This window comes from Mirounga leonina, unplaced genomic scaffold (genome assembly GCF_011800145.1).
Source record: "Mirounga leonina isolate KUSES-001 unplaced genomic scaffold, KU_Mleo_1.0 Mir_376, whole genome shotgun sequence".
NCBI lineage: Eukaryota > Metazoa > Chordata > Mammalia > Carnivora > Phocidae > Mirounga > Mirounga leonina.
In genome coordinates this window covers 1,366,044-1,438,132 of record NW_023270718.1, presented here as the reverse complement: position 1 = coordinate 1,438,132, position 72,089 = coordinate 1,366,044, and the positions used below count along the sequence as shown (strand labels likewise).

Here is a 72,089-nt window from a genome sequence, read left to right as displayed (position 1 = left end):
TCTCATGTTCGTTGCAGCACTATTCCCAAGAGCCGTGTTAAGAAACAACCCAAATGTCCATCGACAGATACGTGGATAAAGAAAATATGGTATATACACACAATGGAATATTATTCAGCCTTAAAAAGAAGGAGATCCTGCCATTTTTTACATTTAGCTTTGTAAATAAAATTCTCGAAGAGAGTGACATCAGCAACATGGTAGAATAGGAGTTTTCTACAATCATCTCCTCACCCCATAGAACATTGATTTTGACACCACGCATGAACAAGTCTTTTCTGGAAGTCCAGGAGTCTAACAGTTCCAGCACACCTTTGAAGCAAAAATAGACCCATTGAAGAGGGTAATAACAGTTTCACTTTACCCCACAACACTCCTTCCCCAAGGTGGCACAGCCTAGTGGCAAGAGAAACTCTCTTGATTTCTTCCATGGGGGAAAGTGGGAGTGTGTGAGTGAGTACCTCTCTCACCCAGCTGTGTGGGATGCTGCCCAAAAAGCCCACTTCTTTCTCTCCTCACCCACAACATTTAGGTTATTTGGACTATTGAGAGAGCCTGGGAGCACAGAAAGCAGTGTTAAGAACTCATCAAAGGGATGCTACCAACCACTCTGCTGTTCATCCCACTAGCCCCTTTGCAGACCACATCTGGAAGCCTGCCTATAAGCTGCTGGGAACACCCCATCTGTGGACCCCCTTTCCAACTGGCTCACAGACATTCCCCCCCACACACAATGCTCTGCACACCTCACTCTGCCCCGAACATGGCTGGCTGCCAGTACGTGCTCCCCTGGATGGTGAGTGTGAGCCTTTGCAGATGGCCAGTGAGCAGCTGCAGAAAGCCATCCCAACCCTGTGAGATTGGGAGAAAACTCACAAATTTGAGAACTTCAGAGCACTGCCCTAGGGAAAACAAATGGGAAGCTCTCAGCATTCGACCTGGCTTTGAGGGATCAAGAGAAGGCATACATCTTAAGAACTTTCCCCAAGAGGGAAGAAAAGGTATGGAATGGGCACATCCATAGAACAGGTCTAAGAAAGCCTCAAAATCCTTGGCCAAACTGACTGGTGAAGGTATTTCTCTCCTGAAGCCAGCCAGTAAAGACTGGAGGAGGTGTCTTCATTAAATGCAAAACCAGCAATGCAAGACTCCAAAGAACACAAAAAATCAAGGAAATAGGATACCACCAAAGAAACAATAACTTTCCAGTAACAAATCCCATAGAAAGGTGGTCTCAGAATTGCCTGACAATTCAAAATAATTTTTTAAAGAAAGCTCAACAAGCTACCAGAGAAAACAGACAACTCAATTAAATCAGGAAACCAATGCATGAACTGGGATTTCAGCAGAGAAATAGATTTTTTTTTTTTAAAAAAGAGTTGAACACATTCTAGAGTTGAAGAATAACAATGAATGAAATGGAAAAAAAACACAATAGAGAGTGGCAAAATGAACTTGATCAAGCAGAGCAGAGAATCTGTGAACTTGAAGACAAGTTATTTGAAATTATCCAGAGGAGAAAAATAACATATGCTCTCACTTATATGTGGAACCTAAAACAAAAAAACCAAACTCATAGAAACAAAAGATTTGTTTCCAGAGACAGGGGATGAGGAATGGTTGAAAAGGGTGAGTAGTCAAAAAGTAAAACTTCAAGTTATATATTAAGTTCTGCAGTTGTAATGTACAGCATGGTGACCATAGTTAATAATAAGGATCATATATTTGAAAGTTGCTGGGGCGCCTGGGTGGCTCAGTCGTTAACCGTCTGCCTTCGGCTCAGGTCATGATCCCAGGGTCCTGGGATCGAGTCCCACATTGGGCTCCCTGCTCAGCCAGGAGCCTGCTTCTCCCTCTCCCACTCCCCCTGCTTGTGTTCCCTCTCTCGCTATGTCTCTCTGTGTCAAATAAATAGATAAAATCTTAAAAAAAAAAAAAAGAAAAGTTGCTAAGAGAGTAGATCTTAAAAGTTCTAATCACCAGAAAAAAATTATAACTATGTGTGGTAATGGATGTTAACTAGACTTATTGTGGTGATCCTTTAACTATATATATATATATATAATGGTAATGGTTTCCTTGCTTTAAGCCCTGTCTGTTTTTACATATTTGCTGTTATTTCTTTTTGTTTTTCTTTCCAAAGGGAAACTTGGATTTTTGCATTGGTTTAATTTAAGGGAATATGGTTTCTTGTTCAAATATTTCCAGTCCCTTCTATGAAGTATTCTTACCTCCCCTAATGACCCTGTATCCAACCTAGCCTTCAAATAAAAATTCTACTTTACAGGAAATTTAGAAGATTGGGGGAGAAAGTGTGAGGAGGCCATTAGACAAATGCAAACTTGGATACCTAAGTGGACATCTTGTTTTCTACAACAGTCCAAGAACATGAAAAATGATGATGATATGTGTTGGGGAGCATAGATACAGTTTTAGGATAAATGAGTTTCAGGTGAGATGATCAAATACAATAATCTGTTTGGATATTGACTGGAATGAACTAGCTGTAAAAAACATTTTTTTCCAATAAACAGGAACTCAAACTGGCATACAGATTAGATAATACTAAGAATTGTCATTTTGTTTCATAAGGTAATGATTTTGTGTGTACATAAGAAAATACTGTTATTTTTAAGTGATGTAGTATTTGGAAGGAAATAACAATGTCAAAGAATAGCTTTAAAATACTTCAGAAACAAAATTTAAAAAATGATAAGTGAAGCCAGTGTGGGAAAATTTTTTTAAGTGTAGAAGTTAAGTGTTTCATTTTACTATCCTCAATACTTTTGTATAATTGTTTCATTTAAAAACTGTTTTCTGCCCAGAAGGAAAGTGGTAAGTACATACTTCCTATAGTTTCACCTGTCACAGTTACCTGAACTCCATCTCCCACCTCAACCTACCTCCCCCCTCCTGAATAAAAGAAAAATACTCATAGCAAATATATAATATCAAAGAGCAACACAGGAGTAGTCAAGGGGAAGCCTGTGTTTGAACTAAAAAAATTTAAAGGAAAGAGCCTTTTCCCCATTACAATATTTTCTCCAACTCCTTGCCAGTGCAGTTCCTTTCACTTGTCATATATAACATTGCTGTTTCTGTTTCATAGCCTGATCTGTGCTTGGAATTCCTTGTGGATTCTTGGCCTCTTGAAATAAACAGTTCATGCCAGATAGCACAGTCAGAGGTAGATGAATACAGGCACATATAAAGAGGCAATCAAGTCAACCCAAGTCAGATACCATATTCCTTATACAGCACAGACCAACTCCCTTTAAAATCTTGTTTTTTGTCATACACATCCCTTTTCTGCAAAAGTGTTAGTTTCTTTTCACATGAAAAGCTTCGCTTTTCCCCCCATGTACTAGTTCTTGAGAAAAAAAATTTTTTTTAAAGAAAAAAGTCAAACGCTAATAACGCTGGAGAAGTGACTCAGGTAGAATTTAATTAATCAAAAGAAATAGAGGCGGGAGGGCGGAATCACGATCCCGCAGAGGATTCTGGGAGGTGTAGTCGGAAGCACTTGCACTCCAGGCAGGCGGGGCTGTAGCTCTAAACTTCTGTGGGATTCTGGGAAGTGTAGTCCAGAAGTTCCGTGCAGTGGATGACATTTCCTCTAAGGGAGTGTGGGGTGTGTCCCTCGTGTGTGGCTCGGGGTTCTGGGAAGGGAGTCGCAGGAACTTCCGCTCCAGGGGAGGTTGCGGCCATTATTCCCCGTGTGGTGGGGAGACGAGTCCTAGCAGCGTTTCTGGGCCTCCTCAGCCTAGGCCAGGGACCAGTGGTGTCCCAGCCCAATGTCTTAAGGGCGAAAAATGATGTCGGATGGAGGAAGGGGTAGAGGCATTTGCGTTTCCCTGTGGCTAGGCAGAGCTTCCTAGCGTTTGGGGCGGATCGCGGGTCCCAGCTTGGCGGCGGGCTAGGGTTGTGCATCGCTGTTTGGTGGTCTCCTGGGTGCTGAGCTCCCCCAGTCCTCTCCCGGACTCGCCAATCAGCATTGCCTTTTCCTAGCGCTGTAAGGTTGGGCGAGTTGCTCTCTCTAAGTTTCCGGGGTGTAATTATAGCACTAAACTAGTGGGCTTGTGAGAGTTAAATGAAATGAAGTTACTTCTAAAACGCTGGAGAACAGTGCTGATACACAGAAAAGATTGCTTCTGGTTATGGGTGCACAGGGCTCCAACCAAAGTAAATGTAACCATGAGCAAGTCTGTATGAAAATTTTAGATTTCCCTATGTTAAAAAGACACCATACCTACAGGTATAGAGGACGTACAGTAAACCAGGCTGAAAATATGAACAAAATATATACTAGAAAGTGGTTTAATAATCTTGGAGATTCATAAAGTAATGAAACTCCAATAGAAATATGGATATGAATACAAAAGATGTGACTAGTCAACTTGTAGCTCAACACCCCCTGACTGCACAACCTGTGGTCTCCACGCTGATACTAGAGTGGAATCTACAATGCTGGCCTTTCCAGTATTCTGTAAGATCCCTGCGTCTGAATAAGAGAGAGACTAGGAAAATCAGTGCATCCCATTAGGGTTCACTGAACACACTGCTGTTCTTTTTTCAAGTTCATAAGAAGCAGTATAGTATATTTGCATATGAATAAAAGAATGCAAGGACAACTTAAATATAAGTTATTAGATGGACTGCCTGACAGCAGTCAGTAGTCTATATATTGTACAATTGGAGTAAGCATAGTGGGCTGATAAGGTAAATTCAAGTCCAGAGAGATCTACAAATGATTCAAATTGTACTGGGAGTGCACACACTTTGCGAATTTTTTCTACTGTCTTTTAGAGGTCTGAACACAATATATCCATATCATAGGATCTGAGTTCTTCTGCCAGTTATTCCATGAAGTGCTTTCTCTGTTTCATTTTTACCATTTAGAAATTGATCTTTAACTAGCTAATTGTCCTATTTAGAAACAAAACCTTTGCCTAACAAAAACAGATCCTTGGTGCCACTACATCGTTGATCCACTCAACCTGCTCCCAGCCTTTGGCAACCATGGATCTTATTTCTTTTCCTATAGTTTTTTTCTTTTGCAGTATGCCATACCAGTAGAATCATAAAATGTACACTTTTTTGTCTCAATTCTTACACTTAGCATATTACTTGTGAAATTCATCCTAATTGTTGCATAAATCTAGTAATTACTTCTAGTTTATTTCTTTTTAATGTTACTGGTACTTCCATTGTATGGATATACCACCTTTTTTTTAGTTATTAATGGGATTTTGATTAGGAAAAGAGAAAGTAATCTTTTGCTTTATATTTCCCTGGTGACATACGATGTAGAGTATCTTTTCATATGCTTATGTGTTTATCTTTGGTGAGGAGACAAAGTCTTTGACCCACTTTTAAATTGGATTGTTTGTCTTCCTGTTGAGTGTTGAGAGTTCTTTGCATATTTTGGATAAAAGTCCTTTATCAGATGGGTCTTTTGCAAATATTTTCTCCCAGTCTGTGGCTTATCTTCCCATTTGTCTTGAGGTTGTCTTTTGCAGAGCAGAAGTTTTAATGAAGTCCAGTTTGTCAACTCCTTCTTTCATGGATCATGCCCTTGGTGTTGTATCTACAAAGGCACAGCCATCTTCAAGATCATCTAGATTTTCCCCTGTATTATCTTCTAGGAGTTTTACATTTGGATTTTATAATTAAGTCTTTGATCCATTTTGAGTTAATTTATGTGAAGGATGCAAGGTCTGTGTCTAGATTCTCCTTTTTTTTTTTTTTTTTTTTTGCATTAGGACATCCAATTGTTCCAGAAACATTTGTTGAAAAGACTATTTCTGAATCATTGTTTTGCCTTTGCTCCTTTGTCAAAGGTCAGTTGACTGTTCTTATATGAGTCTATTTCTGGGCTCTCTATCCTGTTGTATTGATCTATTTGTCTATTCTTTTTTTAAAGATTTATCTATTTATTTGAGAGAGAGAGAGAGAATGAGCAAGAGGGGCAGAGGGAGAGAGAATCTCAAGCAGACTCTGCACTCAGAGCGTGGAGCCTGACACAGGGCTTGATCTTATGACCCTGAGATCACAACCTGAGCAGAAACCAAGAGTCAGATTTTCAACCGACTGCACCACCCAGGTGCCCCTATTTGTCTATTCTTTCATCAATACCTCCACTGTCTTCATCACTATAGCTACACTGTAGCATAGTAAGTCTTGAAGTCAAGCAGTGTCAGTACTCCAACTTTTTTTAAAAAAGATTTTACTTATTTGATACAGAGAGAGAAAGTACAAGCAGGGGGAGCACCAGGCAGAGATGGAGGGAGAAGCAGGCTCCCTGCTCAGAAGGGAGCCCGAAGTGGGGCTCGATCCCAGGACCTTGGGATCATGACCTGAGCCGAAGGCAAACGCTTAACTCTCTGAGCCACCCAAGTGCCCCATACTCCAACTTTTTTATTCTTCAACATTGTCTTGGCTATTCTGGGTCTTTTTCTCTCCATATAAAGTGTAGAATACGTTTTTCAATATCCACAAAATAACTTGCTAGGATTGTGACTGAGATTGCATTAAATCTATAGATGAAACTGGGAAGAACTGACATCTTGACTATATTGAGTCTTCCTATCCATGAACATGGAATGCCTTTCCATTTATTTAGTTATTCTTTGATTACTTTCATTAGAGTTTTGTAGTTTTCCTCATATAGATTGTATACACATTTTGTTAGATCTGTAATTAAGTATTTCATTTAGGGGGTTGCTAATGGTATTATGTTTTAATTTAAAATTCTACTTCCTCATTGTTGGTACATAGGAAAACGATTGACTTTTGTATTAACTTTGTATCCTGCAACCTTGCTATAATGGATTATTAGTTCTGGGAATTCTTTGTCAGTTCTTTAGGACTTTCTACATAGATGATTGTATCATCTGTGAACAATGACAGTTTTATTTCTTCCTTCCAACCCATATATTTTTAATTTCCTTTTTCTGTCTTAATGCATTAGCTACAACTTCCAGTGTGTTGTTGAAAAAAGTGTTGAATGGGAACATCCTTGTCCTGTTCTTGATCTTAGTGGGAAACCTTTTAGATTCTCCACACTAAGTATGATATTAGCTATGGGGGGTTTTCTTGTCAGTAAGTGCCTACATCAAGAGACAAGCAAAATCTCAAATAAACAACCCAACTTTACACCTCAAGGAACTAGAAAAAGAAGAACAAAGCCCAAAGTTAGTAGAAGGAAGGAAATAACAAAGATCAGAGCAGAAATAAATGAAATAGAGACTAAAGAGGCAAATAGAAAAGATCAATGAAACTAAGAGCTGGTTCTTTGAAAAAGGATAAACAAAATTGACAAACCTTTAGCTAGACTCACCAAGAAAGGAGGGAGGACTCAAATAAAATTAGAAATGAAAGAGGAGAAGTTATAACTGATACCACAGAAATATGAAGAATCATAAGAGACTACTATGAATAATTATATGCCAACAAATTTGACAAAATAGAAGAAATGGATAAATCGATAAAAACATATAACCTACCAAGACCAAATCATGAGGAAATAGAAAATCTGAAAGACAAATTACTAGTAAGGAGATTGAATTAGTAATTAAAAACCTCCCAATAAACAAAAGTTCAGGAGCCGGTGGCTTCATTGGTGAATTCTACCAAACATTGAAAGCATTAATACTTATCCTTCTCAGACTTTTACCAAAAAAAAGATAAGGGAACACTTCTAAACTCATTTTTTCAAGGCCAACATTACCCTGATCCCAAAACCAGGCAAGGAGGCCACAAAAAAATAAAATTACAGGCCAATATCCTGATTAACATAAATACAAAAATCCTCAACAAAATATTAACAAACCAAATTCAATAATACATCAAAAGGATCACACACTGTGATCAGGTGAGATTTATTCCAGGGATGCAAGGATGGTTTAACATCTGCAAATCAATCAGTGCAATATACCACATTAATAAAATGAAACATAAAGATCATATAATTTCAATAGATGCAGAAAAGAACATTTGATAAAATTCAACATGCTTTGTGATAAAAAGTCTCAACAACATTTCTAAAAGATTTTGCCTGCTGGCTCATTGTCACATGTCTAGTACTATACCTCTCATAATTCTTGCTCATTTCAGTATCCACATTCACAACCTTGGTTTCTTGACATTCATACCACCTGTGATCTTGTCTTCCATCCTACCTGGGGAACTCACTTCCACGGTCATACTCTAGACCTTAAATCACCAATAGCTGCAATCCCTCCAGAATCTCTATTCAAAGCATCACCCTCTGACCAACATATCTTCCCAGATTTTTCTATTCTATGTTGTACCCTGACTTTGACCTCATCAATTTCTACAATTTATTGATCCTACAACTTTTTCAGTCTCCCTTATTCTCCTCATATCCTTGATGTCAGCCAAGTTGTTTCCCTTCTGTCTGGAATAGACAGCAAACTTACAGTTTGGTCTCATTGCTCAAACTGTGTCCCATAGACCTGTAGACTCAAGGGATACCAAAAAAGTGAGTATTCTGTTTTTTTCTGTTTTGTAGAAGAGACATGCAGGGAAAAGGGGATTATGAATGGATGCTGTGTGAACCAGTCAATGGCATGTGCTCCCAAAGACTGCAGGTTAAGTTTATTTGCTGACCTAGGAGCTCTAAATCCATCATTTAGTATCCTGCTTTAGAAAGCAAGGTGCAATGCAAATGAGAGTGGTGATGATATTGCATGAGGAATAGTGATTTGCCTCTGTTTTTATTTTTAAATAACCATCATATTTGGTATTGGACAGTTGTGATTTACAAATTATTTGTGAGAGACTCTGTCAGCGTTCATGACCTTGTCTAGGAAGTGCTGCTTTAGAGGCACAGAGATAACTCAGAGAAGTAGATATGTGCAATGGCTGAACTCTTTTAAACATGAAAGAGGTATGATTAAATTCATGATATGTATTTTGGGGAAAAAAACTTTTCCAAATACTGTTGGCTCAGTCGGCCAGTTGTTTTGTAGAACAGTGCTAGCAATATTGCTCTTACTGTGCAATATGCACACCCTGAAATTCAGGGATTTCCATTCCTGGAATTCCTCCTACAATAACCCTCAGAACTCAAGAACAAGTGGACGTGGATGTTTATTGCAGCATACTTTGCAAGACTATGGATGCTTAATAAGATGAAATTGGCAATTGAAAGGTAAAAGAAAAAAATGGACTCAAAATCGTTACACTTCCTTTCAAACTCTTTTAACCTTGCTCTTCTGGTGGACATTTGTATGCATGGTTGGGAAATAATGTCCTTGAAATACAATGCAGTGGCATTCAAAGATATGCTATGGTCTTTACTGGGAAGAAGCTGGTGCTACTGACAAGATCAAGATAAACCTACCTATGAAGAATTCCTGCCCCAAAAGATGAATCTTAATCTAATCTGCCTTTTAAATCTAAATTGTAGTTTATCAGGAGAAATTGTAGAAAATGTTAAATGACAGCATAAGGAAACACTTAAAAATCCAGAATGTGAGGCATCCTCCCAACAACTGACCTGGTTTCTTCAACAGGTCAAGGGCATGAATTAAAAATATATGAAGAGAGGACTCCTCTAGAGTGAAATAGACTGAAGAGACAGCAATCAGATACAATGAATAGATATTTTTGAAATGATTGGAAAATTTGAAGTTGTGTTAGGTATGAAATAATATTAAGGAATTATTATTAACTTTCTTCAATGTGATAGCTGTATTGTGGTTATACCAGAAAAGGTAATTTTTGAAGTATATATGGAAATATTAGGGGGAAAATAATGTACTGTCATGGTTTGCTTTAAAGTATTAAAGACAAAAAGAAAGATAAAATTGATAGATCAAGGAAGTGTGGCAAATGTTGATAACTGTTGAATCTGGGGGATGAGGGTTAACATTATGGAATATTTCACTCTTCTGTACTTATGTATATGTTTGAAAACTTTTTTAAAAGATTTTATTCATTTATTTATTTGACAGAGACACAGCGAGAGAGAGAACACAAGCAGGGGGAGTGGGAGAGGGAGAAGCAGGCTTCTCGCGGAGCAGGGAACCCGATGCAGGGCTCTATACCAGGACCCTGGGATCATGACCTGAGCCGAAGGCAGACGCTTAACAACTGAGCCACCCAGGCGCCCCTATGTCTGAAATTTTTCATGATAAAAAGGTATAAACATTTTTTTAAAAAATTTTATTTATTCATTTGAGACAGAGAGATACAGAGAGAGAGAGAGAGAGCATGAGCAGGGGAGAGGCAGAGGGAGAGGGAGAAGCAGGCTCCCAGCTGAGCCAGGAGCCAGACGTGGGGCTCAATCCCAGGACCCTGGGATCATGACCTGAGCCGAAGGCAGACGCTTTAACGACTGAGCCACCCAGGTGCCCCGGTATAAACATTTTTTAGTTCTTGTCCTGAAGAAAAGGTGGAAAGTGAAGTGCATTTTTGTTGTCATTGGGTTTTCTGGTTTGAGTCTAACCCTCACTTGCTCACCTTAATGAAAAATCATGGTATCACTGGTTTCCATATTTTTAAGACATTTTCTTGTATTTACAATATCAAGAGCAGGATGGAGGTAGGTTATGTGATGCATGAACTTGAACAAAAAGTTAATTCAAATTTTTATACAGTGTTTATCTGCTCATATTAAAATAATGTCTCCACATCAAGCAGCTCCTTTCATTTGATGCAGAGCCCACATTTCATAATGAGCAGTTAAAGTCAAGGAAAAGCCGAAATTTGTTGCTGCTTCTACTTTATACTTTAATAAAACTTGCTTCACTTTGTTACCCCAGATCCTGGGGTGGTTGCTGCTTGTTGCAATTGTTACCTGCATTGTGCCTTAGAGTCCTCTGTTTGCCCTTCCAGTAACCTAGTCACCAATGCTGTACTTGTACAGATTCCTCTTCCAGAAGGCCAAGGACGTGTTCCAGCTGACCCTGTGCCAAGAGAGAAGGCACAGCTGCTCACGCGACTCAGCTCCCTAGGAGGAAACTCCCCCACCGCCACACTTCTCTGGAGCGGAAGTGACTCTGCCCACAGAGCTTGGACTGTGTTCCCAGAATTCCCGAGGAGATGATGGTCATGGCCACGCCCCCCGGAATGGAAGATCCCCAAATACCACGCGCATAGCGGAAAGATGGGATGCAGATTTTTCATTCCAGCCCCATAAAACAGAGTAAAGAAGGGGCTGGGAGACAACACTTTATTAGATGCACCCATGGCAGTTTTTAAATTATCTTTTTGTTATGAATTCTGGCTGAATTTCATTATACTCAGAAAGCATATTCAGTATTATTTCAGTATTGTGAAATTCGTTGTTATTCCTTTATGGCTCATCATATGGTCCCTTTTTGTAAATATTTTATGTGTGTTTGAAAAGATGTGTATTTTGTAGTTGTTGCCAGAACCTTTTGTTCCCCTACCCTCAAATGGGTGTCAAAAATGGTGCAGAGCTTCTAGGCTTTTCAGCTCTTTGACTAGACCATCACCCCAAGAGAAAAGTTGCCCCAAGTGCATGACTCCCCCACTTTTTCTGAATTTTAGCCCACTAATTCATCTTGTCTTTTGATCCTCTCAACAGATTATTTTTTAATTTTTTTTTAAAGATTTTATTTCTTTATCTGACAGAGAGACACAGCAAGAGAGAGAGCACAAGCAGGGGGAATGGGAGAGGGAGAAGGAGGCTCCCCACTGAGCAGGGAGCCCGATATGGGGCTCAATCCCAGGACACTGGGACCATGACACGAGCCGAAGGCAGATGCTTAATGACTAAGTCACCCAGGCGCCCCGATCCTCTCATTAAAAATGTGTCTACCCATCATCGGCCAGATGTTTATTCTAAATTTCCTATTTTGTTATCATTGGAAGTTTAAGTGTACTGAAACATTTCTTGTCTATTGCATTTTTAAATTTTCCTGTCATTTTATCCAAAAACCAAATTATTATCTGATTGATCCTCCTTAACATATAAACTTACTAGATAAGTATTTTAAAACACATTTCCTTTTGGGAGGGGTTGTTAAATTCAGAATCACATGGTATGATTTTTTTTCTTCCAAGTTTTTATTTAAATTCCAGCTAATTAACATACAGTGTAATATTAGTTTCACGTGTAGGATTTAGTGATTGATCACTTACATACCACACCCAGTGCTCACCACAAGTGCCCTTCTTAATACCCATCACCCAGGGTGCCTGGGTGGCTCAGTTGGTTAAGCGACTGCCTTCGGCTCGGGTCATGATCCTGGAGTCCCGGGATCGAGTCCCACATTGGGCTCCCTGCTCAGCAGGGAGTCTGCTTCTCCCTCTGACCCTCCTCCCTCTCATGCTCTCTGTCTCTCATTCTCTCTCGCAAATAAATAAAATCTTTAAAAAAAAAAAATACCCATCACCCATTTAACTCATCCCCTGCCCACCTCCCCTCCATCAGCCCTCAATTTGTTCTCTATTGTTAAGAGCCTGTTTGATGGTTGCTCTCTCTCTCTTTTCCCACCTGTGTTCATCTGTTTTGTTTCTTAAATTCCACATATGAGTGAAATCTTATGGTATTTGTCTTTCTCTGACTGACTTATTTTACTTGGCACTCTAGCAACATGAATATTGCAAACATGAACACAAATGTAGCAACATGAATTTTGCAAATGGCAAGATTTCGTTCTTTATTATGGCTGAGTAAATTACCTAGTTTTCTAGGCACCACAAGGTCTTTATCCATTTATCAGTTGATGGACATTTGGGCTCTTCCCATAATTTGGCTATAGTTGATAATGCTGCTGTAAACATCTGGGTGCATGTGTCCCTTTGAATCAGTATTTTTGTATTCTTTGGGCAAATACCTAGTAGTGCAATTGCTAGGTCCAGGGTAGTTCTATTTTTTTTTTTAAAGATTTTATTTATTTATTTGAGAGAGAGAGCACAAGTGGGGGTAGTGGCATGCAGAGGGAGAAGCAGGCTCCCCACTGAGCAGGGAGCCCGATGCGGGACTCAAGCCCAGGACCCTGGGACCATGACCTGAGCCAAAGGCAGACGCTTAACCGACTGAGCCACCCAGGTGCCCCTAGGGTAGTTCTATTTTTAACTTTTTGAGGAATCTCCATACTGTTTTCCAGAGTGGCTGCACCAGTTCACACTCCCAGCAACAGTGTAGGAGGGTTCCCCTTTCTCCTCATCGTCAACATCTGTTGTTTCTTGTTTCCAATTTGGTACCCTATATGATTTCTTAAATCAGTTGTTCATTCTCCAGAACATTTCCTGTAAAGAGTGTGTTTCCTGAGCAGCTATCCTAACTTGGGCTTAAATAAAACTCTCTTCCTTACCTTTAGAGATCACAAAAAGTTTCTTCATTTTGTGTTGACAGCTGTTACATCATTTTTCTTTCACTCCTGAGTGAGAGTACATGCCCAGCATTTGAGATAGTTTCAGTTGGACATTATATTAGACCTTGTTCAGCTTTATTCAGCACATTTGTGCTTATTGTCAAAAATCTAGGCTTTAACTTATAGTTTACAGAAAATATTGACATTTCAGGACAATAAATGCCAGGGGAGCCATCAGACAAATCCAGAATGTGAGCAATCCTACATAACATCTCAGCTAGTTATTTCAGCAGGCCAAAGGCAAACAAAACAGGGGAAGGGTAGCTGTTCTAGATTACAAGAGGCTCAAGTGATGTAACATCAGATACAATTAATGTACCAGCATAAAGGAAAACAACAGAAAACTAGGCAATTAAACTTCCTCTTCTCTTTTTTCTCTTTCTGCTAATTTTCTGGATTAAGCCATTACCTCATCCCCTGTCCTCCTTCAATCACATCCTCCATAAGACAACTTGTAGTTTTTATATGAGGAGGGGGGAAGTAAGTGGTGGGATACTAAAAGCTCAAAAAAGAAAAAAAATTCAAGATCTTATAAAGGTCTTAATTCCTTCCCATATTACAGTGTTTTATCTCTATCAATACAGTTTCTTCCATTTGCCTTATGACTCACGTTTCATAATCAATTAAAGTGAAGGAAATGTGGGAAACATTTGTTGCTTCTGCTTTAAGCCCTGATCAATGGTTGCATCTGTTTCTTGTGGATTCTTGGCATCCACGTCCATTCTTGTGGATCTTGGGATGAATAGTTCAGGGTACGGAGCACTGTGAGTTCTAGATGCATGCATGCCCATAAAAAAAAAAAAAAAGGCGATCCAGTAAAAGTAAGGTTGAGACTCTATATTTGTCAAATTTGGTACTCAGTACAGGTCGGCACAATTTCCTTATAGTATCTGCATTCCGCCCCTCCCAAACCCCGCATCCATCGCTTCCTTTCTATAATCTGTTTTCCTTCCTTCCCTTTCCTCTTTCTCATATTTCAAGGTTCTCAGTCTCTATAACGTAGTTTCTTAGAATAGGTGGATAGTTTGCTTTGCTTGAGTTCTTTGGGTTTTGTTTTGTTTTTGTCTTAGTTTTTATCACGTTTGGAAGAAAAAAATTCAAGAAAACGACGAGGGAGGGGGCGGCCAAGCTCGACTAACCGTACAGAATTAATTCAGTCTGACTATCCAAAAGAGAATACCGACTATCTAAATACTGACTGTCCCAAAAAAGAGAAGAGCCTTCAGGAAAGGGCCACTCCGCAGGAGATTCCGGGATTTGTAGTCCACAAGATCCACAAGGTCAGACGCATTACGCTCCGGAAAGACGCCCTGAATGCATCGTTGGCTGGAGAAAATACAGAAGTACATAAAAGAGTTCTGTACCCTTGGCAGCATTTCGGGGTTACGGAATTCGCGCCGGACCCGCACGCTTTAAATACAATCCAGCCTCTCGGTGCGACAGCCAACACTTCCGCCCGAGGAAGACTACGAGGTTGCCTGGGAATTCTGGGAAATGTAGTCCAGGAACAGAGTGCCGCAGGATAACTTCCGCTGCAGGAGGCCGAGGCTGCAGTCCTGCTCCCGTCGGGAATTCTGGGAAGCGTAGTCCAGGAGCTCTGTGTAGGCAGAGTCGCTTCCGCTCCAGGTACGCGAGGCCGCGGCCTTCATTCCTCTGCGAAAGGTGAGCCCACCCACCCCCGGCGCCCTCCTGGCGGCCGCACTGACCTGGCCTCACTTGGCGGTGGGCCGGTGGTCATCAGGCGCTCGACCCTGGGGAAGAGAATCCGCCTGCGGCGAAGGGCGGGGTTTGTGTTCCCTCTGAATGAGCTCTGTGGAGTGCGGGGCGCTGGGTGCGTACCGGGCTCGGGGCCCGGGCCAGGTTCCCAGGTCGCTGGGAGTGAGGGATTCCTGGGTTCTGCATTTCCCCGGCCCTTTCCCCGACCACCAGCCAGTGCTACCGCTTCCCAGCCGTATGATATTCGGAGAATTCGTGTCTCTGCCTCATTCCTCTTTAAGTTGGTATTAGTGTCTACCTAATAGAGTTATTTTGAGAGTTAAATGAGGATGTGGAAGAGAAAGACTTAAAGTCTGGCTTGGGGTAAAAAAAAAAAAAAAAAAAAAAATACGTCTCTTAATAGCAGTACTTTGTAATTTCTGGAGAAGCGCTTAGTTCCCTGAAAGCATCTATGAACCTGGGATGGGGTCAGAGCTCCTGCTGCAGTGTCCTGAAGGAGGGGAGGCTGCACCCAGATTCCATTTTTTTTTTTTTTTAATCTAAATTTAAGTTTTTGTAGAGGGTCATTCCTGGGTGTTGTCTGGGATGTCCACTGTAATTTATGCGGGAGTTCTAATGAAGCTGTGATTTCTCTCAGCCTCCTGTCCTTCCCCAGCCCGGACTTCTTGAAAAAGGCCGCTGGAAGGAGGGAATGGTGCTTTGGCTTCTGGAAGCAGAGCCTCGCCTGAGTAGGTCTTAGCATCTCTCTTCCTCTTATGTTATCTCCTCTCAGGGGAGAAGGTATTTCCTTAACTCATCTGCAAATTCTTCTACCGCGAAGATGCCCTGACTTTTGTTGAATAAATAAATACAGAAAGGGATGGGGGAGAACTTGGGCATGAATAATAACAATTATACTTACTTTTTTAAAGCTTTTATTTAAATTCCAGTTAGTTAACATAGAGCGTAATATTAGTTTCAGGTGTACAATATAGTGATTCAACACTTCTATACATCACCCGGTGCTCATCACAAGTGCACTCCTTAATCCCCACCTCCTGTGTCACCCATCCCTCCACCAACCTCCATTCTGGTAACCATCAGTTTGTTCTATATAGTTGAGAGTCTGTTTCTTGGTTTGCCTTTCCCTCTTTTTTCCTTTGCTAGTTTGTTTTGTTTCTTTAATTCCACATATGAGGGAAATCATATGGTATTTATCTTTCTCTGCCTGACTTACTGCACTTAGCAGAGTACTCTCTAGCTCCATCCATATCGTTGCAAATGGCAATGTTTCATTCTTTTTCATGGCTGAGTAACACTCCATTGTGTATATATTCCATATCTTCCTTATCCATTCATCAGTCCTTGAGCACTTGGGCTGTTTCCATAATTTGGCTATTGTAGATAAATGCTGCCATAAACATTGATCGGGGTGCATGGTCCCCTTTGAACCACTATATTTGTATCCTTTGTGTAAATATCTAGTAGTGCAATTGCTAGATCATAGGGTAGTTCTATTTTTAACTTTTTGAGGAATCTCCATATATTTTCCACATTGGTTACACTAGTGTGCTTTTCCACCAACAGTGTAAGAGCGTTCCCCTTTCTCCACTTCCTCGCCAACAGTTGTTTCTTGTGTTGTTGATTTTAGCTATTCTGACAGATGTGAGGTGATATCTCATTGTAAGTTTTGATTTGCATTTCCCTGATGATAAGTGATGTTGAGCATCTTTCCATGTGTCTGTTGGCCATCTGGACGTCTTATGTGGAGACAGGTCTGTTTATGTCTTCTGCCCATTTTTTAATTGTATTATTTTGGGGGGTGTTGATTTGTGTAAGTTCTTTATATATTTGGATACTAACCCTTTATCAGATATGTCATTTGCAAATATCTTCTCCCATTCCATAGGTTGCCTTTTAGTTTTGTTGATTGTTTCCTTCACTGTGCAGAAGCTTTTTATTTTGATGTAATCCCAATAGTTTATTTTTGTTCTTGTTTCCCTTGCCTCAGGAGACATAGCTAGAAAGCAGTTGCTATGGCCAATGTCAAAGAGATTACTGCTCCTGTTCTCCTCTAGAATTTTGATGGTTTCCTGCCTCACATTTAGGTCTTACATCCATTTTAGATTTATTTTTGTGTATGGTGTAAGAAAGCGGTCCAGTTTCATTCTTTTGCATGGTGCTGTCCAGTTTTCCCAACACCATTTGTTGAAAAGACTGTTTTTTTTTTTCCATTGGATATGTTTTCGTGTTTTGTCTAAGGTTAATTGACCATATAGTTGTGGGTCCAATTCTGGGTTTTCTAGTGTGTTCCATTGATAGATGTGTCTATTTTTGTGCCGTAGCATACTGTTTTGCTGTCTATAGTTTTGTAATATAACTTGAAGTCTGGAATTGTGATGTCTCTAGCTTTGCTTTCTTCTTCAAGGTTGCTTTGGCGATTTGGGGTTTTTTTGTGGTTCCATATAAATTTTAGGATTGTTTGTTCTAGCTCTGTGAAAAATACTGTTGGCATTTTAATCAGGATTGCATTAAATGCATAGATTGCTTTGGGTAGTGTAGAAATTTTAACAATATTTGTTCTTCCAGTCCATGAACATGGAGTGTCTTTCCATTTCTTTGTTTCCTCTTCAATTTCTTTCGTCAGTTTTTTTCTAGTTTTCAGAGTACAGTTCTTTCACCTCTTTGGTTAGATTTTTTCCTAGGTATTTTATGGTGTTTGGTGCAGTTGCAAATGGGATCGATTCCTTGATTTCTCTTTCTGCTGTTTCATTCACCCCCCTCGCCTCTAAAACCCTCAGTTTGTTTCTCAGAGTCCATAGTCTCTCATGGTTCGTCTCTCCTTCCGATTTCCTCCCCTTCATTTTTCCCTTCCTTCTCCTAATGTCCTCATGCTATTCCTTATGTTCCACAAATAAGTGAAACCATGTGATAATTGACTTTCCCTGCTTGACTTATTTCACTTAGCATAATCTCCTCCAGTCTCATCCATGTTGATGTAAAAGTTGGGTATTCATCCTTTCTGATGGCTGAGTAATATTCCATTGTATATATGGACCACACCTTCTTTACCCATTCATCTGTTGAAGGGCATCTTGGCTCTTTCCACAGTTTGGCTATCGCGGACATTGCTGCCATGAACATTGGGGTGCATATGGCCCTTCTTTTCACTACGTCTGTGTCTTTGGGGTAAATACCCAATAGTGCAATTGTTGGGTCATAGGGTAGCTCTATTTTTAATTTTTTTAGGAATCTCCACACTGTTTTCCGAAGTGGCTGTACCAACTTGCATTCCCACCAACAGTGTAAGAGGGTTCCCCTCTCTCCACAACCTCTCCAACATTTGTTGTTTCTTGCCTTGTCAATTTTTGCCATTCTAACTGTTGTAAGGTGATATCTCAGTGTGGTTTTGATTTGAATTTCCCTGATGGCTAATGATAATGAACATTTTTTCATGTTTCTGTTAGCCATTTGTATGTCTTCTTTTGAGAAGTGTCTGCTATAATCTTTATTATTTTCTTCCTTCTGCTGGCTTTAGGCTTTGTTGTTCTTTTTCTAGCTCCTTTAGATGTAAGTTTAGGTTGTTTATTTGAGATTTTTCTTGCTCCTTGAGGTAGGCCTTTATTGCTATATACTTCCCTCTTAGGACTGCTTTTGATGCATCCTAAAGGTTTTGGACCATCATGTTTTCACTTTTGTCTCCATGTATTTTTTAACTTCTTTATTTCCTGGTTGACCCATTCATTGTTTAGTAGCATGTTTAACCTCCATGTATTTGTGGTCTCTCCAGATTTTTTCTTGTGGTTGACTTCAAGTCTCATAGTGTTGTGGTCAGAAAATATGCATAGTATAATCTCAGTGTTTTTGTATTTGTTGAGGGCTGATTTGTGACCTAACATATAATCTATTCTGGAGAATATTGCATGTGCATTTGTAAAGAATATGTATTCTGCCATTTTAGGATGGAATGTTCTGAATATACTTGTTGAGTTCGTCTGGTCCAGTGTGTCATTCAAGCCATTGTATCCTTGTTGATTTTCTGCTTAGATGATCTGTCTATTGATATAAGTGGGGTGTTAAAGTCCCCTACTATTATTGTATTATTATCATATAGTTCCTTTATGTTTGTTATTAATTATTTTATATATTTGAGTGCTCCCATGTTGGGGGTATAAATATGTACAATTGTTAATATCTTCTTGTTGGATTGTCCCCTTTATTATATAGTGTCCTTCTTTGTTTCTTGTTACAGTCTTTGTTTTAAAGTCTAGTTTGTCTGATATAAGTATTGCTACTCCAGTTTTCTTTTGACATCCATTTGCATGGTAAATATTTCTCCGTGCCTCACTGTCCAGCTACAGGTGTTATTAGGTCAAAAATGAGTCTCTTCTAGGCAGCATATAGATGGGTCTTTTTTTTTTTTTATCCATTCTGACACCCTGAGTTTTTTTTATTGGTCCGTTTAGTCCATTTACATTCAAAGTAATTATTGATAGATATGTATTTATTGACATTTTATTACTTATTTTGTGATTGTTTCTGGAGATTTTCTCTGATCCTTTCTTATCTTTCTCTCTTTCATGGTTTGCTGATTTTCCTTAGTGATATATTTGGATTTCTTTCTCTTTATTTTTTGCATGTTTATTGGTGGTTTTTGATACATGGTTGCCAATAGTTTTGTATATAACCTCTTCTGCATATAGCAGTCTATATTAATTAGATGGTTAAGTTTGAACACATTCTTTTCTCCTCTCCTCCCCATGCTTTAACTATGTTACCATATTTTATATCCTTTTTTTTGTATGTGTGAGTTCCTTGACTGATATTTTTTTTTTAAGATTTTATTTATTTATTTATTTGAGAGAGAGAATGAGAGACAGAGAGCATGAGAGGGAAGAGGGTCAGAGGGAGAAGCAGACCCCCTGCTGAGCAGGGAGCCCGATGTGGGACTCGATCCTGGGACTCCAGGATCATGACCTGAGCCGAAGGCAGTCGCTTAACCAACTGAGCCACCCAGGCGCCCTACTGATATTTTTACAGAAATACTCATTTTTACTGCTTTTGTTTTTCCTACATTCATATTGTCACTTTTGGTCTCTCCTTTCCATTCAAAGAGTTCTCTTTAATATTTCTTGCTGGACTGACTTAGTGGTCACAACTCTTTTAGTTTTTGTTTGTCTGGGAAGCTCTTTATCTCTCCTTCTATTCTGAGTGATAGCCTTGCTGGATAGAATATTCTTGGCTGCAGTTTTACCCATTGAGCATTTTGAATATATCATGCCACTCCCTTCTGGCTTGCATTTTCTGTTGAGAAATCTCCTGCTAGCCTCATGGATTTTCCCTTGTAAGTTACTGACTTCTTTTGTCTCATTGCTTTTAAGTTTTTTTCTTATCACTATATTTTGTAAATTTAACTACAATATGTCTTGGCGTTGGCCTGCTTTTGTTGATTTTGTTGGGAGTTCTTTGTGCCTGCGGGATCTAGATGTCTGTTTCCTTCCCCAGATTAGGGAAGTTTCAGCTATTATTTCTTCAAATAAATTTTCTCCCCCCCTTTTTTTTCTCTTCTTCTTCTGGGACTCCAATAATATGAATGTTATTATGTTTGATGGAGTCACTGATTTCCCTAAGTATATCCTCATTTTGCATAATCATTTCTCTGCTTTTTAATAGTTTCATAGCTTTTCATTACTTTGTCTTCTAGGTCATTAATTCGTTCTTCTTCCAGCCTCTTGTTGATTACATCAAGGGTATTTCTAATCTTGTTTATTGCACTCTTCATCTCTGATTCTTTTTTAACTCTTATCTCTGTGTTAAGGGTCTCACTGATGTATCATTCTTTCTCAAGTCCAGTGAGTATGCTTATGATCATTGCTTTAAATTCTCCATCAGGCATGTTAGTTATATCTGTTTCACTTAGATCTCTGGCTGTGGTCTTATCTTGTTCTTTCATTTGGGATAAATTCTTCTATCTTCTCACTTTGTCTAAGTCTCTGCCTGCTTCTCTGTGTTAGAAAAATCTTTGCTCCTGAAAGTAATGGCCTTATGAAGAAGAGGTCATGTAGTGCCCAGGGCCTGACACTTCAGGAAGTGTCTCCAGTGTGTGCTGCATGCACTCTGCTGTTGCGTTCTAGCTGCTCTATCCTTCAGGCCAATTGTCTGCAGATGCTCTCCTTGCCTACTGTGGGCAGTGATAGGTCCCTGGCCTGAATGTGGCAAGTTTGATCTGGGTGCTCGGTCCACTTGTGAAATGAGACTTTTCATCACCTCCACCAGAACTGAGGCCCTGTAAAACTCTCTGGTCAGGAGACATGGTGTTTTCACCACCTCCACCAGAACTGAAGCCCTGTAAAACTCTGGTCAAGAGATGTGGTATGGGCAGGTTTTGTGTTGGTTTTCTAGGGGAGGGGCCTGCTGTGCTGTCACTGAGGTAAGCATGACTGAGAAAGGCAGTTCCACTGGAGCACAGTGGGGTGGGGCTTGGTGTAAGCAAGTTAGGGGGCCAGTGTCTGCATTACACTGTTTCCCACAGGTGGCTCTGTGTTTATGCTGAGGGGTGAGGGAGGGAAATGGCACCAGCCAGCTCCTTTGTTCCCAGACAAGTGTCTCCATGAATGTTGCCTCTCAGGGACATGCTCTGAGAAGAGCAGATAATCTCCCTACTGTGTGCCCCAGGCGCTCTTCAGATCACGGTTTTCATGCTCTATGCCCCTGGCTTATTTACATGCTTTTTCCTCAAGAGTAGCACAGTGCTGCTGGGCTTTATCCCAGCCAAGCCTGCTGACCTTTAAAACTCCAGGCTTTCACAGTAAAGGATGTACAGTCCTAGGGAATTCTTCTAAAGTATTTGTTCAAACCTTATGGGTCACCCCCAGTATTATCTTTTGTCATCCAGAAATCCAAGGTACTCAGATATATTATAATCCAGAATTATAGCTTTTGAGGTTGTACCTTTATCATAAGGGCAGTAGTTTGCCCTAAAGTTCTTATGTAAGGATCACTGGATAAGTGTCTTAGACATGGAATTTATGAATGGCCCTTTATCATTTCTTTAACCCCTTTCTTGGCATCCCAGGCTTGCCTCCAGTTTTAGATCCTTTAGTTTGCTTTTGCAAGCAGAGAGAACACCTACCTGAGGGGGCTCCTTTCCTTCATGTACAGTTCAAGTAAAATCAGGAATTTTTTGTAAAACTATGGAAGCTCACTATGTAAATACTTGATGGAATATTTCCCTGCTAGTGTAGCTTTTGGAAGTTGCTTTCTTTTTTTTTTTTTTTTTTTAATGAGAGACAGAGAACATGAGAGGGAGGAGGATCAGAGAGAGAAGCAGACTCCCTGCTGAGCAGGGAGCCCGATGCGGGACTCGATCCTGGGACTCCAGGATCACGACCTGAGCTGAAGGCAGCCGCTTAACCAGCTGAGCCACCCAGGTGCCCCTGGAGGTTGCTTTCTGCATTTATTTAAAACTGCCTGTGCAATTAAAAAGTGCAATGCAAAAACAAAACAAAGCAAAACAAACCAACCCACCAAAAAGATCTGGGCTTTAAGCCCCACTGAATATAAGAACTCACAACATTCAGCCCCTCTCACTTTCCAAGCCAATGGCAATGGGGAAATGTTCTTGTGCATTTCTCTGTCTCACCCTTCTCTGTGACCATGGCTCCCTCCCCTCCACAGCAACCAGGATCTGTTTCTCCCCTAAACCACATCTCCACATTTCCTACCTTCTTCAGTGTAGCCTCTTTTCTTTGTTTGGTTGGAGAGTTCTGTCAGTCTTCAGGTCAATTTCTGGGGTATTTAGGATCATCTGATAGTTATCTAGCTGTATTTGTGGAATGAAGCAAGCCTGGGGTACTTCTACTCTGCCGCCATCTTCTTGTCTCCTAACGATTATGTTTAAACATTTAGTGCTAAATATTATTCTAGGAGTTTTATATGAATTAACATATTCAATCCTAACAGGAGCCCTCTGGGGTCTCCTGGATACTGTTATTCCCATGTTGTAGATGAGAAAAGGGAGACACAGAGTGCATAGGTTGTTTATCCTAGGTTCACACAGCTAGTAGGCTGAGCTGGGATTTAAATTTAGGTTTCAATCTATTGCTTTAGTTCTTACCGTGTTTATTATCAGGTTGAGAAGTCATGTTTTAGATTTTTGTAGAAGGCCATGAAAGCTATGTCAATGAGTTTTCAGTTTTTGCTAAGATATTTTCAGTTATCTGCAATATAATTGTATTGTATTTGAAATAATATTTATAGTTCTAAGTGAAATAAATCCGAGAAAGACGGGGTGCCTGGGTGGCTCAGTTGGTTAAACGACTGCCTTCAGCTCAGGTCATGGTCCTGGAGTCCCGGGATCGAGTCCCACATCGGGCTCCTGGCTCGGCGGGAAGCCTGCTTCTCCCTTTCCCACTCCCCCTGCTTGTGTTCCCTCTCTCGCTGTCTATCTCTCTGTCAAATAAATAAATAAAATCTTAAAAAAAAAAATCCGAGAAAGACAAATACCATATGATTTCACGTATATGTGGAATCTAAAAAACAAAAGGAAACAACAATTAACAACAAAACAGAAACAGACTCATAAATACAGAGAACAAACTGGTGTTTGCTAGAGGGGAAGGGGGTGGGGGCAATGGGTGAAATAGGTGAAGGGAATGAAGAGGTACAAACTTTCCTGTTATAAAATAAATAAGTCACAGGGATGAAAAGTACAGAATAGAATCAAGAGTACTGTATTAAATTTGTGTGTGACTGATGGTAACGATACTTATCATGGGGAGCACTGCATAATGTATAGAATTGTCGAATCATTGTGTCATACCTGAAACTAATATATCAACTATACTTTAATTAAAATAGGCTAAATCCTAGAAAGAAATTTATAGTTCATACTCTGATTATAGAAATGATTATAGATTGCATGTTGTAGAGAATTAAGAAGATATACAAAGTATAAACAGAAGAGTTTAATTGTCTATAACCACAGGTTGTAGAGATAACATATTAATGTTTTAATGTTTTTCTGTATATACGTAACACATATATATATATATATACACATATATGTATATGTATATATTTGGATTTTTTTACTTAAGTTTTACAAAATAGGTATAGGTTTTATTTCCCTCTTAAGTTTTTACTGTGGAAATTTATAAACATAGATGTAATAAGAGTAAAATGATGAACCCCAGTGGAACCATCACCCACATTTAATCCTTGTTAACATTTGTCAGTCTTGTATTAACCACCCCCACCCTAACCCCCACCCTCCCCGATCTTTTTGTTTCAGTATTTTAACACAAATTCCCAACATTGAGTCAGTATGATAGTGGTTGGTTGATTGTCATAATTGCCAAAAATTGATTATCGAACATTTTTTTAATATATATCCAAGACCAAGAAAGGGAGATGTTAGCAGCTACCCTAAGGTTTTCATTCTTTGCAGCTTGGAGAATGTTACTTACTTGAGAAGGCTCCGGGACATAAGAGTATTGCACTTTGGAGAGGGATGGTGATGAATTTTGTTTTCCCATATAGAATTTGACTTACCTATGTCTTCTTGTTCTTTGTATGTTATCCCTCTTTTCCCATACACTTGAAGTTCTTGTGTTTCTGGGACCATGTCATATTTTTCTTCATAACTGTGTCCAGTTCTCAGTATAAGATTGGCAAGGATTTGTGTTTAGAATAGCTACTCAACAGACAGCTGGTATCAAGCATTTGCAGTGCAGATTTCCTGAAATTGGAATTAGGTAGCAAAACGGAATAGAAATAACCCATGGAGATATTCATTAATATCAGTGAGCTATCGAATCCACCAACTATTTCAGAGTATTGAAAAGTTGGTGGGCAATTATTTGATGACCTAAAACACATTTCCTAAGAATCATTATGTTGTATGCCTGCAACTCAGTAACAATGTGTGTCAGGGTTATGGTTAGGGTTAGGTTTAGGGTTAGGATTCAATTTAAAAAAACCCATATTTCCTAAGAAACACATTGGTAGAAATGATAATAGCAAATATTTGTAGACTGTTATGCCTGGAGGCAGTGTTTCTAATAGTTTATGTATACTAAATCAGTTTTCATAACAAGCCTATTACCCTTATTTTACAGATGAGGAAATGGATTTTTAAAAAACAACGATTTTATAGTAAAATTTACTATTTCTTTTTGGGGTGCAATTTTATTAATTTTAATGCAGGTATGGATTTGTATAATCACCACCATCATCAGATGCAAAGCAGTCCCATTAGCCCCAAAAACTTCCCTCCTATATTCCCTTTATTATCACCCTTCACCATATCTGTAACTACCAGCAACCACTATAACCCTATATAGGTTTGTCTTTTTGAGAATGTCATATAAATGAGCTCATCATATGTAACCTTTTTTTCCCATATGTAAACTTTTGAGGCTGGATTCTTTCACTCAGCATAATGCCTTTGACATTGTATGTATCAATACTTCATCTGTTTTTATTGCTGGTTAATACTACATTTCCATAAATGTATATACTATAGTTTACCCATTCATCCACTGAAGGATATTTGGTTTGTTTCCAGTTCTTGGCAGTTATGAATAAGCTGCTAGAAACATTTGTGTAAAGGTTTTGGTGCTTATTTCTCTAGTGTATATAACCAGGAATGGGAATGTTGGGTCCTATGGAAAGTGTATGTTTTACATTATAAGAAACTACCCAACTGCTCTCCAGTATATCTACCATCCTGTATTTCCACTAATGATGTATGAGAGAGAGAGTTCCAGTTGCTCCACATCTCTGTCATCACTTAGCATTGTCTGTATTTTATTTTTAATTTTAGCCCTTCTAATAAGTATGTATTGCAATATCATTGTGACTTTAATTTACATTTCCCTAATGACCAATGATATTCAGCAGATACAGCTTTTCTTTAGCTTATTTACCATCCTTATATCTTCTTTGCTGAAGTGTTTTGTCTATATGTTTTGCTCAGTTTTAATTTGGGTAATTGGGTTGTGTTTTCCTTGTTGATTTTTGAGAGTTATTTATATATTGTGGATACAAGTCCTTTGTTAAATATGTGATTTGCAGATATTTCTTCTCTGCCTGTAGCTTGTCTTTTCATGCTCTTTTTAAATTTTTTATTTTGGGGGGTGCCTGGGTGGCTCAGTTGGTTGGGCGACTGCCTTTGGCTCAGGTCGTGATCCTGGAGTCCCGGGATCGAGCCCCGCATCGGGCTCCCTGCTCGGCGGGGAGTCTGCTTCTCCCTCTGCCCTCTTCCCTCTCGTGCTCTCTGTCTCTCATTCTCTCTCTCTCAAATAAATAAATAAAATCTTTACAAAAAAAAAATTTTTTTTTTTGTAAAGATTTTATAGAGACACAGTGAGAGAGAGGGAACACAAGCAGGGGGAGTGGGAGAGGGCGAAGCAGGCTTCCCGCTGAGCAGGGAGCCTGATGCAGGGCTCGATCCCAGGACCCTGGGATCATGACCTGAGCTGAAGGCAGACACTTAACGACTGAGCCACCCAGGCACCCCTCATGTTCTTTTCAAAAAAAGATTTATTTATTTGAGAAAGAGAGAGCACTCAGGGTAGGGGAGAAGGAGAGAGAGAATCGCAAGCAGACTCCACACTGAGTGTGGAGCCTGACAGGGTGCAGTCTCATGATCCTGAGATCATGACCTGAGCCAAAACCAAGAGTCGGGTGCCCAACAGACTGCACCACCCAGGCACTCCTCTTTTCATGCTCTTAACAGCATCTTTTGTAGAGCAAAAGTTTTTAATTTTGGTTTCTCTCAATATTTTGTATTTTGTGTCTTTTAAGGAATTAAATAACTTCATCTACCATATTGAATTGATGAATGCAAAGTTTCTTGTAACATTCCCTTATTATTCTTCTAATGTCTGTTGAGTCTATAATGATATCCCTTCTTTCATTCTTGATTTTGATAATTTGTATCTTTTCTCTTTTGTTCTTTGTTGGTCTGGCAAGAAGTTTAATTTCATTGATCTTTTCGAAGAACTCTGGGTTTAATTGAATTTGTCCAGGGCTCACAATCTTTTTCTATTAAGGCCCAGATTGTAAATATTTTCAGCTTTTCCAGTCAAGCAGCAGATTCAAGAATATTATTTAGGTCTGTGTATTAACAAGAGAGAAATATCCACAGCATTTTTATTAACAAAATCCAAAATACAATGATTGAGTACAATTTTTTTTTTGGTAATACAGGTGTACTAATGAGAATAGAAATATTTTGGGGAATAGCATTTAACTTAACTGACTTTCAAGGTTAGTATTCCCCTGTCATCAAAATTGACTGCAAATGTTTTTCTGTTTATGCTGCTCTGTAATGAGATTTTATACATTTTATCACTTACTGAAAAGTGACCTTTTAAACAAATAAGTACTACTAAATACTGATATCAGTCCACAAGTTTGTAATTTTAATTGTGCATAATAATAAACTGGAAGATGCAACTGGAAGCCTGAATAGTGGCTCCCCAAAGATGTCCACATCCTAATTCCCAAAACCCGTGTTACTTTACATGGTAGAAGAGACTTTGCAGATGTGATTAAGTTATGGATCTTGGGATGGCAAGATTATCCAAGTGGGCACGCTGTAATCACAATGGTTCTTATAGGAGGAAGGCGGGAGATCAGTGTCAGGAGAAGGCAATGGGATGACAGAAGCAGAGATTGGAGTGATGTGACCATGGACCAAGGAATGCAGGTGCCTGTAGGAGTTGGAAAAAGCAAGGAAATGGATTCTCTCCTAGAAGGGACCAGCCATGCTGACATCTTGACCTCAACCCAAAAACTGATCTTAGACTTCTGACCTCCGTAACTAAAAAAGAATAAATTGTACTGTTTTAAGGCACCAAGTTTGTGGTAACTTGTTATGCTAGCAATAGGAAACTAATATCGAATGCATTTATAGAATTCTCTTAGGTTCTTCTCTTAGGTTCTTCTCTTGACATTTGCCTTTTAGTATGTCATTACATCACAGATTACTTCTAACGGAAGGTTAGGAGGAAGCTCCTCAATTATGTAGTTAAACCAATTTTGAAATATGGAAAGTTCCTTTGCACTTGCATCAAGATCTGAAAACACTGCTGGGACGATGTACTTTAAGCTCAGAAAATACAAATATTACAAATTTATGTGGGAATGGAGATTGTGCTCATTTTAACTTTTGACAGGGTTGAAATATATAAAGCAGTTTGGCATTACTTGTGATTTAAACAAAATCAGTTGCTATCAAAATGACTTTATTACTACCATACTTCTACTTATAGGTTGGATTCATTAACATCATCAAGTCTAGCCAACGCTAATTTCCAAAGCCATTCAGCATGGCTGGGGTCAATTTTTCTCATTCAGGAAAATTTCAATCCCGGCTCTCAGACTTTTTTAAAAAGTCATAATAAAATTTTACTGCTGCTCAGCCATTGAACTGCTGTATGGTGAGGCAAGTTAGGATATTCGGTTTCTATTTCTTTTATTTATTTATTTATTTATTTATTTATTTATTTATTTATTTATTTATTTTTATTATGTTATGTTAGTCACCATACAATACATCATTAATTTTTGATGTGGTGATCCACGATCCGTTGTTTTCTTATAACACCCAGTGCTATTTCTGACAGAATTCATTAAACTGATGATGGTTAAGTCTATGAGACTGAATGAAGTTCACTGTTCACACTACTGGCTCAGTAGCACATAATAGATTACAATATTTTCTGCAAAGCACCTGCTTTGAATAATACAATGAATGACCATAGTCTTTAAACACATTTGTATAAGCTTTTAAATTTGTAATCAGTTTCAACACATCCTTTTAGGTTACACTTAAGGTTATTTTGAATTAATATTTTTTCAACTTAGAACATATTTTTTTTTAAAGATTTTATTTATTTATTTGAGACAGAGAGCACGAGAGGGAGGAGGGTCAGAGGGAGAAGCAGACTCCCTGCCGAGCAGGGAGCCCGATGCGGGACTTGATCCCGGGACTCCAGGATCATGACCTGAGCCGAAGGCAGTCGCTTAACCAACTGAGCCACCCAGGCGCCCAACTTAGAACATATTTTTAACTGTAATTGTTCCACACAGACTATCCCTAGAGGCTAATTATTTAGTCACTTCAAACTTGACATTGATGCCTTGAATGAACAACTACTGAGCAATGTCAGTAATATGTGTTGAATTATCAAGAGCCAAATATATCATGATCATTTTCCTTGTATTTTAATTGACTATAATGTTTCCATTGTCTTCAACTCTTCAAGCAACTATTCTTGCCCCCGGTCTAATAATCTTGTTTGTTTTCTCTGGACACATTTCTTTGGCTGCTACAATCAAACAAGATTTAATTAACTCATCATCAGTAAATTACTTTTCTTTGCTTGGGTTAGAAATAGAAGCTGAATATCTAAATATAAACTTACTTTGGTTGTAGCTTCATTTTCATTACTTATTTTTTTGTGAAGAAATTATGCTCTGATGAGACATTTTAAATTTTCTAATTTTTCTGACCACTGCTTTACCACGAATTGAAGATATCTGTGATGAATACTTAGTCTGATAATATTGACTGACATGTATTGTTTCCTTTTAGCACAGCTATGTTGTCACTGCATAATAAGCAAAAGGCTTTGCTGTCTAATTCAATAACAAAATATCTCACTTCCAATGTGTCTTAAAAGCGCAACATTTAAAGTCTATTTTTTCTTCTTGTTTTGACATGACAGGTATGTACTTGTAATGAGCACTGGGTGTTGTATGCAGCTGATGAATCACTAAATTCTACCCCCTGAAACTAAACATACAGTATGTGTTAACTAAATTGAATTTAAATAAAGAATAAAAAAATTAAAATGTTGTGGTACAGGGGCACCTGTATATATACATATATACAATGGAATATTACTCAGCCATCAGAAAGGATGAATATTTACCATTTACATCAATGTGGATGGAGCTGGAGGGTATTATGTTGAACGAAATAAGTCAATCAGAGACAATTATCATATGGTTTCACTCATATATGGAATATAAGAAACAGCACAGGGTCATAGGGGAAGGGAGGGAGAACTGAATGGGAAGTAATCAGAGAGGGAGATAAACCATGAGAGACTCTTTTTTTTTTCTCTAAACCTCCCAATATTTTGATTTATTAGTACCTTCTCATTTTATTTATTTATTTATTTTTATTATGTCCAGTTAGCCACTGTATAGTACATAATTAGTCCTTGATGCAGTGTTCAATGATTCATTAGTTAAGTATAACACCCAGACTCTTAACTATAGGAAACAAACAGAGTTGCTGGAGGGGATGGGGTAGTTGGGTAATGGACATTTAAGGAGGGCACATGATGTGATGAGCACTGGGTGTTATATGCAGCTGATGAATTATTGAACTCTATGTCTGAAACTAATGATATACTATATGTTGGCTAATTGAATTTAAATTTAAAAAAAAAATCAGGGAGGAAAAACAGGATAAAATGGTAGACTTAAATCCAACCATATAAAAAATTACATTAAATGCTAATGGTCTAAATACATTGATTAAGAGATTATAAAATTGGATTAAAAACAAGAACCAAGTATATCCTGTCTAGAGAGCCTACTTTACATATAAGGACATAGGTTAAAAGTTAAAGGGATTACCCAAAAAAGGTGTGCTGTGGAAACACTGGTCAAGAGAAAGCTGGAATGGCTATAGTAATATTAGACAGAGTAGACTTCAGACCAAGGACTGTTACCAGGGATAAAGAGGGACACTTACACCAAGGGTCAGTTCATCAAGTAGACATAATAGTCCTAAATGTGTATTCACAAAACAACATAGCTTCAAACTACATGAAGAAAACTGGGCAGAACTAAAAGAAGAAATGGAGAAATCCACAATTTCATATGGAGATTTCAGTACTCCTCTCAGTAACCGATAGAACAAGCAGGCTTGTTCAGTAAGAATACAAAAGATCTGAACAATACTATTAACATTTCCAGAACACAACATGAAATAAACAACAGAATGCACCTAATTTTCATGAGCTTCAGTTCTGATCATTTCTGTTGACCTGTCTTTGAGTTCACTGGTGTTTCTGCTCTGTCTCTCCCACTCAGGTGCAGGTTTCTATGTAGTAGGGACTACGTCAAGTTCTCTGTGCTTATTGCCAAGTATAGGTTTCGGCAGAGAGGAGTTATTCAGTACCTGTTTGTGGTTTGTCTAGCTTTACAGCAGGGATCAAGGAACAGGGACCTTCAGCTCAGTGAGGTTGTATTCAAATTTTCTGAAAATGGATGTGGGAGAAACAAACAATATAAGTATTTCCTGCCCTTTATCTCAATCAGATTGAGTAGGATGCTGAAGCCACCCACTTTTTCAGAATGTTCCAAAGGTGGTATATGCCTATTGGTAATTACTGACCTAAAATAAATATTCTTAAAAGCAAACTAGGGCTGATATGTGGCTTCTGTATTTATTTCATGGTGACAACAACGAGGATAATAGTAATAACAGCTAACATTTTTTGGGTGCTTATTATGAACTACACTGACTTTCTAATGCTTGGATGCATTAGCTCATTTGTTCTTCATAATAACCCTACTTTTATCTTCCATTTTACAGATGAAGAAACAGAAGCATCAAGAGGTTAATTAACTTGCAAAGTTTACTCTGCTAGTAAGTGGCAGAATCTTGATTAAAGCTTGGTAACCTGATTCTATAGCCTAGGCTCTTGGCCAAAACACTCTGCTTTTATTAGACTGGCAAAATGGGTTTTAGGAGTTGATAAGGCTGTAGCAAAGCCTGTTAAAAGGTATCTTAGAACAGGGGACATATAAGCTGATGTAAAAAGCTAAGAAGATCTAGGATGCATGGGGGCAAACTACTGCCCATACTCGTTTTTGTAAATCCTTTCTTCACATACAAAATCCTGGAGGCTTTCCTGTGAGATCAAGTGATTTACACAGCTGGAGTTTACAGGGGAGAGCAGACATGGAAGATTCCTCTATGGATGGCTTGCTAAGAATCTAGACTTTATTCTAAAGGCACTGGGCAGCCATGCACATGTTTTAACCAAGAAAGGGATATAATCAGACTAACTCTAACATATAAAGAAACAAGAACATTCTGTGGGATGACCACTGTTTAAATGCCTGTTTAACATGAATTGCTTTGTATTCTGAATTCTTAAAGTCCCTTGGGTGATTAGTAACTCCTATTGCTTGATAAATCTGATCAGACAAGTCTAAACTGGAAGCCTGTATTCATGCTGAGTATGTGCCTGAAGAAACATCCACAATCCTTAGAGACAACTCCAGGAGCACCTTATAATGGGGAGCAGTGGGGAGCTGGGAGTCACAAGGCCCGAGTCCCAGACCCTGTTCTGCTCCTGGCTTATGTGTTCTCCAGTCATTCCCTATACTCATTGAGAGCCTGAATGATCTAATGGTTGATTGCCTAGGCTCAGCTTGCAAACTGCCTCTATTAATCTCAGAATCTATGTTTGCAACCCTTTCTGCAAAATATAGTCACCTGAGGGGAAGGAGATTCATTTTCATGGAAACTCTTCCTCCACAGATACCAATTTATAGGCCCTGGCCTGGGTCCTGGGCATTGGTTTTGTTTTCATTTTTTTATTAACTTCCCAACGATAACCAGTGAACTGGTAGATTGAAAGCCACCATCCTAGTAATTAAGAATATGGACTCTGGGATGATAATCCTGGCTGCTCTGCTGACTGAATGGATAATCGTGAATAAATAACTTAAAATCTCAATGCTTCAGCTTTTCCAGTTACTGCAGTATGCAGCAGCATGAGCAGCGAAGTCTCCTGGGACAGGCTGTACAAAGCAATGAGGGAAGTCCTGCACAGCAACCAGCACAAGCACTGGAAGTTTTTGGAGACTGTGGAGCTGCAAATCAGCCTGAAAAACTATGACCCTCAGAAGGACAAACGCTCCTTGGGCACCATCAGGCTTAAGTCTACTCCTTGCCCTAAGTTCTCCGTGTGTGATTTAGGGCATCAGCAGTACTGTGATGAGGCCAAGGCTGTGGATATTCCCCGCATGGGCATGGAGGCACCGAAGACTCAGTAAGAATAAAAAATTAGTCAAGAAGTTGGCCAAGAAGTATGATGCCCTTTTGGCTTCAGAGTCCCTGATCAAGCAGATCCATGAATTCTGGGCCCAGGCCTGAATAAGCCTGGCAAGTTCCCTTCCTTGTTGACCCACAATGAGAACATGGTGGCCAAAGTGGATGAAGTGAAGTCCACAATCAAATTCCAGATGAAGAAGGTGTTGTGTCTGGCAGTGGCCATTAGCCATGTGAAGATGACAGATGATGAGCTTGTGTACAACATCCACTTAGCTGTCAATTTCCTGGTGTCCTTGCTCAAGAAGAACTGACAGAACATCTGGACTTTATACAGCAAGAGCATCATGGCCAAACCCCAGTACCTGTACTAAGGCACAGCTTAAGAAGCCCTGGTGCTGCCATTAAAACCAAAACCAAAACCAAAACCTCTCGATGCTTCAGTATTCTCAACAGTAAAAATTATCTTAATCCTTTGGGTTGTTGCGAGGGTTAAATGAGGCAATTCCTCTAAAGCATGTGATTTGGCTCTTGACTTCTCACCACATTTCGGCTTCTTATTTGCCCCAGGTACTGTCTGTTTGAGTACTCTTCTATTTGAGTACTGTTCTGTTTGAGTACCCTGTTGAGCTCTGAGTGGCTGATATGGCACTGTCATCCTCCAGGGCTAACATCAGGCCTCATTTTCCTCATTGAGCCCATCTAACTCTCTCCCTTATCCAGTCTAGGTCTGGGGACCCTTTCCATGTTCCCCCAAAGGACCCTGTTTACACTCTACTCTGGCATCTGTCAGTGTGTAAGAGCTCATTTTCTTTCTTTTTTTTTTAAGATTTTATTTATTTGCGAGAGAGAGAATGAGAGACAGAGAGCATGAGAGGGAGGAGGGTCAGAGGGAGAAGCAGACTCCCTGCTGAGCAGGGAGCCCGACGTGGGACTCGATCCCGGGACTCCAGGATCATGACCTTAGCCGAAGGCAGTCACTTAACCAACTGAGCCACCCAGGCGCCCAATAGCTCATTTTCTAATTGGTCTCCCACGCTTAGGCTCTGAGCAACTAGAGATCTAGGAACTATATCCCTCTCAGAAGGTGATCTATAAATATTGGGTAAGTGAAAGAAAACTCAACTCTTTCACTGCTAACTACGAAGCCAAGTCAATACTTGTTCTTGGTAGTTGTACATACATTCTGTGGATTCTTCAGCTGTGGGCTATGTGGGCAGGGACTCAGGAGGAGAGGGAGACTCTACTGGAGGAGAAAACCTCTCTCTAAGGTGGTGCAAAAAGGCTCTACCTTATTCACAGGCCACCATCAGCCCTTCTTGAGTTCTTTCTCTTCCACAAATGATCTTGAAGTTGCTTAAAAACAGTAAATAACAGTAAATACCTGTTGAAAACAATAAATAACCTTGCCCAAGAAATTGAACTTCTGGTTCCCAAGTCCTTGCAAGCATCAAGTGCTGAGCCAATGCTTTACACAAATAAGAGAAATAGAGTGGCATCACAGGCTTCTTTAATCTTTCATTATATCCATGTTCGAAGAGGGATATGCTGTCTGAGCCTCCTCTGGCTTCAAGAAGAATATGGGGACAGATGGTTGCTACACTTGTGGTGAACATAGAATAATGTATAAACTTGTGGAATCACTGTGTTGTACACCTGAAACTAATGTAACATTGTATGTCAACTATACTCAAATGAAAAGAAATAAATAATAAAATAAAAATAAATTAATTTTAAAAAAGAATATCCATCTGTCATTAAACTTTTCAGAAGGGTGGTCTCAATGTCTAAACAAACGTTGTTATGCGGGAAACAGATTATTAAGTAAGAGGCCATCTTTGCCACCCAGATGTCTTACAAGACACATTCATAAGGACGGTTTTATGATGGAGAATAGTATCTGATTTTTTTTTATTATGTTCTGTTAGCCACTGTATGGTACATCATTAGTTTTTGATGTAGTGTTCAACGATTCATTAGTTGCATATAACACCCAGTGCTCATCACAACACGTGCCCTCCTTAGTACCCATCACCCGGTTACCCCATCTCCCCACCCCCTCCCTTCTGCAACCCTCAGTTTGTTTCCTGGAGTCCAGAGTCTCATAGTTTGTCTCCCTCTCTGATTTCTTCCCATTCAGTTTTCCCTCTCTTCCCCTGTGGTCCTCTGTGCTATTCCTTATGTTCCACAAATAAGCGAAACCATATGATAATTGTCTTTCTCTGCTTGACTTATTTCACTTAGCATAATCCACTCCAGTTCCATCCAGGTCGATGCAAATGGTAGGTATTCATCCTTTCTGATGGCTGAGTAATATTCCATTGTATATATGAACCACATCTTTATCCATTCATCTGTTGAAGGACTCCTTCCACAGTTTGGCTATTGTGGACATTGCTGCTATGAAAATTGGAGTGCATGTGCCCCTTTTTTTCACTACATCTGTATCTTTGGGGTAAATACCTAGTAGTGCAATTGCTGGGTCGTAGAGTAGCTCTATTTTTAATGTCTAGAAAACATTGGTATAATTACAACATTTTTCTGCTATTCACATGTAATCCTGATAGCAATCTGATAATGTTGGTTCTGTTATGGTCCTAATGCTTCAGATTACAGAAGTGAAGCCTAGAGAGGTTAATTAATTAATCATGGTTAAATATATGTGCATATTATGTAGTATATGTTGTACTCTTATATATGTCCTCTACATTATATATTACAGATGTTTATTCTGTAGCAGCACCAACGTATAGCAAATGTACAGCAAATACACAACAATGCCAGATTTGGATACTGAATTTTGTGCCCAGAGTCCACTTTTAACCAGTACATTCCACTGCCTCTCCTTTTCCACACTTCCCAGGATCAGAGTAAGTTCCTTAGGAGCAGAGAGGTCTGTGAGCAAACTGTCCCATGCATGAGGGCATCCTGCCAGGATAACCTCATGGTAGCTGGAATCCAGCCCACACCCGGCCTGCCAAGATGTATGTGGCAGCATCTGCTGGGGCAAGGGACACCTTTGTCTATTCTACCCAAAGATACATTTCCCTTTTTCTCATGGCTTCTTTCTTATTACCTTGTATTGCCTTCTCAGGTCTCTGCCTTTCCCTAGGAAAAGGAGGAGAAAATGATCAAGTTCCAGGTGAGCCGGATTTTTATTTCTGTCACTGAACATTTTATTTCACTTCTTAGGTGGACACCTTTTAGATTTAGAATAATCTGCACTGTTAACATGAAGGTAAGAGATTCGTGGAAGTTCAACTCCTGCTCAAGTTCCTACAGCAGACAAGTGTCCAGCCCACTCCAAAGCCTTTCCCTTCTGGATAAAGAGTATCAGGAAAGAGATACTGGAGGAAAGAAGGGCAAAACAAAACAAAATCCAAAACCAAACCAGAGTTTTCATTCAGAGACCAAGGCCTGACATTGTGCCATTTGGAGCTCCAGCCAGAACAAAGGTCTTCATACAAAACATTTACATTTCCCTACAGTAAAAAGTTACAAGCAAGAAGCCAAGTAGAATGAAAAATATTTGCAACATATTTGGAAGAAAGGATTAACGTCCCCAAAATGAGTATTTTGAATACAACAAGAACAAAAGATGACCAGCAAATACACGAAAAGAGAATGGTCTTCATTACTAATCAACTTTGTGAAAATTTTTCAAAATAACTGGTTTTTACTTCCCAAATTTACTTCTGAGATTATCAGAGATTTTTTTTTTAAGTATTCATATCTGGTGTTGGCCAGGGTATAGAGGTTTCGTGATTTATACTTCGAAGAAGAATAAGCTGGAAAAATCTTCTTTGGAGGGAACACCTGTCATTGAATCAAAATGCTGAAAGTTGTCATTCAGCATTACTATTTCTACTTTTTGGGATTTAAGGACATAATCCAGGGTCAATGCAAAAGGATTTTTTTTTTTTAAAGATTTTATTTATTTATTTGAGAGACAGAGAGAGAGCACATGAGAGGGGGGAGGGTCAGAGGGAGAAGCAGACTCCCTGCCGAGCAGGGAGCCCGATGCGGGACCCGATCCCGGGCCTCCAGGGTCATGACCTGAGCCAAAGGCAGTCGCTTAACCAACTGAGCCACCCAGGCGCCCAATGCAAAAGGATTTTTGTTGCAATGTTGTTTATGATAGATAATCTAAAGCTAAGTGTGCATTATTTGGATGAGTTAATCACATCCTAAATCATTGACTTACTATACGGCGCTGCAGTGGGATGGCAGACATGATCCTAGTAATAATCATAATAGCTAACATTTATCGGGTACTCTGTGCCAGGCACTGCTCCGAAGTGCTTTACCTATAGTCACTCATGTTATTATCAGTACCCTATGGTATATAGGTATCAGCATGAGGATGAGAGAATGAAGAACTTCTCCAAGGGCACATAGCTAGCACAAGGCAGAGCATTCCAGTGTGAGTACAGGGAGCCAGGCTCTGGACTGTGCCTAACATCACCGCTGCACACTGCAGATGGGACACAGAGGATGAACTACGTACTTCAACAGTAAGAGTGACCAAAAGCCTTTAAGTTTGGCAAATTAAATAAGTGAAATGTGTGCATGTGTAAAAGAGAGAACAGAGAATCCATCACACACTATTGGAACTAAAGCTTTTCTGGGGGCAAGTGGCGTTCTTAGTAAAATTTAAAATTATAGTAGCCTATGATGCAGCAGAGTTCCAGGGACTTACCTGTAGGAGCGCTAACAAAAGGCAGCTATTTATTTGTTTGTTTGTTTGTTTGTTTGGCAGCAATATAATCTGCAAGGATTTCTTTTCTTGCAGCCCTTTTGGTGGATTGAGTGAGTGGTGTGGAAGGCAGCTACTTTGACTCCGTCCCCCAGATTCTAGAACAGCTTCCCCTCCCTGACACTTTCTCAGTGCTGCCCCTTTTCCATAAACATAGCCTGCATGTGTTTGGTGTTGTAGGAGACGGTGACGTTCAAGGACGTGGCCGTGGTCTTCAGTGAGGAGGAGCTGGGGCTGCTGGATTCCACCCAGAGGAAGTTGTACCGAGACGTGATGCTGGAAAACTTCAGGAACCTGGTCTCTGTGGGTGAGGATAGGCGCTTGGTGACTGAAAGTCATCCCCCTGGGGTGTCTTGGGTGTTTGAAGCTCTGAGACTCTTGAAATCACCCCCTGAGCTTGGACAAATAAGAGTCCTAATAATCCCTGTACAACACCGACAAGATGTTTCTGTCCTTTGAACTATGTAACTGGGCAAATTGTGGCCCAGCGCTGTTGTTTGTCATGAAGTCAGTTTAGTGAGTTGCCCTAGTTTTTGTTTTTGTTTTTTCAGGGTGCCAGTAACAATAACTATTTATTAACTTGATTTTTCAGAGGTATTTGGGTTTTTCCTTTAACAGTGTTTTTGTAAATAACTTCAAACTTACAGAACATTTGCAAAAGTAAAGAATAAGAACACCCCTATAGCTTTTACCTAGATTCACTTATAATAATATTTTTACCCATTTATTTTATTTATGACCATGTTCTTTCTCTCTCCATATATATTTGTGTGTATTTATGAAAATATATGTATATTCATAATATTTTTTTCTGAACGATTTGAGGGCAATTTATATACACCAGGGCCCTTTATCTCTAAATACTTCAGTGTATATGCAGAGTTTGGAAGTCCCCAAGACTGCTCTTACTCTGACACCAATTGTAAGCTCAGGGGTCCCCAAGATAACCCTCGGCCTCAATAATTCACTAGAAGGACTGTCAGAAGGCACTGAAAGCTGTTATACCCATGGTTACCCTTTATTACATGAAAAGGGTACAAGTTAAAATCAGCCAAGGGAAGAGGCACCTGGGGCAGAATCCAGGGTATTTCCAGCACCAACTTGTAGTTGTCTCTCTCAGAGGAGTCGTAGATAGTACTAACTCTTCCCAGCAAAGACAGGTCATAGTATACATGGAGTATTGCCAACCAGGGAGGCTCACATGAGCCTTGGTGTCCAGAGCTTTTACTGTGGTTTGGCCATATAGATGTGGTTGGACACCTGTGTGTCTGACCTTAGTTTCTAGCCCCTCTGGAAATCAAGCTGACAGCAGGTAGCCCAAGGGCCCCACCATAAATCACATTGGTAAGCAATCTGGTGTTGTCCAAAGCCTCCACGTGAGAAAGACACTCTTACCAGACAGGAAATCCCAAGGACTTAGAGATCACTTCCCAAGAGCTGAGGACAAAGACCAGACCTCTCTTTGAGCAAGCTTTATTCTTCACTGAACAATGTATTTTGTAGAAATAAGAATATTCTCTTACATATTCCCAGTGCAAATATAATACTTTTATCTAAGTATTTTACTGATTTTATCAGTAGATCCAGATATATTCCTAAAAGCATATTTTTCTTTCTCCAGAGTAAGGTCTAGTCTTGAGTTTAGTCTGACTGTCATGTCTCTTTAGCCTCCTTTAATTTGGAGCATTTCCACAGCAATTTCTTTGTCTTTTATAACAGTAGACATTTTGGAAGAATACTGCTATTTCCCCCCTGCCCCCACCCCCATTTTTCAGATAACATTCCTAATACTTCCTTATACTTAGATTCAGAGGATCCATTCTGGCTGGAACTCGACATTGGTAGTCCTTTTGAGAATATCACATGTAGAGGTACACCATCTGTCCCTCATTGGTGGTGCCGATTTTGACCACTCAGTCAAGATGTCCAGTTTCTCCACTATAAAATTATTGCTTTGTTTATTGCAACGTTTTTTAAGACCACACAAATATTTTCCTATAGATTTAGCATCCAGTGATTATCACTTGCCTTATCTGGTCTTTACCATGATTGTTACAAAATTATTTTCTACCTTAGTACCTCTTGAGTACCTCCTGATTGCATTAGCAATCAGCTCTTGGCATTCTGCAGTAAGCAAGAATCCCACATGCCTTAATCATTTATTTATTTGTAGGGACTTGTGAATTCTTTTTTTAAAAAATGGCTTCTAATATTACCATAATTATTTTGATGCTAAAATTGTTCCAAATTTGGTTTTTTGTAATATGCCTCCACCACTTTTTATTTTATTTTATAATATTATTATATTATACTATGTTAGTCACCATCATTAGTTTTTGATGTAGTGTTCCAGCAATGTCCACAATAACCAAACTGTGGAAAGAGCCGAGATGCCCTTCAACAGACGAATGGATAAAGATGTGGTCCATATATACAATGGAATATTACTCATCCACTATTTTTTTTTTTAGCATTTCCTTACTTTATGGCATAGATGCTGCTCTGTGTTCATCTTTTACTTTATACCCCAGCTCTGGAATCATCTGTTTCTTGGAGAATGGTATTTAACAACAAGGTCTGAATGCTAGGTACTGTCACTGCTCCTGTGGTGGCTTTGTTTCTTGGTCCCAGGGGATAGAACTAGTAGGTAGGAGTGTGTGGGTGCATGCGTGCATGTGCATGTGCGTATATTCATATACATATATGCACACATGAGTAGATGTTCAATTTCGTTAAACATAAGGGAGAGGTTAAGTAAAATTATCCTGGAATACCATTTCTCACCCATGAGATGAGCAAAAATTCAAACACTCAGCACTGAACTTTCTTGGGCAAAGTTGTGGGAAATAAAGCACTCTCATGCACTGAAAGTAGGAAAGCAAAATGAAACAGTCCTGACGGAGGAGAATTTGACAATTATCCAGCAATATTCCCAGCAGTTCGCTTCTAGGAATTTTCCCTAAAGATAGCAAAGTGCAAAAGAGCATTAACAGTATACTACAGTCCATGTAAGAAAGAAGGGAAATAAGGAAACCTACGTATATCTGCTTGTCTTTATAAGAAGAAACCCAAGAAGGATTAATTAAAGATTCATGAAGTTAGTCTCGTATAATGGGTGGGAGTAAGAATGTGGAAGTTATGTGTCACACTCCTTTGAATGTGCCTTTCTGTCTGGTTTGGACTTTTGAAAATCCATTATTTCAACACATACAAATTAAATAAGAAGAAAAAAGTAAGAGGGGTAACTGGGTGATGGGCATTAAGGAGGACACTTGTTGTAATGAGCACTGAGTGTTATATGCAACTGATGAATCACTAAATTCTATCCCTGAAACTAATACTACACTATATGTTAACTAACTAGAATTTAAATAAAATCTTGAAAGAAAAAAGTAAGAATGCAAAGGGATGATAATCTGAAACTAAAAGAAAAATGAAATTAATTATATTTGAAACTAATACGATAACCACACTGAAGAGAGAAAAGAAAGAAAGAACTTACGGAAATAGCTAAGGAACACAGCACATAACTATATCCCCTTAGTGTTAGGTACAGTGGGAGGAGGATGGGAAAACAAACTGCAATCCTGAACAATTTCTAGTGGATTTGCTTATTGTAATGAGATGGAAGGAGCCATTCTGAAACTATTTTAGATGTATTACAGGTACCATAGCAATTGACTGGAGAAAGTATAGTCTTTTCAACAGAGGGTGATGAAATATTTAGACTTCTGTATGCATCTATACCCATGACTCGCATCTCACTAAGAAATTGATTCAAAGTGGATAATAGACCTAATGGAAAATGTAAAAGTATGAAACTTCTAGAAAGAAACACAGGAGGAAATCTTCTTGACCTTGAGTTAGGCAAACAGTTCTTAGACACCAAAAGCATGATTCAGAAAAGAAAAAAAAAAAAAAAAAGATCAATTGGACTTCATCAAAACTTAGAACTTCTGCTCTCCTTGCCTTTCTGCAGGGAATCAGCCCTTCAAGCCAGAGCTTATATTCCAGCTGGAGAGAGAGGAAAAGCTTCTGATGATGGAGACAGAAACCCAGAGAGATGGATATTTAGGTAAGAACCATCCTGCGGTAAGTAACACAGCAGCTAGGGAGCCTCTCCTCAGACGAGTCAGAACATGTCAGGCCCTACGGTGTCTATCCCCTCAACCACCTCTGGCTTTCCATATTTATCTGTAATTGTTTATTTCCACCCATTCTTTCTGTTCTGCACTGCCCCATTGCTGCCCTTCAGACCCGACATAATTATGCTTCTGCTTTAGGTTCCTTGACTTGCTTTTCTCTTTGCCTTGAATGAATGAATTGGTTAATAGATGCATGGTCCTCACTGTCTTCAGTCCTCCGTGGGACAGCTGGTAGGCATCGAATAAATCTGCACAATCGAAAGATACTCTAGAATGCTGTTTGTTTTCTGATGAAGGCCTGTACTAATTCTAATTGTGTAGGTGTCCTTGAGCATAGATAGGTAGCCATTATCCTTAAAAGATGAAGAATAGCCAGTCAACTAAAGTCAGTATCAAAGTGATCAGTGCCAACATCATAACTGGTCCTTCACATGGAAGTTGAAAAGCAATTTCAACTGAGACACTCTTACATTAACTTCCTTATTCAGATGCCTGGCTCTTTTTCTTCCCATTCTGCCCTCTCTTTTCATCCTCTTATCCTCTAACACCTGAAGAGTCTCTTGACCTAGCTAACAGTTTTCTTAAAATTCTTATTCAACTTCTTTAAGCTTAAAAAAAAACCCAACAACACCAAAACCATCAGTTCACCTATTTCTCCCACACCCAACCCCCTCCTCTCAAAACCACCAATCTGTTCTCTGTATCTTTAAGCTTGGTATCTTGTTGTATTTTAATCTACATATGAGAGAGATCATACAGTGTTTGTCTTTCTCTGTGTGACTTGTTTCACTTAGCATAACGCCCTCAAGGTCCATCCATGTTGTTGCAAATGGCAAGATTACATTCTTGTGGCCGAGTAATATTGCTATATATATATATAGTAATATGTATATCTAGGTATGTACATATCTATATATACCTATAGGTAGATAGGTATAGATGTATATATACCTATACCTGTGTGTGTGTGTGTGTGTGTGTGTATATATATATATATATATATATATTTCTTTATCCATTCATCTATTGATTGACACTTAGGTGGTTGTGTCCATATCTTGGCTATTGTAAATAATGGTGCAGTGAACATGGGGGTGTGTATATCTTTTTGAATTAGCATTTTCATTTTCTTCAGATAAGTACCCAGAAGTGGCATTACTAGATCATATGGTCGTTCTCTTTTTAATTTTTTGAGAAACTTCCGTACTGTTTTCTGTAGTGGTTGCACAAATTTCCATTCCCATCGACAGTGCATGAGGGTTCCCTTTACTCTGCATCCTGGCCAACACTTTTTCTCTTTAGTCTTTTTGATACTGGCCATTGTAACAGGTGTGAGGTGATATCTCATTATGGTTTTGATTTGCATTTCCCTGATTATAAGTGACGTTGAATATCTTTTCTTGGTCTGTTGGCCATCTGTATGTCTTCTTTGAAAAATATCTATTCAGATCTTCTGCCCATTTTCTATTTGGATCGTTTGGGGCTTTTTTTGCTATTGAGTTGTAGGAGTTATTCCTATTTTTGTATATTAGCCCTTTATCAGCTATATGATTTACAGTTATTTTCTTCCATTCAGTAGGTTGCCTTTTTATTTTGGTGATGGTTTACTTTGCTGTGCAGAAACTTTTTAGTTTGATGCAGTCCCACCTTTTATTTTTGCTTTTGTTGCTTTTCTTTTTGGTGTCAGATAAAAAAAAAATCACCAAGACTGATGTCAAGGAGCTTACTGCCTGTCTTTTCTTCTAGGAGTTTTATGGTTTTAGTCTTACGTTCAAGTCTTTAATCCATTTTGAGTTAATTTTTGTGTATGGTGTAAGAAAGTGGTCCAGTTTCATTCTTTTGCATGTGGCTGTCCAGTTTTCCCAAGACCATTTGTTGAGGAGACTTCTTTTCCCCATTGTATATTCTTGCTCCTTTGTTGTAAATTAATTGACCATATAAACATGGGTTTATTTCTGGGCTCTATTCTGTTCCATTGATCTATGTGCCTTTTTTATGCCAATACCATACTATTTATTATTTATTTATTTAAATTCAATTAGCCAACATATAGTACATCATTAGTTTCAGATGTAGTGTTCAATAATTTATCAGTTGTGTATAACACCCAGTGCTCATCACTATTTTAATTATTGTTGTGTTGTAATATTATTTGAAATAAGGGAGTATGATGCCTCTAGCTTTGTTCTTTCTCAAGATTGCTTTGGCTATTTGGGGTCTTTTGTCATACAAATTTTAGGGTTGTTTGTTCTATTTCTGCAGAAAATGCCATTGGAATTTTGATAGGGATTGCATTGGATTTGTAGATTGCTTTGGGTAGTATGGACATTTTAACAATATTAATTCTTCCAATCCATGAGCATGAATATATTTCCATTTATTTGTGTCTTCTTCAATTTCTTTCATTAATTCTTGTTTTCATTAATTTTGTGCCTTGTAATTTTCCCAACATATAGGTCTTTCACTTCCTTGGTTAAATTTATTCGTAGATGTTTTATTCTTTGTGATGCAATTGTAAATGGGATTGTTTTCTTAATTTCTCTTTCTGATAGTTTGTTATTAGTTTAAAGAAATGCCCAGATTTTTATGTATTGATATTTTATTCTGCAACTTTACTGAATTCATTTATTCTAACAGTTTGTGTGTGTGTGTGTGTGTGTAGTCTTTAGGCTTCTATATATAATATGTCATCTACAAATAGTGACAGTTTTACTTCTTCCTTTCTAATTTGGATGCCTTTTATTTCTTTTTCTTGCCTAATTTCTCTAAATCTGTATAAAATGGGTGAGAGTGGACATCCTTGCCTTGTTCCTGAGTTTTGTTTCACCATATCATATTATCTATGGGCTTTTCATATATGGCCTTTATTATGTTGAGGTACATTCCCTTTATACTCACTTTGTTGAGAATTTTTATAATGAATGGATGTTGAATTTTATCAGATGCTTGTTCTGCATCTATTAAGATGATCATATAATTTTTATCCTTTATTTTGTTAATGTGGTGTATCATACTGACTGATTTGAGAATGTCAAACCTTCCTTGCATTCCTGGAATAAATCCCACCTGATTATGGTGTATGATCCTTTTAATGTATTGTTGAATTCAGTTTGATAATATTTTGTTAAGGATTTTTGCATCTATGTTCATCAGGGATATTGGCCTGTAATTTTCTTATTTTTTCTTATTTATTATTTTTTTTACTTTAAATTCAGTTAGCCATCATTCATTTTTGGTGTAGTGTTTTCAATGATTCATTAGTTGCACATAAGACCCAGTGGCCTATAATTTTCTTTTTGAAGTAGAATATTCAAGTTAGACATTTACGTGAGTCCAAACATTTTAGTAATATTTTGGAGTCCACAAGACTCTGACAACTGTGTAGGTAAGGGTGCTCCTGGGTAGGTAAGAGTCAGTAAAAATTTTCAAAGCAAACTATTTCATTTCTATAATGTTTTGCTGCCATCTTAGTTAAGATTCAAGGTCACACGTGATACAATACATTCTTTAGATACAACACATTCTTTGTATTTTTAATATACTAATTTTTAATTTAATTTAATTAACTAGTTTTAATAAACTGATTTTTCTCTTCCATGATACCTTGGGGAAATCCAACCTAGTCAGAGATTATAACTTTTTTTTTAAAATCATGGCTATATAATATTATAATATGTGGCTATAACATGCATCATTTAGCCATTTTTTAATTGATGGGCATTAGTTTATCCCCCCTTTTTTACTAATACAGAAAGTACAGCAATAAAACCCCAATCTAAATGTCCTTACGTACTAGTGATTTTATTTCTGTGGAATAAATTACCTGGTGATTCAGAGATTCAAAGAGAAAACCCGTCCCATACAAAGTTTAACTTTGGAATAATAACCCAAAGAGACATAATTATCCCCTATTGGCTTTCTTGCAGCCTATAGCAACTGATTTAATTGACTTGGGTAAAGAAACATTTTTAAAATTAGTATTCTTTTTTTTTTTTAAGATTTTATTTATTTTTTAGAGAGCGAGCGAGAGAGAAACAGCATGAGAGGGGGGAGGGTCAGAGGGAGAAGCAGGCTCCCCACTGAGCTGGGAGCCTGATGTGGGACTCGATCCCAGGACCCTGGGATCATGACCTGAGTCGAAGGCAGACGCTTAACCATCTGAGCCATCCAGGCGCCCTAAAATTAGTATTCTTAAAACCACTCTCTTGGCAGGTCCCTCATAGAAGAAATCTCTCCATTTACAATAGGAAAGAGAAAGATGTCAATAAATAACAGTTTCTAAACTATTCATTTTCTTGCAAGATTTTCTAAGTTACAGACCATCCATCTTATCCAAGTTGGCATACACACAGATTCCCTAGATTCCCTTTTTCTTGTCAGGCAAGGAGGATTCAGCGTGAGAAAAACAAGACTTATAAAATGAGTATGTATTCAAAATGTATTCAAAGATGAGTATGTATTTCCTCATCTTTACTCCCTCCATTAACCATTAAATAAACAATTGTTAAAGTAGAATCAGAGGGGGTGACGAACCATGAGAGACTATGGACTCCGGGAAACAAACTGAGGGTTTCAGAGGGGAGGGGAGTGGGGGGATGGGTTAGCCTGGTGATGGGTATTAAAGAGGGCACATATTGGATGGAGCACTGGGTGTTATATGCAAACAACTAATCATGGAACGCTACATAAAAACTAATGAAGTACTGTATGGTGACTAACATAACATAATCAAAAATAAAAATAAAAAAACTTAAAAAAAAGGGGCGCCTGGGTGGCTCAGTTGGTTAAGCGTCTGCCTTTGGCTCAGGTCATGATCCCAGGGTCCTGGGATTGAGCCCTGAATAGGGCTCCCTCCTCGGCGGGAAGCCTGCTTCTCCCTCTCCCACTCCCCCTGCTTGTGTTCCCTCTCTCACTGTCTCTCTCTCTGTCAAATAAATAAATAAATAAATAAATAAATAAATAAATAAATAAATAAATAAAATTTAAACATAAAAATAAAATATCATGAGATTACTGTGGGCCAGATTTCTTTAGCATTATCTTTAAATAATCTCTCATAGATATTTTCTTGCACTCTGATCTCCTTCTCTGTCCCAACCTGATTGTCACTCCCCACAGTGAAAAAGAACAGCTGAGAAGTTGTTTTTCTTAGAGACAGTCCCTAAGAATTCCTCATCTTTAATTCTGCTTTCTTTAGTTTATTATTATCTGGCACCGAACAAAGAAACTTCCCATTCCTATCAGTGGGTCTCAGCTGTTCTCAGCTTTTTCCTTCAGTAATTTTAATTCCCTTATGGCTTACTAGGATATCAAACATCACTGTGTTAATAATTGCTGCAACCGTAATTTAAATTTATATGTTAACCTTAACTAAACCTCAAGTTTTTTTTTAAAGATTTTATTTATTGAGAGAGAGAGCACACAAGCAGGGTGAGGGGCAGAGAAGAGAGGGAGAAGCAGACTCCCCCCTGAGCGCAAAGCCCAATGTGGGGATCGATCCTAGCACCCTGAGATCATGATCTGAGCCAAAGTCAGATGCTTAACTGACTGAGCCACCCAGATGCCCCTAAACCCTAAGTTTTAACACAATCTTTCATAAATATTTAGTGATGTCTTACAGGTGCCAAACAGATGTGTATTTGGAATTACAATTCCCTGCCAAAATTTACTTTTTAGTAGAAAACTTACCATGTTTGCCTTAACTAACTTCAGACATAAGGAAGATGTGGAGAAAATGACATGTTGCTAATAAAATATACAAATCTGTTTTTTAAATTACATATATGTTTAGTCTATTTTTTCTTACAACTTTTTTGATCGTTAGTAGTGGTTCTGATATCAGATCTCAGGCTGTGATAGGCCAGTCAATTTAATATAAAGGATCGTCTTTGTTTTCTGCATTTTGCCCCTCTGCTCCCATTCTATATAACCTGTTCTTGTTTTCATACATTATATGTTTCCCCCTGCGGACTGAATTAAAACTGTGATTCTAAAATTATAGTCTTGTGTCATGGAGTGGGGTTGTTGGAGCCATTTTTAACATGAATAATTAGGTAGAATTTTTCTCAAGCTCACTTGGGATATTCACCAAGTTAGACCACACTCTGGGCCGTAAGACATACCTTACAAAATTTTAAAGAATAGAAATCATACAATGTCTGCTCTCAGACCACAATTGAATTTTACTAGAAATCAATAAACTAAATAACTGGAAAATCTTAAAATATATGGAGATTCAACAACACACATCTAAATAACACATGGATTAAAGTAGAATCTCGAGAGAAATTTTTTTTTTTTAAGATTTTATTTATTTGAGAGAGAGAGAATGAGAGAGAGCAAGCACATGAGAGGGGGGAGGGTCAGAGGGAGAAGCAGACACCCTGCCGAGCAGGGAGCCCGATGCGGGACTCGATCCAGGGACTCCAGGATCATGACCTGAGCTGAAAGCAGTCGCTTAACCAACTGAGCCACCCAGGCGCCCCTCGAGAGAAATTTAAAGATATTTTGAACTAAATGAAAATTAAAGCACAACTTATCAAAATTTGAGGGATGCAGAGAAAGCAGTGCTAGGAGGGAAATTTATTTTATTTTAATATTATTATGTTATGTTAGTCACCATACAATACATCATTAGTTTTTGATGTGGTGATCCATGATCCATTGTTTTCGTATAACACCCAGTGCTCCATGCAGTACGTGCTCTCCTTAATACCCATCATGGTACCCCTTAATACTGGGCTAACCAATCCCCCCTCTCCCCTCCCCTCTAAAACCCTGTTTGTTTCTCAGAGTCCATAGTCTCTCATGGTTCATCTCTCCCTCCGATTTCCCCGCCTTCATTTTTCCCTTCCTTCTCTTAATGTCCTCCATGCTATTCCTTATGTTCCACAAATAAGTGAAACAATATGATAACTGACTTTCTCTGCTTGACTTATTTCACTTAGCATAATCTCCTCCAGTCCCATCCATGTTGATGTAAAAGTTGGGTATTCATCCTTTCTGATGGCTGAGTAATATTCCATTGTATATATGGACCACATCTTCTTTACCCATTCATCTGTTGAAGGGCATCTCGGCTCTTGCCACAGTTTGGCTATTGTGGACATTGCTGCTATGAACATTGGGGTGCAAATGGCCCTTTTTTTCACTACGTATGTGTCTTTGGGGTAAATACCCAGGAGTGCAACTGCTGGGTCATAGGGTAGCTCTATTTTTAACTTTTTAAGGAACCTCCACACTGTTTTCCAAAGTGGCTGTACCAACTTGCATTTCCACCAACAGTGTAAGAGGGTTCCCCTTCTCCACAACCTCTCCAACATTTGTTGCTTCTTTCCCTGTCCATTTTTGCCATTCTGACTGGTGTAAGGTGGTATCTCAGTGTGGTTTTGATTTGAATTTCCCTGATGGCTAATGACCTACATGACAGGGAAGAGGCATGAAGTACTCATATTTAAGGGAGCCCCATAAGAATAGCATCAATTCAGACGATCAGAGCCGGAAGGAGCCTTTAAATAGAAATTGGATCTAGGAGGGAAATTTAAAGCACTGAAGGGATATATTAGAAGAGAAGAAAGATCTAAAATCAACCATCTAAGCTCCTACCTTAGAAAACTAGAAAAAGAAGAGCAAATTAAATCCAAAGTCAGCAGAAGCAAAGAAATAATAAGAATTAGAGCAGAAATCAAATTGAAAACAGGAAACCAATAGAGAAAAAAAATGAAAACAAAAGCTGGTTCTTTGAAAAATTAAAATCGGTAAGCGTTTAGCCAGGCCAACTAAGAAGAAAACAGAGAGGATACAAATTACTAATATCAGACATGGAAGAGTGGACATCACCCAGGTCCTATGGTCATTAAAAGGATAGTAAAGGAATACTGTGGACAAACTCTAAGCCTAGATGAAATGGACCAATTCCATGAAAAGCCTAATTTGCCAAAATTTACACAAGAAGAAATTGACAATCTGTTAAGGAAATTGAATCAATAACTAATAACCTTCCAAAACAGAAAGATAGAGTCATTCAATTGTGAGGAAAAGCAGTGGAAACACAAGAAATCCTCCAAAGGTTAAATATACTCTCACAGAGCTAAGTCTCAGAAGTGGTGAGGAGAGTAACCAGCTGTGTAAGTATTTATCTGTATCCACTACTGCCCTCAAAGTGCCTTCTTTTCTCTTACTATCTAAAAGGTCAGGGCGCCTGGGTGGCTCAGTTGGTTAAGCGACTGCCTTCGGCTCAGGTCATGATCCTGGAGTCCCTGGATCGAGTCCCACATCGGGCTCCCTGCTTGGCGGGGAGTCTGCTTCTCCCTCTCCCGCTCCCCCCTCTTGTGCTCTCTCTCTCTCTCACTCTCTCTCTCAAATAAATAAATTTAAAAAAAATAAAAATAAAAATAAAAAAAATAAAAGGTCAGTAACACTCCAGGAAACAAACTAAGGGTTGTAGAAAGGGAGGTGGGTGGGGGGATGGGGTAACTGGCTGATGGGCATTAAGGAGGGCATGTGATGTGATGAGCTCTGGGTGTTATACACAACTAATCAATCATTGAACACTACACTAAAAAAAAGGGGGGGGTCAGTAAGAATGTAGGGTCTTTCTCAGCCTGGGTCACCTGAATTGATATTCTTTTAATTAATTAATTTTAAAGATTTTATTTATTTGACACAGACAGTGAGAGAGCACAAGCAGGGGGAGCAGCAAGCAGAGGGAGAGGGAGAAGCAGGCTTCCCGCTGAGCAGGGAGCCCGATGCGGGGCTCGATCCCAGAACCCTGGGATCATGACCTGAGCCGAAGGCAGACACTTAACAACTGAGCCACCCAGGTGCCCCCTGAATTGATATTCTTGACTAGTCTCTATTAAAAGAGGAGAGAAAAAGAAAATATAAATTGAGGGTTTTTTTTCTCTTAATTCATTATTAGCTATTACTAACTAGCTAACTATTAAATTTAAAGGAATTCTTTGGTACTTACAACACCTATAACGTTTTTGTTGTTAAATTCATTCATAGAGGATGCTGGAATGATTGACTTTCTCCAACTCTAAAGCAGGATCACTAAGATGAAATAAATTCTCAGCTTTCCCTCTTGAAGTCTTTTAGTGCTCTTTTGCAGTGCATATTTTCTCCATCAAATAAGTTCATTTTTGAATTTGACTTAACACAGTTTCTCATCAGCACCCTGCCTTTGATACTAAGATTGAACTTAAATGTTGAGAGAAGGAAGGGAAATGACAAAGTGTTTTGATATGCACCACTGGCTAAAGGAAGTTCAGGTTACTGTTGTTAAGTATGTGATTTTTTCCATAGAGCCTGAAACTAAGTGAAATGACCTTTTTCCCCCTTCCTGTATTGCTTTAACATTGTAAAGCTACTGGTCAAAAGGAAACTTTAATCTCTTAAATATTTGAGAGGGGTCATGTCATAAATGATGTACAAATTTCTAGTGAAACAGCTTTGTAAAAAACTGGGTTTTGACTAGCAAGCCGCCGTCATGTCCTCAAGCCACCATGTCAGCCCCAAAAGATAGAACATATTAAACTGTATCTTTATGGATGTATACTGAGTGTTTCTGATGATACCAAACAAAACTGTAAGCATTATGATGAACTCTAGCTGGATGCCACACTTCTCATGCATAAGCTATTTATTTTATCTGCCTCCTGTAGTATGTTCCTTCACTTCATCTTTAGGTGATAAAATATTAATGTAATAACTGGAAGCTTGGCTTTAAAAGCCACCACTAAGTGTGTGTGTTTTTTTATTTTTTTGGTTGGGGGAGAGAGAGAGAGAATCTTAAGCAGGCTCCACGCCCAGCACAGAGTCTGATGTGGGGCTTGATCTCACAGCCTGAGATCAATACCTGAGCTGAAATCAAGAGTTGGACACTTAACTGACTGAGCCATCCACGCACCCCACTAGCATTTTTTTTATTTTTATTTATTTATTTTTTTTAAGATTTTTTTTATTTATTTGAGAGAGAGAATGAGAGAGAGCGAGCACATGAGAGGGGGGAGGGTCAGAGGGAGAAGCAGACTCCCTGCTGAGCAGGGAGCCCGATGCGGGACTCGATCCCGGGACTCCAGGATCATGACCTGAGCCGAAGGCAGTCGCTTAACCAACTGAGCCACCCAGGCGCCCCATTAGCATTTTTTTTAAAAGTACCAAGAGGAGTACGAATGGATGTGACATACAGTGTTACCCTGCAGTCATTGCAGTGCCCCAGAACCTAATGCCACCCAGTCATCAGTGTGGCATTTTCTTTTTTCTTTTTTTTTTTTTAAGTTGGGGATAATGGGGGATTACCTGTAAGATTTTATGCAAGAAAAAAATACACTATTTTATTTTAATTTTATTTTAAATTTATTTAAAATTTATTTTAATTTTATTTTAAATTTATTTTTATTTTATTTTAAAAATTAAGATTCCTGTGACCTTTGCTTTTCTCATCAGCAGGTGATCCCTTTAGTGTAGCCCTGCCTTTTATACAGCTTTTCAACTTTGTGGCAAAATTGCCGTCACCAGTTTCTTTCCCATGAACAACACATATACATGCCCTTTTAGTTCTGAGAGTGAGAATGACTCACCCTGTGATCTATTCATTATGTGCTTATTGAGTAACTCCTATTTGCTGGAAACAAAGTGCTCATCCTTGTAGACAATACATTCCAGTGTGGACAGACAGACAAACACAAATAGAAAAGGAAGAATGATTATGTTTGAGGATAGTATTCATGTATGAAAAGAATCCTGTTTTACTGCTTTCTTTTCTGGATGCTGTAGAGAATTAATGTGCTACCAAGTGTTAGAAAAGTACGTGTTGGGCGCCTGGGTGGCTCAGTTGGTTGAGCGACTGCCTTCGGCTCGGGTCATGGTCCCGGAGTCCCGGGATCGAGTCCCGCATCGGGCTCCCTGCTCGGCGGGGAGTCTGCTTCTCCCTCTGATCCTCTTCCCTCTTGTGCTCTCTGTCTCTCATTCTCTCTCTCTCAAATAAATAAATAAAATCTTAAAAAAGAAAAGAAAAGAAAAGAAAAGTACGTGTTGGGGCATCTGGGTGGCTCAGTCATGAGTCCTGGGTCCCGGGATCGAGTCCCGCATCAGGCTTCCTGCTCAGTGGGGAGCCTCCTTCTCCCTCTGCCTGCTTCTCCCCCTGCGTGTGCTCCCCCCACCCTTTATTTCTCTGTCAAATAAGTAAAATCTTTAAAGAAAAAAAAGAAAAGAAAAGTACATGTTATTACATCAACCCTGCTGAATCCAGTGTCTGCAGGGAGGATACTTCTTACCAGGATATGAAGATTTGCTGTCTGCTTATAAGCTGAGCGATAATAACTAAGTGACAGACCATTTCCACCCAAATGTGCCTGTCTTCAACTCTCCTGGTGCTTCTAATTCCCTAAACATTATTTTTCCAGTAAAATGACACAAGCAAAAGTCAGTGTTCATTGAGTTTTGGTTTTTGATGATTTGCCTTAAAAGACACCTAAAGGTGCCAGGGAACTTGGCTGTTCCTCTCTCCACCTCCTCCCTCCCTCCATTTTTTTTTTTTTCTGTCTTTGGAGTTGAATTCTGTCACAGTGTTTCACATTCTGATCTATACAATGGCCTTTGCTAATTGTGAAATATCTTTTTTTTTAAAGAAACTATTATCAGACATTTTTTTTTTAAAGAAACTGATATGGCATACAGTGACTTAGAAGAGTTTATTATTCTCATGAAGATAAATAGCTTATTAGAGAGAGACCATATAATGCCTCTGTGTTGACCCTTCTCTGAACTGCATTTAACACTATCTCCTAACACAAATTAAAATATTGCCATACCCACATGCCAGGGAAAAAAGCAAAAGTTATTATCAGGACAAAAAGTATTTGTCCGCTTGAATCATATTCTTTCCAGTTTAAGAATACCCCCTTCTATTTTGTCCTTGGGATCTCCAGGCAACCCATGATAAACCCATGATAATACTTATATGGTTTTACTGGGCCTTTTGAACAGGGCCACCATGTTTGATATTTCCAGGTTGTGTTGCAAAGCCCTGATTTTGAGGCATACAGATAGCCTGAATTATGTGGATCCTCCTTATATTCCTGATATAACCAAAGAAGAGCCACTTTCTAAGTATTCTTAGAAGTAGTAACATGAATTTTCCTGTAGTTCATTGAAGTTTCATTTCATGACCTAAGTGCAAAATCTTGAAATCTCTGAACAAAAACATTCACTTGTGCACATGTCTAAATTCTCTTTATCATTATAGGAACCAAGAGTCAACACATTATGGAGAGTAATCAAGAAGTGGGATTAGGCTACATTTCTCCCAAAGAGCTTTCTTCCCGGCAGACCTGGCAACAAGGTGCAGGCGGGTTAACCAGGTGTCAAGATTCCATGAAAAATTTTCAAGGGAATATTTCTCAATTTCAAAAACAAGGTGATTTCCCCTGCCAGCTTTGGGCAGGAGTGCCAATTCATATTTCTGAAGATGAGAACTGTATATTGACTCATATAGAGGATGTTTCCAATTGCCTAAAAAGTCAAGAATTTCCATCTTGGAGAGCCCAGCATTCTTGGAGGAAAATGTATCTGACGGAGTCACATAATTATCAGTGTAGATGTCAGCAAATTTTGATGAAAAATAATTTCTGTAAGTGTGACAGCACCAGTTGGATATCACATCATAATGATAATGTGGGAATACACAGAACAGAAAAAAACTACAGCTGCCATGACTGTGGAGGGAACATCATGAAGGTTTCATTGCTTAATCAAGACTTAATTCAAACAGGGCAAAAGCCCTACCCCTGTAATGAGTACAGAAGAGCCTTCAGTGATGACTCCAGATCAGAAGTTTATCAGCAGTTACACTTAGAAGGGAAGACCCATTCCTACAGTCCATGTAGAAAGGGCTGTAGTTATAGTTCAGCTCTTCATATTCATCAAAGTGTTCATAGAGGAGATGGTTGTGTTTTTGAGAGTTCACATCTGCAGTCCCATCAGAGAGAATGTAAAGAGGAGAAGCCATGTAGATGTGGATATGGTGAGAACTTCAGTCAGTGCTCCTCTCTTAACACTTGTGAACTTACTCACACAGGGGAGACGTCCTATAGATGCAATATTTATGAGAAAGACTTCAGTCATAGCTTAGACCTTAATAGTATTTTTAGGGTCTGTACTGTGGAGAAACCCTATGAATATGAGGAGAATGGGAATGTCTTTAATCAGAGTTCTTGTCTTCAAGTCCACCAGAAAATCCACACTGAAGAGAAACTATATACAGATGTGGAATATGAGAAGGGTTTTATTTGTAGCTCAAGTCTTAACATCCAGCGTAGAGTTCACATGGAAGAGATTCCTTATAATTCTGAGGAATGTGGTAATGACTTCAATCTGGCCTCACATTTTCAGGACCTTCAGATAGTCCACACTAGGGAACAACCATATAAACATTATGCATGTGGTAACAGCTTCAGCCAAAATTCATATCTTCAAGGTCATCAGAAAATTCATATTGGAGAGAAAGCTTACAAGGACTGTGGGAATGGCTTCAACTGGAGTTCAAAACTTAAAGATCGTCAGAGAGTCCACCCTGGAGAGAAGCCATACAAATGCAATGCATGTGGTAAAGGCTTCAGTCATATGTCAGTACTTAATGCTCATCAGAGAGTCCACACAGGAGAGAAACCTTATAAATGTGAGGAGTGTGACAAGGGATTCAGTCGGAGTTCATACCTTCAAGCCCACCAGAGAGTCCACACTGGAGAAAAACCATACAAATGTGAAGAGTGTGGGAAGGGCTTCAGTCGCAATTCATACCTTCAAGGACATCAGAGAGTTCACACTGGAGAGAAACCATACAAATGTGAGGAGTGTGGGAAGGGCTTCAGTCGGAGTTCACACCTTCAAGGCCATCAAAGGGTCCACACTGGCGAAAAACCATTCAAATGTGAGGAGTGTGGGAAGGGCTTCAGCTGGAGCTTTAATCTCCAAATTCATCAGAGAGTTCACACAGGAGAGAAACCCTACAAATGTGGAGAATGTGGTAAGGGCTTCAGTAAGGCCTCAACTCTTCTGGCCCATCAGAGAGTCCACACAGGAGAAAAGCCATACCAATGTGATGAGTGTGGTAAGAGCTTCAGTCAGAGATCATACCTTCAAAGCCATCAGAGTGTCCACACTGGAGAGAGACCATATATATGTGAGGTATGTGGGAAGGGCTTCAGTCAGAGAGCATATCTTCAGGGTCATCAGAGAGTCCACACTAGAGTGAAACCATACAAATGCGAGATGTGTGGGAAGGGCTTTAGTCAGAGTTCACGCCTTGAAGCACATCGGAGGGTCCACACTGGAGGGAAACCATACAAATGTGAGGTATGCACAAAGGGCTTCAGTGAGAGTTCACGCCTTCAAGCACATCAGAGGGTCCACACGGAAGGGAGGCCCTATAAATGTGAACAGTGTGGTAAGGGTTTCAGTGGATTTTCAAGTCTTCAAGCTCATCACAGAGTCCACACTGGGGAAAAACCATACAAATGTGAGGTGTGTGGAAAGGGTTTCAGTCAGAGATCAAACCTTCAGGCTCATCAGAGAGTCCACACAGGAGAGAAACCATACAAATGTGATGCATGTGGTAAGGGTTTCCGTTGGAGCTCAGGTCTACTTATTCATCAGAGAGTCCATAGTGGTGATAAATTCTATCAAAGTGAAGAGTATGGTAAGGATTATCCTTCATCAGAGAATCCATACAGAAATGAAGTTCTATAAAACAGTTCTATTTGTTTTGAAGTCCTCAATTAGGAACTGAAATTTTCCATTCACTAGAGTTATTATAGTAGAAAAAATTTCTTTAATGAAAATGTAATGTTTCTACGCAACCTCAACATTCACAATAGTCAGACCACACAGCAGAGACATCTAACAAGAGAGTTTCCATAAGGGATTTTGTCACCACTTTAACAGGCATTGCACATGACTTTAACTATCATTGTACTAGGGCTTATAAAAGATAAGAGTAACGAAAGTACAATATGAGTGTGCCTAAATCCATGACCAGTCTAATGTAAGCTTAGTGAGGGAAGGGGCTTCATTCATTGCTGAGTTTACCAAACCATGACATTGCATAACTCAGTGTAGGTGCTCAATACTTTTTGCCTAATGGCTAAAAATGTATAAAAGTATCATATTTAAAAAATTTATTAAGCTCATTCCCCCCCCCCAAAAAAAAACATTTAAAAATGTATTTGGAGGAGGAATCCTGCAAGTAACCTTAATATAAGCACTTCAAGTGGGAAAATATTCCTTGAAATGTAGGATGTCAAGCAATATTGCAGTCTGAAATTATATGAATTTGGCTGTAACCCTGTGGGGATTGGTTCCCATTTGCTTCCCATTTGTCTTGTCTTAAAGAGGATGAGCTGAATTCTTACCATTTGATCTCTTTCTATACAGTATACCATCAGTTTAAGTTTAGCGCTGTGTGTGTGTGTGTGTGTGTGTACATATGTGCACTTTAAATGACAGTACAAACTGATAAACCATGTTTTTGGTTACACTGCATTTTACATAATTGACTTTTTACTCCTACCCTGTGTGTTAAGGCAGAGTTTTACTGTAATATTTGCCAAGTGTCAGAAATGGTTACTAATGAAAAAATACTTTCTTAATAAATGTCAAAATTACAATACTTTGGTTCTTTAGTCTCCATATTGACGTCAAAGGTCTTTGGATCTGACTAATTTCTAAAAGTTATAGCCTTTGTCCAATTCAAACCTCATTAGGCAGAATCTGTGATGCTTTTGGAGGGCTTTAATTTTATCAAGTTCTCCATCCTATCCTTCTCCCACTCACACAAATAAAGGAAAAATCTTAAATTTTTCTAAACATCTTATCAAATGTATTGGTTATTAAGATAGGCTTGTCTTTTACTTGCTAGTCTCTATCTTCCAAAAACGATGCATCCTGTTGGTGGGATTGAAAAATACACAAGTTTGTTAGAGAAGAGTCCTACTATGTATGTACATGTATATATAGTGTATGTATACTATATATAGTATGTATAGTACTTCCAGGTGAGTATGCACATTTTACATACATACACATGTATGGAAATACTATCTATATCTATATCTATGCGGGGCTCGATCCCAGGACCCTGGGATCATGACCTGAGCCGAAGGCAGACCCTTAATGACTGAGCCACCCAGGCGCCCCCATTTAGGGTGCTTTTAGTTGTAAGTAACAAGAAATGTAACTTAGAGTTGCTTAAACCAAACATATTTCTCAGTTCATATAAATGAAAAGATACAGGTAGGGTAAGACTTGGGTCTGAGTTAGCCAAGGAGACTTTGTATTGCTTTTCTTGAATTCTTTCACTTCTGTCGTTTTGTGTGAACTCTTCTCTTTAGATTGGTCACGAGATGGTGGTATCACCTCTTTTGCTCACAGCTGAGGGAAGAGAGTTTCTGTCTCATTTTTAGGGTTATGTAGTCCTAGCTCCCCCAAATGCATATGATCTCTGTCCCCTCCAATCTCCACTCAAAACTGAGACTAAACCAAGACAATAAAGAATATCCCTCTTTCCCATAAATAGGCTAGCTTGCTCCTAGCGTTAAGTAATAGCCTGCTACATTAGGAAAATGGTAAGAACATCGACAGAGAATCCTGTGGCACTCAGGTGCACAGGGATGGCCAAAAGCAGAGGGTGAAGGAGGAACATGGAGAAAAATCCTCCAGCACTCCAGCCCCTACCCTAAGCACAAGGTAACATTAGAAAAATTTGAAGTGTACTGAAGATAACTTTTGCAACAACAGAATTTAATTCCAACATAATTCCTGACCAGATTGGTTCACCCTAACATCCTAGCAGAATAGCAGTGCCCTGTTGCAGACAAAAATAGTATTTACTTCAGTCTCCACTGTTTCATAATTGTTATTTGGCATGCAATCAAAAAATTACAAGATGAAAAGAACAATCCTCTGCCAAACAACAGCAGACTAATAAGTCACACATTGAGATGAGCATATTTTGGAAATATCAGAATTTTACATAACTGATTGATGTGTTGAGTGTTTTTGTGAGAATGGCAGACAATATACATGAACAGATGGGGGAATTTCAGTGGAAATTAACAAAGAATCAAATAGGAAATGCTAGAAAAGAAAATTTATCACAAAGGATGCTTTTGAAGGACGCATGAGTAGGCTCAACAGAGCTGAGAAAAGCGTCAGAACTTGAATATAGGTCAATTGAAATCATCCAAACTAAAACAAAAAGTGTGAAGAACACAGAATACAGTATCAGAGAACTGTGGGAAAACTTTTTTTATGGTCTAATATATGTACTTGGGAATCTAGGAAGAGAGGAAAGGAAGAATGAGAGGAAAATGTTTGCAGAGATAATAGCTGAGAATTTTCCAAAAATAATAAAAGACCTCTACCAGATCCAAGAACCTCAGAGTACCCAAACAGGATTTAAAAACAAACAAAAACTTGATCTGTTATTGCCAAATAGCTGAAAATGAACAAGGCAAAGGAAATATTGATGGCAGAGAAAAAGGACACATAATACAAGGAACAGAGATGAGAAAAAGAGCAGACTTCTCATCAAAAACCATTCAAGCCAGGAGTCAATGGAGTGATATCTTTAACATTCTGAAATAAAATGCCGTTAATCAAAAATTCCAACCCAATGAAAATGTTTTTCAAAAAAGTATGCCAAATAAAGATTTTCAGATGAATAAAAGCTAATAGAATTTACTACCAGCAGAACAGTACTATAAGAAATATTAAAGGAATTTCTACAGAGAATACTATACCAGAAGCAAATTTGGATCAAAAGAGGGAAGAAAGAAAAAGAAAGAAGGCAAGAAAGGAAGGAAGAAAGGAAAGGAAGGAAGGAGGGAGGGAGGGAGGGAGGAAGGAAGGAAGGAAGGAAGGAAGGAAGGAAGGAAGGAAGGAAGGAAGGAAGGAAGGAAGGAAAGGAAGGGAGGGAGAGAAAAAAATGGAAAGAGAATGAATGAACGAACTTTGAAAATGCTTAAAATTGAGCCAAATATAAAATAGTTTTTCTTATTTTTAATCACTTGAAAATATTCATTAAAGCAAAAATGTGAGCAAAGTTTTGTGAGTTTATAGCATATATAAGAAGTAAAATGTAACAATACCATAAAACAGAGTAGAGAGAAATTGGAAGTATACTGTTCTGCACTACATGAATTGGCATAATATTAGAAGGTAGACTGTGAAAAATTATAGGTGCATTTTATAAGCCCCAGAGCAACCATTAAAAAAATTTAAACTGATATATAACTAATAAGCCTGTAGTAGAGACAAAATGGAATTATTAAAAAAAAAACTCAATCCAAAAGCAAGAAAATTGAACAAATAACACATGGTCGAAATAGTAAACATTAGCAAGATGGCAGGTTCAAATCCTGTGATATCAATAATTAAATGTAGATGTTCTAAACACACCATTTAAAACATTGTCAGATTGGATAAAAAAGCAAAACCTAACATACGCTCTATGTTTTCTGTAAGAAAGTGGTAAGTAGGTTAAAAGACTAAGGATGAAAAAAAGGTATGCTGTGCTAAAACTAATCAAAAGAAAGCTGGGACTATCTATATTCCTATCAACAAAGAATTCATACAAGGAATATTACCAAGGGTACAGCAGGTAATATACAATTCTATTTTTTTTTTATTTTATTATGTTAGTCACCATACAATACATCATTAGTTTTTGATGTAGTGATCCACAATCCATTGTTTTCGTATAACACCCAGTGCTCCATGCAGTACGTGCCCTCCTTAATACCCATCACCGGGCTAACCCTTCCCCCCACCCCCCTCCCCTCTAAAACCCTGTTTGTTTCTCAGAGTCCATAGTCTCTCATTGTTCATCTCTCCCTCTGATTTCCCTCCTTTCATTTTTCCCTTCCTTCTCCTAATGTCCTCCATGCTATTCCTTATGTTCCACAAAAAAGCAAAACCTTGACTTTCTCTGCTTGATTTATTTTGCTTAGCATAATCTCCTCCAGTCCCATCCATGTTGATGTAAAAGTTGGGTATTCGTCCTTTCTGATGGCTGAGTAATATTCCATTGTATATATGGACCACATCTTCTTTATCCATTCATCTGTTGAAGGGCATCTCGGCTCTTGCCACAGTTTGGCTATTGCGGACATTGCTGCTATGAACATTGGGGTGCATATGGCCCTTCTTTTCACTACATCTGTGTCTTTGGGGTCAATACCCAGGAGTGCAATTGCTGGGTCATAGGGTAGCTCTATTTTTAATTTTTTGAGGAACCTCCACACTGTTTTCCAAAGTGGCTGTACCAACTTGCATTCCACCAACAGTGTAAGAGGGTTCCCCTTTCTCCACAACCTCTCCAACATTTGTTGTTTCTTTCCTTGTCCATTTTTGCCATTCTGACTGGTGTAAAGTGGTATCTCAGCGTGGTTTTGATTTGAATTTCCCTGATGGCTAATGATGATGAACATTTTTTCATGTGTCTGTTAGCCATTTGTATGTCTTCTTCAGAGAAGTGTCTTTTCATATCTTCTGCCCACTTTTTGACTTGATTATTTGTTTTTTGGGTGTTGAGTTTGAGAAGTTCTTTATAGATCTTGGATACCAGCCCTTTATCTGTAGTGTCATTTGCAAATATCTTCTCCCATTCTGTGGGTTGCCTCTTTGTTTTGTTGACTGTTTCCTTTGCTGTGCAGAAGATTTTTATCTTGATGAAGTCCCAAAAGTTCATTTTTGCTTTTGTTTCACTAGCTTTTGGAGATGTGACTTGAAAGAAGTTGCTGTGGGCAATGTCAAAGAGGTTACTGCCTATGTTCTTCTCTAGGATTTTGATGGATTCCTGTCTCACATTGAGGTCTTTCCTCCATTTTGAGTTTATCTTTGTGTATGGTGTTAGAGAATGGTTGAGTTTCATTCTTCTGCATGTGGCTGTCCAATTTTCCCAGCACCATTTATTGAAGAGACTGTCTTTTTTCCATTGCATGTTTTTTCCTGCTTTGTCAAAGATTATTTGACCATAGAGTTGAGGGTCCATATCTGGGTTCTCTATTTTGTTCCATTGGTCTATATGTCGGTTTTTGTGCCAGTACCATGCTGTCTCGGTGATCACAGCTTTGTAATATAGCTTGAAATTGGGCAACATGATGCCCCCAGCTTTGTTTTTCTTTTTCAACATTTCCTTGGCGATTCAGGGTCTTTTCTGATTCCATCCAAATTTTAGGGTTGTTTGTTCCAGCACTTTGAAAAATGTCATTGGAATTTTGATCAGGTTGGCACTGAAGGTATAGATTGCTCTGAGTAGCATAGACATTTTAACAATATTTATTCTGATCCATGAGCATGGAATATTTTTCCATCTTTTTGTGTCTTCTTCAATTTCTTTCATGAGTGTTCTGTAGTTCCTAGAGTATAGATCCTTTACCTCTTTGGTTAGGTTTATTCCGAGGTATCTTATGGTTTTTGGTGCTATTGTAAATGGAATCGTTTCTCTAATTTCTCTTTCTACAGTTGCATTGTTAGTGTATAAGAAAGCAACTGATTTCTGTGCATTGATTTTGTATCCTGCCAGATTACTGAATTGCTGGATGAGTTCTAGTAATTTGGGGGTGGAGTCTTTTGGGTTTTCCACATAAAGTATCATGTTGTCTGCTAAAAGAGAGAGTTTGACTTCTTCTTTGCCAATTTGAATACATTTTATTTCTTTTTGTTGTCTAATTGCTGTTTCCAGGACTTCTAGTACTATGTTGAACAATAGTGGCAAGAGTGGGCATCCTTGACGTGTTCCTGATTTTGAGGGAAAGGCTTTCAGCTTTTCCCCACTGAGGATGATATTCGCTGTGAGTTTTTCATAGATGGATTTTATGAACTTGAGGAATGTTCCCTCTATCCCTATACTCTGAAGAGTTTTAATCAGGAAAGGATGTTGTATTTTGTCAAATGCTTTTTCTGCATCAATTGAGAGGACCATATGGTTCTCCCTCCTCTTATTAATGTGTTCTATCACATTGATTGATTTGCGAATGTTGAACCACCCTTGCATCCCCGGGATAAATCCCACTTGGTTGTGGTGGATGATCCTTTTAATGTATTGTTGGATCCTATTAGCTAGGATTTTGTTGAGGATTTTAGAATCCATATTCATCAGAGATATTGGTCTGAAATTCTCCTTTTTGATGGGGTCTTTGCCTGGTTTGGGGATTAAGGTAATGCTGGCCTCATAGAATGAGTTTGGAAGTTTTCCTTCTGTTTCTATTTTTTGAAACAGCTTCAGTAGAATAGGTATTATTTCTTCTTTGAATGTTTGGTAGAATTCCCCAGGGAATCCATCAGGCCCTGGACTCTTGTTTTTTTGGGAGGTTTTTGATCACTGCTTCAATCTCTTTACTGGTTATTGGCCTATTCAGGTTGTCAATTTCTTCCTGTTTCAGTCTTGGCAGCTTATAGGTTTCCAGGAAGGCCTCCATTTCATCCAGATTGCTCAGTTTATTGGCATATAGTTGTTGATAATAATTTCTTTTTTTTTTTTAAGATTTTATTTATTTATTTGACAGAGAGAGACACAGCGAGAGAGGGAACACAAGCAGGGGGAGTGGGAGAGGGAGAAGCAGGCTTCCCACGGAGCAGGGAGCCCGATGTGGGGCTCAATCCCAGGACCCCGAGATCATGACCTGAGCTGAAGGCAGACGCTTAACGACTGAGCCACCCAGGCGCCCCGTTGATAATAATTTCTAATAATTGTTTCTATTTCCTTGGTGTTAGTCGTGATCTCTCCCCTTTCATTCATAATTTTATTAATTTGGGTCCTTTCTCTTTTCCTTTGGGTAAGTCTGGCCAGTGGTTTATCGATCTTATTAATTCTTTCAAAGAACCAACTTCTAGTTTTGTTGATCTGATCTACTGTGTTTCTGGTTTCTAATTCATTGATTTCTGCTGTAATTTTAATTATTTCTCTTCTAATGCGTGGCTTAGGCATCGTTTGTTGCTTTTTCTCTAGTTCTTTAAGGTGTAGAGTTAGTTGGTGAATTTGGGATTTTTCTATTTTTTTGAGTGAGGCTTGGATGGCTATGTATTTCCCCCTTAGGACCGCCTTTGCAGTATCCCATAGGTTTTGGACTCATGTGTTTTCATTCTCATTGATTTCCATGAATTGTTTAAGTTCTTCTTTGATTTCCTGGTTGACCCAAACATTCTTGAGCAGAGTGGTCTTTAGCTTCCAAGTGTTTTAATTTCTGCCAAATTTTTTCTTGTGATTGAGTTCCAGTTTTAAAGCATTGTGGTCTGAGAATATGCAGGGAATAATCTCAGTCTTTTGGTATCTTTTGAGACCTGATTTGTGACCCAGTATGTGGTCTATTCTGGAGAAAATTCCATGTGCACTCGAGAAGAATGAATATTCTGTTGTTTTAGGGTGGAATGTTCTGTATATATCTATGAGGTCCATCTGGTCCGGTGTATCATTCAAAGCTCTTGTTTCCTTGTTGATTTTCTGCTTAGATGATCTGTCCATTGCTGAGAGTGGAGTACTGAGGTCTCCTACAATTAACGTATTGTTATCAATATGACTCTTTATTTTGGTTAACAGTTGGCTTATGTAGATGGCTGCTCCCATGTTGGGGGCATAGATATTTACAATTTTTAGATCTTCTTGTTGGATAGACCCTTTAAGAATCATATAGTGTCCTTCTGTGTCTCTTATTACAGACTTTAGTTTAAAATCTAATTTGTCTGATATAAGAATTGCTACCCCAGCTTTCTTTTGAGGTCCGCTGGCATGGAAGATGGATCTCCATCCCTTCACTTTCAGTCTGGATGTATCTTTAGGTTCAAAATGAGTCTCTTGTAGACAGCATATGGATGGGTCCTGTCTTTTTATCCAGTCTGCAACCCTGTGCCGTTTTATGGGAGCATTTAGGCCATTCACGTTGAGAGTGATTATTGAAAGATATGAATTAATTGTCATCATGTTGCCTGTGAAGACGTTGTTTTTATAGATTGTCCCTGTAAATTTCTGTTGTATATCACTCTTGGGGTCTTTCTCCTTTTATAGAACCCCCCCTTAGTATTTCTTGCAGGGCCGGCTTAGTGGTCACATATTCTTTCAGTTTCTGCCAGTCTTGGAAGCTCTGCATCTCTCCATCCCTTCTAAATGACAGCCTTGCCAGATAAAGTATTCTTGGCTGCATGTTCTTCTCATTTAGTACCCTGAATGCCAGGCCTTTCTGGCTTGCCAGGTCTCTGTGGATAGGTCTGACGTTATTCTGATGTTCCTCCCTCTGTATGTAAGGATCTCTTCCCCCTAACTGCCCTTAAGATGGTTTCCTTGGTTCTAAGTTTTTCAAGTTTTACTATTACATGCAGGGGTGTTGGCCTGTTTTCCTTGATCTTGGGAGGGGTCCTCTCTGCCTCTAGGACGCGGATGTTTGTTTCATTTCCCAGATTAGGGAAGTTCTCAGCTACGATTTGCTCAAATACATCTTCTAGTCCTCTCTCTCTCTCCACTCCCTCCAGGATTCCAATTATTCTGACATTGGACTGCTTCATGGTGTCACTTATTTCTCTGATTCCGTTTTCATGGATTCTGAGTTGTTTTTCCCTGGCCTCCTCTTTTCCCTTTTTATCTATTATATTGTCTTCCAGGTCACTTATTTGCTCTTCTGCCTCACTTACCCTAGTTGTTAGATTATCTAGATTGGATTGGATTTCATTGATAGCATTTTTAAGTTCTGCCAATTCAGCTTTCATTTGTGCCCTTAGAGACTCTATGTTGCCATTAATTGATTTCTCCATTCTAGCCATTGTCTTCACAATTGCTAGCCTGAATTCCATCTCCAACATCTTGGTTATATCTGCATCCATTTGTAAATCTGCAGCATAAGCCATAATCTCTGAGTCTTTTCTATTTTGGGGGTTCCTCCTCCTAGTCATTCTGTTGATGGGTGGTTGAGGGAATGTATAGAGTCCAAATTATTGACCAGAACCCAAGCAAGATGCACCTGTTTTCTAGGGACCTTAGGGTTTCTGGCCTCTTGTTTTCCCAACCTGTCTTCTGGGGGAGGGGCCTGCCACGCTGTTACTCAGGCAACCCTGTTTGGGCAGAGTTGCCCTGCCCCCCTGTGGTGGGGGATGGGCTCAGTGGGAATCAGTTTTGGGGGCTTTTGTCCTCTGGCGGCTTTCCCTGGCAGCTTTCCACGTCTCTTCCATGAATCAGAGCAGAAGAGACCGTTTCCAACCCTCTGCCTCAGAGCAGAGAGATCACAGTCTGTTCTTTGGTGAGCTCTCCAGGCCACACTGTCTCTGTTTCTGTCCGTGCTGCTATAAACTGCAGCGGCCTGTGTTGTGTGCCCCTCCGCAGCGCTCCCAGTCCTGCCTCCAGGTCGGGGCACGTCTCTGCCCTTTGTGCTTCTAAAACCGCCAGCTGCTCCCAGTTAGCATGCCCGCGCATGACCCCACTGCTCCGGGTTTCCGCCCCGGGGGCTGCCCTAAAGTCCTTTTCCCGCAGCTACTGGTCTGCGAGTCTGTGCCCCGCCCCCAGCGCACGAGGCTGTCGCTCACTGGCAGTGTAGGATCCCCACGGACAGGCTCCCTCCCGCTGCTGTTTATCCTCCAGTATCTGGCCGCGGAATCACGGCTCCCCAATTCGTACCTCGAAACCAACCACGTGTGATATTCTGTTTTAAGAGATCCAGATCTTCTTACATTTCAGGCTGATTTCGTGGGTGCTCAGAGTGGTCTGGTAGATATCCAGCTCAATTCCGGGGACCAGTTGAAATAGGGTCCCCTACTCCTCCACCATCTTTCCTCTCCTCGGTAACATACAATTCTAAATGTGTATGCACCTAACAACAGAGTTTCAAGATTCATGAAGCAAAAACTGAGAAAACCTTAAGTATATTTGGAAAACTAAATAGTTCCCTTAGTAATTGACAAAACAAGATGACAGAAAATCAGTACGGATATAGGAGAGGAACAACATTACCACCCAGCTTGACTTATTTGCCATTTAGAGTACACTTCGTCCAACAGTGGTTGAATATACATTACTTTCAAGGGCATTTGGAACGTTTGCCAAGATAAATCATATTCTGGGCCATAAAGCAAACCATTACCAAATTTAAAAGTAAAACCATGCAAAGTATGTTCTCTAGTTCAAATGGAATTAAACTGTATCAAGCAAGTGATACCTGTTGCCAACCACCAGGAGCAGCAGTTCCAGAATGTGAACCCATTACATGGCTTGCAGGTGTCCAGGTCCCTGTAAATACTAGGAACAACTTCATGAGAACATTAGGAACACGTTTATGCCTATAAAATTAACAATTTCAACAAAATGTGTGAATTCCTTGAAAGACACAAATTACCAAAGCATACACAAGAAGTGGACAGCCTGGATAGTCCTATATCTGCTAAACAAATTGAATGTATAGAATAAAACCATCTAGCACTGGGTGTTGTATGCAACTGATGAATCACTAAATTCTACCTCTGAAACTAATAATACGGTATATGTTAATTAAATTGAATTTAAATTAAAAAAAATCCAGCAAAGAAAACCTAGTGGCAAATGGCTTCATTGGCAAATTCTAGCCAAATATTTCAGGAAAAAATGATTTTCATTCTAACCAGAATCTTCAAAAAAATTAGATATGAAACCTAAGTCATTTTATGAAGCTAGCATTACCCTGATAACAAAATCCAACAGTAACATTATAAGAACAGAAACTATTGACTAATATCCTTCATGAACATAGATATGGAAATTCCCAACAAAATATCATATTTAGCAATTTCTAAAAAGGATAATTCATCACAAGTGGTATAGATTCTGAAAATGCATTGTTTCAATATACAGAAGTCAAACTGTCTAATTCAGTTAGAAGGAGAAGAAGCATTCGACAAAATTGAACATCAATTCATGACTTTAAAAAAAAAACCCAAACCTAGGAATTAAAGGGAAACTTCCTCAAGCTGATAAAGAACATTGGCAAAAATATTGATAACATCATTTTTAATGGTGAAAGATTGAATGCTTTTTTAAAGTTTTTATTTTAATTCCAGTTAGTTAATGTAAAAAATAAATAAAATACAAACTGCTAGAAGGAAAAAAGATTGGATACTTTCACCTGAAGTTTGGAAGCAAGGCAAGGATTTCTACTCTCACCACTCCATGTCAACATCATAATGGGAGGTAGTAGCCAGCACACTAAGATGAGAAAAAAAAAGATAAGGAAAGGAAGAAATAAAACTCTAATTGCAGATGCCAAGATTATGCAGAAAAGTTCAAGGAATTAACAAAAAAGCTAGTAGAACTTACAAACTGGTTTAGCAAAGTCACTGGATACAAGACTAATATACAGAAATCACTACTTGTTCTGAACAATTGGAAATTGAAATCAAGAAAGAAAAAAGCAGTACCATTGACAATAGCACCAAATATAGTATATGTGTGGGGCGGTGGGGGATATGAGTGTGTGTGATCGCTATGCTGCATATTACAAAATACTGATGAAAAATTTAAAAGACCACTCAAACAAATAGATAAGAGCTTCTCATGGAATGGAAGACTCAATTTTGTTAAGCCATTTATCCTAAATTGATCTATAAATGCAACACAGTCCCACTCAATATCCCCACGGGAATTTTTGCAGAAATTGACAAGCTATTTCTAAAATCTGCAAGAAGCAAAGAAATAAGAATGGCATAAAAAATAAAAAAAACACTATTGGAAGACTCACACTATCTGATCTCAAGACTTACTATAATGCTCTATAATCAAGACAGTGGGGTATTGGGGAAAGGATAGACACATAAAACAGTAGAACATAGGGCACCTGGGTGGCTCAGTTGGTTAAACGACTGCCTTCGACTCAGGTCATGATCCTGGAGTCCCGGGATCGAGTCCCACATCACGCTCCCTGCTCAGCAGGGAGTCTGCTTCTCCCTCTGACCCTCCTCCCTCTCATGCTCTCTGTCTCTCATTCTCTCTCTCGCAAATAAATAAAATCTTAAAAAAATATAATTAAAAAAAAAAACAGTAGAACATAATAGAGTCCAGAAATAGACCCACATATATGTGGTCAATTGATTTTTGGCAAATGTGCCAAAGCAATTCAATGGGGGAAATAGTCTTTCAACAAAGTATGCAGGAATAATTAAACATCCCTGTGCAAAAGAATGAATCTCAACCTATACATCATAACATATGAAAAATTAACTCAAAATGGGTCTTAGACCTAAATGTAAATCCTAAACAATAAAAAGTCTAGAAAATGGGGGCGCCTGGGTGGCTCAGTTGGTTAGGCAACTGCCTTCGGCTCAGGTCATGATCCTGGAGTTCCGGGATCGAGTCCCGCATCGGGCTCCCTGCTCGGCGGGGAGTCTGCTTCTCCCTCTGACCCTCCTCCCTCTCGTGCTCTCTGTCTCTCATTCTCTCTCTCTCAAATAAATAAATAAATCTTTAAAAAAAAAAAAGTCTAGAAAATGTAGGGTAGTTTTCTTTACCACATTGAGTTAGTCAAGGAGTTCCTGGTATGATCCATAGAAGAAAATTGGTAAGCTGTACTTCGTCAAAATCTAAAACCTCTGCTTTTCAAAAGACACTGTTTTGAAAATAGAGAATCTACAGATTGGGAAAAATTTTTTCAAAACATGATAAAATGGACTTGTATTCAGAATATATAAAGAATTCTCAAAATTCAATACTAAGAAAGCAAACAGCTCATTTTTTAAAAAAGGGCAAAAGTTTTGAACAAGCACTTCACCAAAGAACATATATGGATGTCAAATAAACATATTCTACTATGATCAACATCACTAGTCATTAGGGAAATTCAAGTTAAAACCATAATGAGATAGAACTACACACCTATTAGAATGACCCAAATGAGAAAACTGGACAATATCAGGTGCAGAAAAGGATACAGAGCAAGTGGAGCTCTCAGACATAGCTGTAGAAATGCAAAATACTACAGCCACTTTGAAATGCAGTGGGGCAGTTTCTTATAAAGAACATATACATTGCATACAATACAGCAATACCATGAAAACAGGTTCAAGCAAATGGGCAAAAGTGTATGGCAACATTATTATAGCTGCAAAACCTCAAAACAACCCAAATATCCCTTAACTGGAGAGTGGAAAAGCAAACTGTTATATACATACAATGCAATACTACTGGGCAGTTAAAAGAACAAACTGTTGGTACAACAGCATGAGTGAATCTCAGATTATGTTAAGGGAAAGAAGCCAGACTCAAAGGCTACATATTGTGTGATTCCATTTATATGACATTCTGGAAAAGGCAAAATAGCAGAAACTAGTAACACATCATGGCTTGTCTGGGGATGGGGAAGGGGGTGAGTATAAGGGCATGAGGGAACTTTTGGGACTGATGGAAGCGTCTCATGTCTTGATTTCAGTGACACATGTTAGTCAAAACTCATAGAACTGTATACTAAAAAGAATAAATATCATATGTAAATCACACCTCAATAAACTGCCTTGAAATGAATGCCTGGGCATTGCAAATAAAATTGTATAGAAAAACTCAACGTGTAAGTGAAAATATTTGAAAATTCAAACTCACGAACTCACCACTCAGATACATACTGTGAATACTTTGATCTATGCCTCATGTTACATAGGCAAATGCTTCTGTATATTTTTCAAAACTACAATTATAGCATGCATACTACTTTCTAACTTATAAAAAATTCATCAATATGTTACAAGCATTTACCCTATCAACAAATTAATCCACTACATCCTTTTATTAGCTACACTGTATTCTACTATGCTTATGTATCAATTCTTACTTATTTCTTACTGATGAATGTTTTTCACTCTTCCAAAAAGTCAATGGAAAATTGAGAAGCACAAAATTTATATTCTTTAAATTCTCCTGTTAACTCCTGCAGTCACACAAAGTAATCAAGTGTCATAGCAGACTCACATGAATCATAATTCTTACACCATGATATTATTAATGAATCAAAGCATATTCACAAATATCACATCCAAATGCAGCTTTCCTTTAGGAGGGCCTCAAAACCATTAAACACACACTTTCCTCACAAGTCCTGGTTCTTGCACTGGAAAGCATTTTGGGGAATAACAGATGAACACTAAAAATGTGTGTCAATATTTGCCCAAATCAGGTCCAGATGTAGCATTCCTTTTTTGAGCAGCCTGAAATGATGAAGCACAGCTTGTAATTAGGCACTAGGTAGCATTTGGCTTCATAGTAACAGCTGAACATCAACAATGTGTGTGATGCATGTCAGTTCACAGGAAGCTGGTTTGGGAACTCTTAGATTTTTATATCTGACTATTCATTCATGTAAGGATAAAGAGATTCCATTATGCACTTTATTTCTTCAACAAACCATATTCCATATATACATAAATTCTGAGTTTATTTGCAATTGGCAATTTGGATAGACCAGGTATACCCAGTTAAAACCTTACTTTTAAATTAGAATTTAAATTTATTGATTATCTTCATGCTAGTAAATACTATTAGCATTTTTACATGGTGGTCTGATTGATGTCACCATTCCTAAGATAGTTCAGGGAGACGTGGTGAGTTACTAGGCCAATATTAATTATTTTCTTTCCATTTTTGTGGGAGAAATTTTTAAAAGAAAGATTATTGGGCCCAAAGATATATATTTTAAATTTGATGTTTCCTGAACACCTTCTTTCCAAAAAGTGCACAAGAGCATCCACATTCCCCACATCCTCATGAACAATGGATATCCATTTCCCATCAAATAAAGGTGATCTGCTTTTCCCACCTTCCCCCAGAAAATTAATTATTTATGAAACATGATAAAATCACCTAGAACCTTCATAATTGTTCATACAAAATATCTGACATTCAAAAAATCATCAGGTTTGCCAGGAATCAGGACCAGATGAACAAAAACAATTTGGGTGATCTAAATACTAGAGTTATCTGATAAACTTAAAAATAATATTGATTAAAACATTCAAGAAGGCAGATGAAAAGATGG

At 38.8% G+C, this 72,089-nt stretch overlaps 1 protein-coding gene and 1 pseudogene across 2 annotated transcripts; both read left to right on the top strand.

Annotated features, from left to right (window-relative positions):
- Nucleotides 1–14,526: 14,526 nt before the first annotated feature.
- On the top strand, nt 14,527–57,674 carry ZNF112 (zinc finger protein 112). Of its 2 annotated transcripts, none has more exons than XM_034986706.1 (5): nt 14,527–15,035; nt 36,254–36,301; nt 38,096–38,222; nt 41,895–41,990; nt 54,311–57,674. In XM_034986706.1, exons 2-5 carry the CDS (start codon nt 36,287–36,289, stop codon nt 56,809–56,811), a joined length of 2,739 nt encoding a protein of 912 aa, XP_034842597.1. In that variant the 5' UTR covers nt 14,527–15,035; nt 36,254–36,286; the 3' UTR covers nt 56,812–57,674. The 2 variants fall into 2 exon arrangements, with proteins under 2 accessions (XP_034842597.1, XP_034842599.1); XM_034986708.1 differs by lacking the exon at nt 14,527–15,035 and adding an exon at nt 35,601–36,029.
- LOC117998108 lies at nt 30,488–34,006 on the top strand (annotated as a pseudogene).
- Nucleotides 57,675–72,089: the final 14,415 nt, after the last annotated feature.

Bases quoted from the DNA above. Each gene is read 5' to 3' on its own strand.
- ZNF112 (XM_034986706.1), top strand. The intron at 38,223-41,894 runs GTGAGGATAGGC...GCCTTTCTGCAG, and splicing joins CAGGAACCTGGTCTCTGTGG to GGAATCAGCCCTTCAAGCCA. The intron at 41,991-54,310 runs GTAAGAACCATC...TTATCATTATAG, and splicing joins CCAGAGAGATGGATATTTAG to GAACCAAGAGTCAACACATT.